The sequence below is a fragment of the Hippopotamus amphibius genome, chromosome 6 (genome assembly GCF_030028045.1).
Source record: "Hippopotamus amphibius kiboko isolate mHipAmp2 chromosome 6, mHipAmp2.hap2, whole genome shotgun sequence".
Lineage (NCBI taxonomy): Eukaryota > Metazoa > Chordata > Mammalia > Artiodactyla > Hippopotamidae > Hippopotamus > Hippopotamus amphibius.
Window position 1 is genome coordinate 159,657,887 of NC_080191.1, and position 70,233 is coordinate 159,728,119.

The following is a 70,233-nucleotide window of genomic DNA, read 5'->3' on the forward strand; positions in this document are numbered from 1 at the left end:
CTTGAAAAACACAACTTACCTAAACTGACTCAAGAAGAAAGAGGAAATTTAAATATCCTTATGACCATTAAATAAATTGAGTTTCTAATAACAACTAAAAAATAAACCAAACTTTTTTCACAGGAAACTGGAGGCCCAGATGGTCCCATCAGTGAATTCTATCAAGCATTTAAGGGAAATGGAAGGCGTGGCAAGATCATATTGTAGAAGAGCACATGGATGAGAAATATTGTTGCAGCTATATTTGGAAAATACAGCCTGCCACAGTGAGGTTGAGATGGGCAGAGGTTTCTTAGGATACAAATAGGACAGACCATAAAAGGAAAAAAAATAAATTGAACTTATCAAAAAAATTCTACTCTTTGTAAAATGCTCTGAAGAAATTGAAAAGTCACCACTCAGACTGGGAGAAAATATTTGCAATTGTTCGGCCTTAGAGCAGTCTGCCCAAGATATACCACAATGGCATATTAATTATTTTGAACTAAAGTTACTTGAGAAATAGCTGGTGGAAAAGAAATGTTAAAAAACCACTCTGACCCCCACCCCCCTACCCCTTTGTCCCTGAAAGCAGAAACTAAATCGTCCACATGAAGGTATCCTCCCTGTACCAGGAAGATAGAAAGCACCCTTATCACCGGAGTTAGGGAATTCAAGGTTAAGAAAGTTGGAAAAACAAACTGTGTTGTGTCTTTACTAGTCTGCTACTTCAAGCAAAAGTCCTTTTGCTAAGTCTTCACAAATTGTTTCTTTCTCTAAAAATCTCATACAAAACAGTCTGCTTTGGTCACTTTGGGAGTCCCATTTCTGTGACACCTCCCTGTATATGAATTAAATTGTTTTTTCCCCTCCTGTTAACCTGTGTTGTGTCAATTTTATTATTAGACCCAAGAGGAGTAGGGGGGATGTCTCCCTCCCCAACAGCGGGCACAGTGGGCAGGAGATCGGCTGGACTAGGCTCCACCATGAGGCTGCTGCAGCTGAGAAATCCTGAAACCTCTGACAAAGGCTGGCAGAATGTAAAAGTTCTTACTTGGGTCTCTGGTGGAAAGGAAAGTCATGAGAACCCCTTTTCTTTCTTGCTAAACTCAGATTAACAGGAGAAAATAGTTGTGGAACTGATTCCTTGGACCTACCAACTCAGGTGTTTGGGAAATGAGGCCTCTAGGTTTTTATGGACTCTCTCCTTTCAGAAATGGTCACTGTTTTTCTTTGTCTCTGTCTGCTGTATTGTGTGTTCTCAGGAGGAAGAATCATAGAGCAAAATGCAGACATTAGCCCTGTAGAATCTTGCTGTTTGTGCTGGCCTCACAGACTGGGGAGTTAACAGTTCTCACCAGAGTGGGGGCTGTTTAGACAAACTTTGCTGTGAGTCCCCTATGCCGACTGGATGAGGTTTTTCCTTCCGTCTCATTCTGTGTCCTGAGACCTTGGCTTTGTGACCAGTGAGAATAATCTCTCTGGTCTCCACCATCTGGAAGGTGCACTGGGGTGCATCTGGTGGCCAGTTGAGTAGACTGGGGTTCTGAGACATGAAGCCATACACAGCACTCTCTTTGTCCAGCCGGGCCAGGGCATGCGGGTGTTTGTCACAAGGGGTCCCAGTCCACAAGGGGCCTTTGTCACATCATCCTTCGTTGCTTGTGAGCGCTGGAAAGGTCCCATTCCAGTAGTGCCTGCTGCGTGTCATAGATTCGTTCGTTCGTAATTCGAGGCATCTCACATTTTTTGTGAGAGATTGGAAACGTTGTTTTTACTACGCCATCCTTACCATCCGTGGTGAAGGGCTCTGCTTTCTTAGACTAACTTTGGGAGTGAACGTTTGGATCATGGGGACTCATCTGTTCCCTCTCCAGGAACTCCTCTTGCATCCATGGTAAAGATTTATTCTAAGCCTGGAAACCTACCTCCAGTTCTTTCCATAACAAGGCTTATTGCATTGAGTCACTATTGGAATAAATATGCTAAAGGAGATCCTACTCATCAATGGTCAAACCTTTTGAATTGGAGAAACTTCTATATTTGAAAAAAAATTTGGAGAGCTCTCATCTTAAAGAGTTGTCATATTGGTACTTATGGGAGGACTAAGTTGAAAAGAGAACACCAAAAATAAGTATACCAGCTATCCTTAGGGAATTCCTTAATAAAAGGAAAGGTAGAAGTTGAGACAAAAATTAAAAACCAAATCGGATGTAAATACCCTTTCTCTTCCGCTTATACTCCGCTTTACGCCCAGCTCCCTGTCTCTGACCCTCCAGAAAACCTTTTGGATCTCTGGGTTCCCAATCTGACGCCCCCTTAAAACCCAGCTATTATTTTCACCTCAGTTCCTGCTGATGCAGCCTGGTTTATGATAACTGAACTCTGTTCAGCTTCTTTTTCAATCCCATTGCACCCGAACTCACAATTCTTTTTGCATTTCTATTAAAGGGAGACAATTAACATGGACTCAAATACCTCAGGAGATATTGTTAATCTCCCTCAATATTTTCCCAAGTCCTCAAAGCCAACTTAGACTCTATAGCCTTTACCCAAGGCTCCACAGACTTGTCCAGTATGTTGGTGACCTTTTACTTTGTACTCAAACTACGCAGGGAACACTTACAGATGCCCTCATTCTCCTAAAGGCACTAGCAGAACAAGGCCATAAAATCTCCAGGCCTAAACTTCAGTGGGTACAGACAACTGTTACTTACTCAGGATATCCCATATCTCAGGGCATTCAAAGGCTCACCCCCAAATGCCTTGAGTCACTTTAGTCCATCCCTCTCCCCAAAACGAAAAAAAGTTACATAAATTTTTAGGAGCCGCTGGCTGCTATCAACGGATTCCTAATTTTGCAGCTCTTGCTAAATCTCCGTCTGCACTCCTCCCAGATATCACCCCAGAGCCCACTCCCTGGCCTTCAGAGACATTACTCTCCTTTGAAGCCTTAGAATTAGCTCTGTCCACACCTCTGGTTCTTGGCGTACCTACTTCTGATAAACTTTTTCATCAGTACTGCCACGGAAATAGTGAGATTGCTGCAGACATTCTAGGATAGCCTTCGCGTCTCAGATACATTGTACAGTATATTTTTTGTGCCAGTTAGGCCTTGTGCCATAAAGTATGCCCCTGTGTGGTGGCCGCAGCTGCCACCTTGACTGACAAAGCCAGTACTCTAATATTAGCCTCCTCTACGTTCCCCATACTGTGTCTGCTATCTTACAAGTTCATAGAACGCAGCACCTCTCCACATGGTGGCAGACCACCTAGGAACAGTTAAAACTTACCCTTTCATCCCCTTACATTGTCGCAACACTTTAAATCCAGCTGCTCTTCTGCACCTCCCTGAGGATGGAGTGCCCCATTCCATTCCACACGATTGCCCTGTGACTATAGGTAAGGTCTCAAAGCCATGAGAGGATCCTTCAGACATCCCTTTAGACAACCCACACTTACTTTTATTTTGTGATGACTCTTGTAAACGAAATTTCTGAGGAAATGTAACTGGTTATGCTGTAGTTGCCCCACAGGAAACACTTGAGACATACTCTTTGCCCACTATAAAATCAGCCCAAGCTGCTGAACTCATACCCCTTGGAGTCTGCCACGCTGTTGGCACAATTTGGAAATCCCACGGGTTCTTAACTTCTGCAGGTACTCCTGTTGCTAATGGGCATATAATTGCTGCCCTATTACAAGCTATTTACCTCCCTTCTAAAATTGCTATTGTTCACTGCTCAGCCCATACTAAGGAGAGCGATGCTATATTTTTGGGAAACAATAGAGCTGAAAGAACTGCTAAACATGCAGCACAAATGGACCCGCTTATCCTTCCTCCACCCAATTTTTAAACCTGCCTTTATCTCTGACTGATATTCTTAACTATCAGGCAAATGCCCCACAATCCGAAAAAGACAAATGGATACAAAATGTGCCAATTAGATTGATTATACATTGGTCCAAACAGACTTCCTGTGCTCTTTTTGTTTTGACTTTTTGACTTGCACTTTTCTCTCATCAAATGGGACACATGTGCAGACAGGGGATAGTTAAGGAACCAAAAGACAATTGGTTTTGCCCTGGCATCCACAGAATTTTAGATCAAATTATTTCCCAGTGCACAACTTGTAAATCTCACCAATCTTCTGGAAGAAATCAGTACACCCCAGGAGGTTCTCCCAGGCCCACACTGCTCTTTTCGGCCCTCCAAATGGACTTTATAGATTTGACCCTAGCTTTAGGCTATTCTCACTGTTTGGTTATTGTCTGCTTGTTTAGTAAATGGACTGAATGCTAACTGGATAGATGTGCTGATATCATAACAGTGGCGAAGACACTGATAACCTAGATTATTCCTTGTGTCGGCATGCCTTTGTGGATCAAACCAGAGCAAGAACTCACTTTACAGCAGAGATGAACCACCTGCTTGCAAAAACTTTGGGGCACTCATTAAAATTCCATGCCCCATCCATCCTCAATCATCAGGGCACGTGGAATGTAAAAATCTAGCCATGAAAATTACTTTAGGAAAGATCTGTCAAGAAACTGGACTTAAGGACTTCCCTGGTGGCGCAGTGGTTGAGAATCCACCTGCCAAGGCAGGGATATGGTTTTGAGTGGGAAGAATGGACCAGGAAGATTCCACATGCTGTGGAGCAACTAATCCCGTGAGCCACAACTATTGAGCCCACGTGCCGCAACTACTGAAGGCACGCGCCTAGAGCCCATGCTCTACAAGACAAGCCACCGCAATGAGAAGCCCGCGCACCACAACAAAGAGTAGCCCCTGCTTGCTGCAACTAGAGAAAGTCCACACACAGCAACAAAGACAACTCAGCCAATAAATAAATAAATTCATTTAAAAAAAGAAAGAAAAAAAGAAACTGGACTTAAATGGCCAAAACCTTTGCCCATGGCCCTTAAAAGATCTAGAATACTCAAGTAGGAGGCATGGATTTATCCTTTTGAAATGGTATTTGGACACCCAGTGCCTACTGGCATCGCTAAACCTTCCATTCCTGGGTTAAGTAAGTGAACGTTATGGAAATATGAGTGAACTATTTGATGCTATGACTAGCTAGATACAAGAACTAATGACTGTACTTAAAGCATGTTGCCAACAGGGAGAAGGGGCATAGTCTCCACCTACAGACAAGCCTTGCCATCCCTTTCAACCAGGAGACTGGGTATACATCAAGGTCCTTAGAAGGAAACACATGCTATCACCTCACTGAGAAGGACCACATGAGGCATTGCTAATCACCTCACTGGCATCAAAATAAAAGAAAAATCCTCCTGGATTCATGCAAGTCACACCAAAATAGACCCAGATCATCACTCTCAAAACAGTTGGGAAACAGTCCCTATGCGTGACATCAACGTAAGGATTTCCAGGGCCAATTCCCAGGCCCAGAAGCAGCTAGCATCATGAAGTAGACAGCTTTTCCAAAGTTTGTAGATCAAGAAACTTCACTTTCACCTCTTCCCCCCATGCTTTTTAAGAATCCCTATATAAACATATTAAAAAAACAAAAGCAAACAAAAACGCACCTTCTCTTTAATGGCCACTTTCCCCACACGTCTTAGTCATTTATTAGAAGGCTGGCTGGAGAGTGCTTGTCTCCATCTGTCCTGCTCCCCCTCTAAGTCTCCACCATGGGCTCTTTTTCAACCTGCGTCTTGCTCTTATTATCCCTTACTTTTTCAGCAGATTGGGCACTAACCAAACAGCCTCTTATGCCAGTTTACCAAACCCTGGCCACATTAACCAGTCAGTCTGACCGTTGGATATGTCAATATCTAGGCGGTACCAGAGAACCTGAACTGGCCTTGGTAACTGCCTATGTGAATACCTGGGGGACTAGGAACGGAGGGTGGCTGGATGACAGGATATGGTGTCCACAGTGAGAAAAATATCACCCTGCCTGTCCTTCTGGTGAGTTTTTTGGGCCCTGGCAAAACTCTGTAGAAGCTCAAGGACTGTCTCTTGCCCAGATAAAGATCATAGGTGAAAAAGTTTCCCCTTGTATTGAAAACAAACGTGACATTGGACCTTTCCTGGGTGACATACCAAGACAATATTGCAGTCAGACCCTGTGGTTTGATTCCACAAATGGCATCTTCGAACCTCTCAAGGAGATTATAAGTGACCCTAGCATACCCTTTTTGTTACAAATGTCTGCCAAATTACCAAATGTTTCAGATGGCTCACAAGCCACCCTTGTACAACTTGGGGGTATTAAAGCTGCTCCCCTGATTAAGCTGCTAAATACCACTAACTCTATATGAGTGGACCAAAAATCTGGACTGACTTGGCCAGGTGACAGAACCAAGCTTTACAGTTGTCAAAACCAGACTACAGGGCTCCTATACCAGCTATTTGGGAATCTGTTCTGCTCTCACAGATTGACAAGAACACATGGAAAATGGAGGTGTATGGATGCTAACAGTCCCAGTGGCAAAGGTCATGGAATACTGCAGACCCTGGAGATTACAGGTTCCACTCTAACCTTGTCTATAAACCACACTGGTCTTTGTGTTTTATGTGGCAACAAGATATATAAAGGGTTCCCATCTAAATGGTCAGGATGATGTGGACTTGGGTACCTGGCTCCTTCTGTCACCCAATACTCTATCCTAAATGCTAGCCAAATTACAGTCTTGGGCTCCTTTGGTCCTAAAATTGTGCCATATAAAAGTGGCAGTCAGAAAATCATAGAAAATCTTGTGTATCACAACTCCAAGTTCTTTTCAGCACTGGGGGGTCTTATTCCCAAGCTTTGGAGATTATGAATTGGAAAAAAGCTATCTTAAATCTCTCTATGATAATGGAACAAGAGTTGAATATCACTATACAGACTTTGAAAATACGTCAGTCAGAAGTTGATGGTTTAAAATCTGTGATGCTCCAAAATCGACATGCTTTGGCCATGCTGGCAGCTCAGCAAGGAGGAGCTTGTGCAATCATTGGTGGGAAATGTTGCTTCTATGTAAATCAAACCAGACAAGTAGTGTCTAACTTACATCCATTAAAATAGACGATTAACACTTTCCGTCACAAAAATGAAGGCATTTTATTGGACTGATCTATTCTCAGGATTGGGGGACTAGATTAAAGGGGTCAGGGAAATGTGCTTCAATTTGTTCTTTTCTGTTAATTCATCCTCATTCTAATCTACAGACTTTCCCCCCTTTGCAGGTCTCGTACCTCTCAGCTATTCACCTGGTTTTGCTTTTCACAGCCACCAAATTAGCTTTCAATATGTGGAGGGAACCACTGGGGTTCAGAGCAGACTGCCCTAAGACATGCCACAATGGTGTATTGATTATTTTGAATTAATGTTATTTAAGAAACAGCTGGTGGGAAAAAAGATATTAAACAAACAAACTCTGACTCCCCTATTTCCCCACTGAAAGCAGGAACTAAATCTCCAACGTGAAGGTATCCTCCCTGTACCAGGAGAATAGAAAGCATCCTTATCACCAGAGTTAGGGAATTCAAGGCTAAGAAATCTGGATAAACAAACTTTGTTACTTCTTCATTTATCTGCTACCCCAAGCACATGCTCCTTTGTTAAATCTTCACAAATAGTTGTTTTTTTGTCTAAAAATGATATATAAACAACCTGCTTTGAGCACTTTGGGGGTTCCAGTTCTACAAGACTTCTGTGTGTGCAAATTAATTTTTTTTCTCCTGCTAATGTTTTGTGCCAATTTAATTATTACATCAGCCAAAAGAACTCAAGAGAGGTAGAGAGGAATTTCCCCCTCCTCAACACAGTACATATATCTGACAAAGAATTTTTATCCAGAATATAAAAAGAAGTCTTGTAAATCAATAATAAATGGACAAGTAACCCAAATGAAGATAGATAAAAAACTTGAAAAGAGAAACTTCACAAAACAAAACTCTCTGGTCAATTCAACTTTTTAGTTACCAGGGAAATGCAAATTAAAGCCACGTTAAAACATTGCTTTACTAAAATTACAAAGACTGAAAATTCTAAGGGTTGGCAGGAATGTGGAACAGCTGGACTTTCATATATAGCTGGTGACTATGTAAAACAGGACAACCATTTAGAAAAGTTGTGCTGCAGTTTCTTATATAAAGGTAAACATATACCATCTTATGACCCAGTGTCGTTGGCAGAACAATATCCCCACCCCACCCCCCACAAAGATGTCTACATCCCAATCCCCAGAACTTGTGACTATATTCCATTATGTGGTGAAACAGATGGACCTTGCAGATATGATTAAATTAAGGATTTTGCAACTGAGAAATTATCTCAGGTTATCCAGGTGGGCTCAATGTAATCACAAGGGAAGGGGCCCATGAACCAGGGAATGCAGGCAGGTTCTAGAAGCTGAAAATTGTCACCCTCCACAATGTATATGTTGAGGCCCTAAACCCAGTGTGATGGTATTTAGAGAATGGGCATTTGGGACATCATTAAGGTTAGATGAGGTCCTGAGAGTGGAGCCCTCATGATGGGATTAGTGCCCTTCAAACAAGAGACACCAAGCCAGGACATGGAACGAACCTAAATGTCCATCAACAGAGAAATGGATAAAGAAGATGTGGTACATATATACAATGGAATATTACTCAGCTCTAAGAAAGAATGAAATAATGCCATTTGCAGCAACATGGATGGAGCTGGAGATTATCATACTCAGTGAAGTAAGTCAGGCAGAGAAGGACAAATATTGTACAATGGTGAGTCACAAATTATCCACACTCCAGTTATATTAAAATTCTGGTGGCTGCACTGTCTTATCAGTGCTTTCTGTTCAAGGCTGCTGTCTCCCCAGTCACTGCTGTGCAGGTGTGAACGTGTTACATCAGTTCATTTGTAACTGTGGTGCGAGCAAAAATGGATGCCCTACTTGTGATTTGCAAGAAAGAAGAGCAGCGTGCAGTGATTCATTTTTTGTGGTCTGAGGATGTGCATGTCTGTGCACTTCTGCCCACACTGTCAACACTCTGCAAAAACTTTGTTTTGTGATGTTAAAGCATCCTCCCTATAGTCTTGATCTTGCTGCATCAGACTTTCACCTGTTTGGTCCCCTGAAAGCAACCCTACGAGGACGAAGATTCACTTCTGATGAAGAAGTGAAGACAGTGGTGCATTCGTGGCTCACAGCTCAGCCTAAAACATTAAAAAAATTTTTTTTAATTTTTTAATTAATTAATTAATTAATGTATTGTCTGTATTGGGTCTTCATTGCTGCACATGGGCTTTCTCTAGTTGCGGCGAGCGGGGGCCACTCTTCATTGTGGTGCGTGGGCTCCTCACTGTGGTGGCTTCTCTTGTTGTGGAGCATGGGCTTTAGGTGACTGAACCTGAGTCCCCTGCATTGGCAGGTGGATTCTTGACCACTGCGCCACCTAGGAAGTCCCCCTAAAACATTTTTTAATGAGGGAGTATGAAAGCCTGTTGACAGATGGACAAAGTGTATTGAAAAGCAAGGAGATTATGTCGAAAAATGATGTATTTGTCTTTTCTAAAAGTTAATTAAAATAAATTCTACAGCCAGAGTGCAGATACTTTTTGACTCACCCTTGTATGATATTGCTTATATGTGAAATCTAAAAAATGGTACAAGTGAACTTATTTACAAAGCAGAAGTAGAGTTAACAGATGTAGAAGACAATTTTCCAAGAGGGAAGGGGGGGGAGGGGATAAATTGGGAGATTGGGATTGACATATACACACTACTATATATAAAACAGATAACTAATAAGGACCTACTGTACAGCACAGGGAACTCTACTCAGTACTCTGTAATGACCTACATGGGAAAAGAATCTAAAAAAAGAGTAGTCATATGTGTATGTATAACTGCTTCACTTTGTTGTACAGCAGAAAGTAACACAACATTGTAAATCAACTATGCTTCAATAAAAATTTTAAAAGAAAGAGACACCAGAGCCCCCCCCGCCCCCCCCCACCACCACTGTGAGCACACAGCAAGAAGGTGGCTACCTGCAAGCCAGGAAGAAAACCTTCACTAGAGCCTGACTGTGCTTGCACTCTGATTTCAAGCCTTCCAGGTGCCAAAACGGAGAAAATTAATTTCTATCCTTTAAGCCACCCAGTCTATGGCACTTTGTTATGGCTATCTAGCTAAGGCACCCCTAGAGCCTCCGGGAAGGAAGGCAGCCCTGATGACCACAATTTTAGCCCAGTGAGATCTGTGTCCAACTTCTGACCACAGAACTATAAACTAATGAAACCATGTTGTTTTAAGCCACTAAGTCTGTGGTAATTTGTTATAAGAGCAAGAGAAAACTAATATACTTAGCAGTTCCTCTTCTAGATATGGATCCAAGAGAAATGAAAACAAAAACTCTACAAGAGCACTTGTACATGAATGTTCCTGCTAGCTTTATTTACAATAGTAAAAACCTAGAAATAATCCAAATGTCTATCAACAGGAGAACTAATAAGCAAATTGTGGCATAGTCAGACAATAGAACACTGTTTAACAACTTATTGTTAAAAGAATAAAAAGAATGAACTATAGTTGTATGGAGCAATATGCATGAATCTCAAAAACGTGGCTGAGTGAAAGAAACCAGACACAATGAGTACATACTGCGTGATTCCATTCATATGGTGCTCAAGAAGGGGCAAAACTGATTTATGATGATAGACATTGGAATGGTGGTTGCCTGTGGAGTTTGAGCACAGGGGAATTTTCTGGGGCGATGGACATAACCTATACTTTGACTAGTGTTGGTTACATAGGAATAAACTTTCATTAAAACCTTTTGTATTATATGCTTGAATCTTTGCATTTCACTGTGTTTTCCTCAATCAAAAAAAAAAAAAGATGAAAAGAAAAACAAATATTGGGAGGCACATCTCCCAGTCTCTCTCATATCATTTATATATCTTATATTTTTTTCGCTTAATATAAAAAAAAAAACCTTTGAGCAGTAGTTAATGTTTGCTGCTATAATTGATGAATCCCCAAATTCCACTGTCTTAACACTAAAATGTTTCTCACTCACAGGAATCCCAAGTTGGTGCTTCTGATCATTGCATTTGTTTGCATCAAGCCAGGAGCAGGGTTAAAGCTGAGAGACTGCAGGTGAAGTCTGTATGGACCATGCCTGGCAGGGACACGCGTTACTTTTGCTCTCCTTCTGTTGGCCTGAATGTAGCCACATAGGTATACCTAACTGAAGGAAGGCTGGTCACTGTAGTCTAGCCAGGAGCCCTGGAAGAGGTGAGAAGGATTTGATGATAAATTAGCAGTCCCTGACACACTGTGTTATTAAAATACCATATTAGCTAACGTGTTAAATACTTACGATTCACCAGCAACTGTTCTAAGAGCTTTACATTTAATCAGCAACTCTTTGAGGTACATACTAGTTTAATCTCCATCTTACAAGTGAGAAAAGAGAGGTGTAGAGAAATTGAGTTGTTCAAGTCATGCAGCTCATTAGAGGTGGAATTTGGATTTGAACTCAGGCAGCCTAAGACCAGAGCAGGTGGCGGTAACCACATTTTATGCTGTATCCATTTAAAGACTGCATAATATTCTAAATGTTTGGGTGAGCCAAATTGTACTTAGCCATTTTCATATTGTGAGAGATTTATTATGTATCATTGGTGACTGTGTAAATAATGCATTGCTGAACATCTTAAGAGGTTTTTTATCCCCTCCATCACAGATTAATTCCTTAGGATTCATTCCTTTTTATCTTTTAAAGTTTGCTAAATTAGGCAGATGAGGCTCTACTTCCTTTCTGAGTTATGCATTGCATACAAAGGACCTCATTATTGACAAGACATTCATCACTGGATGTTAAATGTTTTGGTTCAGCTCTCTCAGTGTGCAAATTACTTTCTACAAAATATTAATCTGCTTTTGTTGATATTTGGCCCTAAGATACTTGAGTAGACAGACAGTTCCTCACTTTATATAACAGAGTCATCAATTTTTCACCGGAAAAGATTCACAGCTTTATCTGGTCCAACTCCTTAGCTGATGGAAAAAGATAGTTCTAAAAATGGGGGGACAAAAATAGAAGTTTTATACATTGAATCACATTTTTTAATCACTAGGGGAGTTTGCCCTCAAAGAGAGTCTAGGGGAAATGCCGCAATAAGTGAAACTTTAGCTTGTGAACAATTAGCAGCTGTTAAAGTCAAGATAGAGAAAAGGACCAAACTGGGAGCTGGCAAATTGAACCTCAGCTTTAGAAGTGATTCAGCTGTTACAAAGTAATAGCTACATTTACCAAGTGCTTACTGTGCATCAAATACCCTCAAACACTGTGCTCAGCACTTTGCATATTTTGTCTCATTTGATCCTTGAGGCAAACCTATGGGGTGTATATTGTTAATATCCCTGTTGTACAAATGAGGGAACGGGGGCTTGGAGACATTTAATGTGGATGCACTGCTTTTAAAAGCAGAAAACTACTCCCTACAAAATAGCTATGGAATCTCATGTACGCAGTTTCTCTCTTTTTAGATTTTTTGTTTGACAGCATTGGGGGTAGAGTGAGAATTCCACTCAGGTAGCTAATTCCAAAATCCTAAGATACCCTTAGTTTCTCAGGTAAAAATATGGAGTAGGATAGAAAGTTAACTTGTTTGGTGAAAGTCTAACCTTTCTTGAAAGTGAGTGGGAAGGATGGACTATGTAATGTTGACTGATTGATTGGTGACCTTCCAAGAAGGGGTGACCTACCCACCCACGCACCCACCGGGAAGTCAACTGTAGTTTCCATTCCGTCAGTTGCTCTTTCTCTATTTCAAAGCTCTCCCCCCAGGTGTCGCGATCCCTCCCGCTTCCTTCTGTGCCTTTACCCTTTCTCACAGCCTCTCCCAGACCCTCCCAGGCCCAACCTTCCCTGCCTGTCTCAATCCTTCCCTGTCATTCCAGCCGCACCGTTGGGAACCTTCTTGAACTTCTCAGAAGGAAGAGGCTGGCTTTCAGCAGGCCCCGTCTGTTTAAATGAGAAATTCCTTCCCAGATCCCAGCCCTCATCCCAAGGCTGCCTTTCCTCATGTGGAACAGGGACGTGTCCTAGGGGCTGTCTGTTTCCCTGAGGACTGTTCTTCAGTCTGATGTACCATAGGAAGCAGAGCTCTTGCTCTCAAGGGGCTAATGGGGAGACAGGTCCCAGGGATTTCTCTCTGGGGCTTCTGTGGGCATAGCATGGAGCTGGGGATAGCCAGACACTGGATGGAGTTTAGATTACATCCTACATTCGGGACCCATGGCTCCTGGGATGGCTTCACCTGGATGTGGCAACCTTCTCTAGGGCAGGGGAGGAGATTCCAGAGGAAACAAGATCAGAATGATTGTGCAGTGGGTGTGTGGATGTGTGTGTAGAAAAAGGCCTTGGTCCCAGCCACCTGAGCTGAAGCCCTTCAGCCGAGCCAATGCCATTGAGACCCTCGGTCTTGCTGAGGCACTGGCTGGGGCACAAAGGCCCATGGCAGGTACCACACTGGCTGCCTTCCTCAAGGAGCACAGTCTCCTTGAAAAGGAAGTACGCTTGCTTACGGGCACTGTATTCACGAAAAGCGTAAATGACGTGAATGCACCCAAGCGCAGTGGAGACCTGGCTGACTCAGGAGCCATAGAGACTCAGTCAGCTGGGGTTGTGCTTGGGGGGGCGGTGGCAGGCACGTGGGCAGATTTCTGCTGAGCCCATGAGCCACAACTACTGAAGCTCATGCACCTAGAGCCCGTGCTCTGCCACAAGAGAAGCCACTGCAATGAGAAGTGCGCGCACCGTGACGAAGAGTAGCCCCTGCCCACTGCAACTAGAGAAAGCCTGTGCACAGCAACGAAGACCCAACGCAGCCAATAAATAAATAATTTATTAAAATTAAATTAAATTAACTTTAAAAATAAGAAATAGTTGACATGCATCACTGTATAAGTTTAAGGTGTTCAGGATGACCCAGGCCTTTTAAACTAAGTGGCTTCTACTGTGACAATTAAGGGCCTGAGGCCTACCACGGCTTGATCTGCCGAGACCAGCTCGGCGACTCGAGGCGAGTGACGGGTGCCGCAAGCTTGAAGAAGACACAGACACAGACTGAAGAGAAAAGTGGGACCGGGGGGCTCAAGACCTCTCGGATCAAGAGCCCTGCTGACTCATCCCAGGCTGCTTTTATTGAGTTTGTGGGCTAACATTCTCAGGTTACACTCATAAACAATCAAAGGCCTCACATGACTGAGGCAATTATCTTTGTTTACTTCCTGGGTCCGAGTTGAGCAGGTGTGGATTTGAGCAGGGGGTGGAGAGCAAAACAGCCCTGGGGGCAGGAGACCTCTCTCAGATATTAGGGGTCTGTGCCCCACCCGTGTTGGCCCCTCTGCGACTGTGCCTGTCTTAGGTTGTTCCTCCCTTGAGGAATCTTACCCGTCTCTGGCTAACCAGTCATCCATCCTCCAAGGCCAAACACGGTGATATAAGGAAGGCTCTATGCACCACCCCTGTTGGCCCCTCTGCGGCTGTGCCTGTCTTAGGTTGTTCCTCCTCTGAGGAATCTTACCCGTCTTTGGCTAACCAGCCATCCCTCAGGACCAAACAGGGTGATATTAGTCTCCACGCCCCACACGCTCAGCTCCTCCACTGCTCAAGCAGGACATTCTGAATCCCATCGCTCGGCCCACATACTTCAACATTTTCAATGTTTCAGAAAGGTTCCAGAATGTCTTCCCACGTTGATCTGTGAACCTCTGTGTGTCCCGGGCAGGAGAAGGTGGGGGCCTCTCTGGGCCTCCGTTGCCCGGTGTCAACTGCTCTGATGATTCGTGAAGAAAGACATGGGGTAAAGTTGCTTCCCCCACACTTCAGTCACGTAGGCCCCTCCTCTGTGCTGGCAAGGGGGTGTCAGAGGAGAAGGGATCATGGGCTCTTCCCCTCAGGGATGGGAAGAGGGGGTTCTTGATCCACTGCCTACATCAGTATCACCTGGGAGCCTCTGTGCTCCTGAGGGCCCCACGCTCAGCCCTCAGTGGGGGTGGGCTGGGCCTGGTATCGCTGAGAAGCTGCCCAGGAGATGCTGTTGTGCAGCCAGGTTGAAGACCACTGGGTTGGAGGATTGTAAGCAGGCAGCCGGGCAGGGCTGAGACCCACCTGAGGTGAGGGTCGAGAACTGCGCCTTTGCCTGTATGCAGTGTTCTGTGCTGTGAACATTTAGCAAGGGGCTCTGATGCACTCTGGTTCCAGCGCGGCACAAGTGCAGGTACTTGATCAAAGCTTGGAGTGATGACTAAGCTTGCCTCATTCTATCTCCCTTAGATGGAAACTGAGTCACAGAGAAAGCCTGAGGCTCTTGTTTAAGACCACAGATCCAACTGTGGGGAGATTGAGTCTGGGTAGAGGTTGATGGTCTGTCCATTTCTTCCCAATTCCTGGAGTTTCTTTGGCCCCATTCTCTGTACCTAGGAAAAGAGAAATACTCGGTTCTCCCCACATTGTGGTTTCTTCACATTTGGTCGGTCATTTGCCACCAAAGGATGTAACTGTTCAACTAGTGCCCCCTGGTGGTGACTCTTATGAGCCTCTCTGATTTCTGGGGCCTCCTGGAAGGTTGGCGTTCCTAGAAGTATTGGTACCTAGAGGTACCTAGATGGGGCTTGGTAAGGGGAATCCAGCTGTTGGGTCCATGTGTAACCTCTATGTCTGCACTGTGGCCGCTGTGCCCATCATGCTGGCACTGGGGTGTCCAATGCCAGAGGCTGGCGGACACCTGTTCACTGGGTCATTTCATGTACTTGGTTGTTCTGTGCCTCTTCAATAGAAGATGCTCAGTGGTGGCTGTTACCACGTAATACAGAGATCTGCACACTTGGACCCACTCCCATATGTCTACTCACATCCTCTGCCCAGTCCTCCTGGTCCTCATCTTCCAATCTTCTTCCTTCCAGGCCCCTGACCAGTCAGCCAAGGCATCAGCCACTGCTTATACATTGTACGTATTTTAACTTCAGGACACTTCTCTTTCCACACAAAGGGGATGATGAGATGCACCATCTGAAACTCTGCCTATTTACTGGAGGGCTTCCTCCCTGTTTTTCCAAGGCCAACCCTGGGGAGGCTGTAGTGCAGCTATCATCATTTTCAGCTCACACGTGCATAGGAAGCTGGCCTATCTGTAATCCAAGCTCAGGCTTTTTCTTCCTCCTCTGGCTGGTTGGACAGGAATCACGCTTGGGCATGAGCTGAGGGAGGTGCACGGGGACCACAGTGGTGGGGGCCATGCAGCCGGCCTGTGCCTTCTGGTCCTGCCCACGCTCAGTCCCGGCTGGGCCAAATCCCTCCTTACAGTGGACTGATGCTGGGCCTGCCGGATCTCACAGCTTGGAAGGTGTGACGAGACCCAGCTCACAATGGGCAGTTCCGGATGCACGATCATTGGTGCCGCATAGATGTTTGTTTTGTTTTGTTGGTGGAGGCGTAGTTCTGTGCTGCAGAGAGCGTGGCCTTGCTAAAGAACCCAGGGGTCTCATTGTGCGTCTCCCACCGGAGCTTGTCACCAACCCCACAAGGTGCCTTTTCTCACCACCGAAACCTTCGGCTCCATATTGTCAGCTGGGTCACGTGGCTCAGGTGACAGAGCTGCTTGCATGTCAGGTAACACAGGGCCACTTGCAGACACTAGAGTGGGGCCTCCTGAGAGGGGCTGTCCCTTCCTTCTCAGGTGAGGCTCTGCAAGCTAAACGTGTTAAGTTCTTAGAAAGAGAGAGAAACAGAGAAAGAAAATAGAGAGAGAAACAGAGAAAGAAAATAAAGTTACTCTTTGCTGGCCCCATCATGTGTTGTTTTGGATCTTTTTATCTATCTGTCTCCCAGCTAGCTGTGGCTTCCTTTAGGGCAGAATTAGGATCACAGCTCCTCTACCTACATAGCTCTGTGATCCTGGACAAGCCACCTCACTCCTCCGAGCCTCAGTGTCCCCCTCTGTAAAATGGGGATAAAGTCAGAGCCCTCCGTGGCACTGTGAGCATTAAGAGAGAGAAATGGCATCTGCACATAGTCAGAACTCAAGGGCTGGCAAGCGTTCTCCCCTGTGACCCTCTGACAAAAGATCCACCCCAACCCCAGTACTCAGTACATTCATGCTGATGTGTTAGTAGGTGTTGATGAGTTCATGTAACCCTGGGGTCACATGTGGTTAACATGTGTGCGTTTTAATAGGCTCGTTTACAGTGACTCTAGTGATGTGTGGATCGTCTGGGAGCTGTGGGGTTGTTTCCTCAAGCTGTAAACCCGCTGCTGCTCTGCTCTGCGTTCTTCTCAGAGTCTCCAGCCTACCTGCTCTGCAGCCCGGGGTCTCACAGGCGCCCCAAGCCCAGGACGGCAGGGTGTGTGTGTGTGTGTGGTTTGTGTGGTATGTGCATATGTGTGTTGTTTGTATGTTGTATGCATGTGTGTGTCCTGTAATTAAGTCCCCAGAAGCAAGAAAAAGCCACAGACTGATCCTCCCTGGCTGCCACCGCCTCACCCTTCCTGCTCCCTCAAGCTGACTACAGACACCACCTGTGCCCTAATATTTGTATCTCAGCATCTCACCTAAGGCTTTGGCTAAATGCGTGCTCAATTCTGTATTACAGGTACTTCTTTGCTGATTGAATAGGGAAAAAAAAAGCAATTCTGGGATGGTCTTTTCCGGGAAGTGCTGCGGTGCCCTCTAGTGGATTCTCTCTGAACTTCTTAAGTTCTAACTTGCGGTGACCCTAGTCCTTGAGCTGTAAGACGCAGAAGTCTATCCTGGGAATCCAGCTGGGCTTGGCCTCCACTGCGGTTGGTCATTCCTCTGCCTTGTAGACAGCGAGGCTCAGTAGGAGCTGAGGCTGTGTGTGGGTGAGGCTGGGGTCATGCTGGGGAAGGGGTTGGAGTCAGCCAACCGATCCGAGCCTACCGGCAGAGTAGTAAGAGAAAGTGAGACCACACAGTTTCTCCCCATCCCTCTCTTCTCTTCCTCTTAGCAGGCAGAAATGGCTCAACGGATGCCTCGACTCTGTTAATTAAAGAAGGGTACTTAAGACATGGTGGCACATAAAGAGAAAAATTCTCTTGTGTCAGGCTAATGCTTGCACACACCCACATCTAATCCATCAGCAGGTCTTGTTGGTTATGGATCCAGAACACATTCCAAATCCATCTCACTGCCAGACCATTGCCCAAGCCACCATCATCTCCAGTTTGGGTTAACCCAATAGTCTCCCAGCCCACCCTCCGGGTTCTACTCTGCCTCCCCTATAATCCAGACTCCATATAGTACCAGAATGTTCTTTTAAAATCATAAACTAGATCAAGTTGCCATGCCCCTGTTTAAGAATGCTTCATTTGTCCCTCATTTCACTTGAAATAAAATCCAAACTCCTTCCTGTGGATAACGAGACCCAGGGTATGGAAAGATGTCACTGCAGAGGGTGGGCCCGGGACCAAATGATAGGAGTTGCAAAGCTTGAACTTTGACCTAAGGAAAGGAGGAATTTTCTAATAATCAAAGCTGTTCAGGTTGTGTGCCCAACAAGGGGTAAGGTCCTGCTGCGGACTGTGCAGGGCTGCTCCTGAGAAGATTCCTGTATGAGGTTGACCAGGGCTAGAATGGGGGAGCTCCTGCTGCCGTCCTGCACCAGAATTCTCTATCTCTAGGAATAAGAAATGTAAGAAGGAAATTACCACTTTACTGGTGGTAGAAGGATAAATAGAATCTGAACATAGGCAGTAGCTGTTTAGGAAGTGTCAGCCTCTGCTTCTTCTGGAACACTTGCTCCAGGGAGGAATGCAGTAGTTGACGGGCAGCCCTTCCTGTTGGTCAGCATGTCACTGTCGGGCACGCGAAGTCTCTCTGCCTCCCTGAAACTGCCTCTCCTCGGCCCCAATTCCTCCCCTTTGCAGAGTTCTGAGCACTCTTCCAAAAGTATGCTGGAGATGAGGCTGCATTAGGAGCATAAAGATGCAAGGTGCAAACCCTGCTGTCAAGAAGCTCACAGACCGGGGGATCTGGGCTGGCTAGCAGTTACAGCTCCTCAAGGGTGATGCTTGGACTTGGGGTGTGAGGGGCAGAGCACACAGGAACTGGAGTGTGTCAGACCTCAACCCTGGCTGGGCAACAGCATCGCCCAGGGAGCCATGTGGTCGTGGTATCTGGAGATTCCAAGGGTGGGGCCCAGGCTTGGGTGTTTTTTAAAGATCCTTGGGTGGTTCTAAGGTGAGCAAGGTTGTGGACTCCTGGTTTAGTTGGGAAGAGTTTTGTCTTTGAGACACTTGGGTTAGAATCCCGGTGTTGCCTCTTGACAGCTGTGCCTGGGGCATCTACCTCTGTAGTCCTGGGAATGATTGGGAGGAGGAACAGGAAGGAGGGAGGGAGGGAGAGAAGGAGACAAGGAGAGATTTTTGAGCAGTATACCTGGCCAGAGAACACCAGGCTGGGGGCAGGTGTCTTTGCAAATGGCCACATCACACAGGCCCAGCTGCACCCCACCTCCTTTTATTGCGCTTCCCTTAATTGCACTTTGTAGATAGTGCATTAAAAAAAATTTATTGAGGTACATTTGATGTACAATATTATATGCATTTCAGGTGAACAACATAGTGAGTTGCAATTTTTAAAGGTTATACTCCATTTATTGTTATTATAAAATATTGGCTACATTCTCTGTGCTGTACAATATATCCTTGTATCTTATTTATTTTATACATAGTTTATACTTCTTAATCCTCTACTCTTAATGTGTCCCGTCCCCTTTCCGTCCTCCCACTCGTAGTCACTGGTTTGTTTTCTTTATCCGTAAGTCTGTTTCTTTTTTGTTATATTCACCAGTTTGTTTTGTTTTTTAGATTCCACATATAGGTGAGATCATACAGTATTTGTCTTTCTCGTTCTGACTTATTTCAATTAGCATATTACCCTCCAAGACCATCCGTGTTGTTGCAAATGGCTATGCACCTTTCCATGTGCCTACTGGCTATGTCTTCTTTGGAAAACTGTCTATTCAGATCCTCTGCCCATTTTTCACTTGTTTTTATCATCACCTTTTAAAAGCCATGATTCTGTTGATGGACGCTTAGGTTGCTCTCAGCTTTCTGCTGTTATAGACAATGTGGCCACTGACATTTTTGTGGGGCTGTCCTTGTGCACACACATGAGAGTTCCACAAGGGTGGGTGTACATCCAGGAGTGGAGTTACTGGGCTCAGGGCACTGTGCTCTTCAAATTCCTTGTGCCGTCTACGCGCCAGCTGTGTGCCCTCTGGCCTGAGCCCTCACCCACACTTGGCGGAGCCAGATTTCACATGTACAAGCCTACCTTCCTATGCTACGCTGAATAGCATTTTATGATAAAAACAACAGAAGAATAGTTACTCAGGGAATGCATCTAGACCATGTTCTTGGCTATTAAGTCCTCAGCAAAGTCTGGATGGAGGTCGTTAAGGCAAGCTGTGCCGTTATTAATTTAGAAAGAACATCCTGCTAAGAAACATGGAGTGAGAGACGTGGAGTGCGCTGGGAACTTGGACGGGCCTGTTGGCCATCTCCACCAGCAATCTGCTTCAAGGCACCATCCTTTTGTGTTAACCTTGCGTTTGAGGGAATAAATAGAGAGCCCAAACTTCTGGGTTTGCCTGGAGTGATCCCATTTCATGCCAGTTGTCCCAGCAAAATTACTCATAGCACCTCCTCTGACTCCTCAAAGTGCTTAGGTCGGAAAGGTAAATCCTAGGTCACCCAAGCTCTAAGAGCGATAATTCAGATCAGTTTCCTATCCAGAGGACTCAGATTTCTGGTACTTCGCTGGGGTCAATGTGGAGATGATTGAGCCCAGGTGTTGCGAATCCTGGGGGCAGAGCCGCCACTGCTGCTGCAAAAACAAGATTTAAGATGGAGGTAGGAGCCCTCGGAAACTTTCAGAGAGGGAGCTGACCACAGCCCAGGAGCCCTTCCCTGAGAAGGTCTGGAGCACTCACCAAGGAAGTCTGGCCGTGCCTCTTCATCACTGCCCATGGGACAGCCAGCTCCAGGGGCAGGTGGTGCTGGGCAGCCTGGTGGGTGCTCCCCCTCCCAGTCTCCTCGAGATCAGAATTCGTTCCAGGCCACTAGACAGTGCTCCCTGCCAGCCCTTTCACAAAAACAGTTCCTGGATGTGCTTCGTGAGTTGTGGCCAAGCTCTTGTGACAACACCTCCTGGAATTACAAAGAGATCTTTTGTGGGCAGCCGGCTCCGGCTAACAGCTTGTGGATGGCTGACTCCCTCTGGCGCTTTCTTTTCTAGACAGCCCCCTCACTCCCGTCCATTCAGTTCAAGACAATCTGGGATCCTAGATGGATAATTGGGCCATTTGATCAACCTGAAGAGGTAGGTCAGGGCAGCCTTCCAGTATTAAAACTTCCGGAGGAAATGACAGGGCACAATGGGAGATCTGTGGTGGGAGACAGCTCAGGGCACCAGCATTCAGGGGTTCCCTTCCAGCATTGGGCCACCTCCCAAGTAAAGGCCACCAGCTCAGCAGTGTGCTCACATGACAAAGGCTTATCCTTAGAAACGAGTCCACGTGGGATTTCCAACTAAGCGGACTCAGCAGCTGAGCCTCTTACTTTAAAAGGTAGAGCCACAGAGGATGACGCCTACCAGTGGCATTTCAAGACACCTCTGGGGTCACCACCTCCGCGAAGTCTTTGTTGAACTGCCCCACCCCCACCTAGGCCCAGATAACAGTGTATCCTCTTACTTTTGTTCCTCCCCAATGATCCATGACGAGTGGGTGTGTGTGTGTACACACACGCACGTGCCTGTCACAGCATAATTATTCCCCCAAGGACAGTGACAGTATCTCATTTATTTCTGTATTCCCCTTTCTACACTAGGCACTGAATACAAGTTTGTTAAATGAAGAAATGAGTCAACCCTTCACCTAAAGGGGGTTAATCCCAGAAGCTGGCTGCATAGAGGAACTCAGATGATATTATCAAGTCTCTTTTTGCCTTCTGAGTTTCTTGTCTGTCTCATTTTCTGTTATGCAGACACACTGTTTCCATGCTTGGGGAGGACGGTCACCAGCAAGTCCTACATCACAGCATTTCAGCTGTGGGAAAGGACAGCAGCCCACGGTCTTCCCCTAGGTCCTTGACTACCCCTGGGGCCATAGAGCAGGGTCCTCTGACTGGAGAGCCCACTGGAATCACATGATTGCCCCGGCGAAGAAACAGCTCCCCAAAGTGGGGGGACTGAGGTGATCCTGAAGAGATGGAGATAACGGACACCCAGAGCAATAGCATGGAAGCCCGAGGAATGCCTAGGAAGAGAGCTGCAGAGCTGGAGGACTGCTCCTGTAGGAGGAATGACTCTGGCCCCTCTAATAACCACAGCCGAGGAGCTTAGGCCTGGCCATGTTTTACAAGGACCCTCCGCTCTGCAAGAACAGCAAGTTGTTATATCTGCAGGGTCTGGACATCAGTCAACGTCAGAGGATGTTTACTGAGGACCTACCTGCAGACCCCACGCAGGCCTGGCGAGGGTGGTGGGGGTCCACAAGCTGGACACATGCCTGCCCTCCCATGCCTTGCCGCCTACTGGACGCTCGTGTCCACTGAATGGCCTCCACTGAGCCTCCCCGCCCGGCAGGCTTCGGTTCCAGGACAACTGGGGTGGGGCCATCCTCCCAACAGCTAACCTTCTCGGAACTGGGCTTGATAGGGACGGCTCCATTTTACCCTGGCAACAGTGCTATGATGCAGAGTGTAGGAGTTAGAGTCAGAAACAGGCCATAACTTAAGCAAAGAAAGAGAGAGGGAGGGAGGAGGTGGGGGTGTGGGGGGAGAGAGGAGGTGAGGGTGTGCGGGGAGAGAGAGAGAGGGAGAGAGTCCGTTCACAGAACTGAAGGAAACCTTGAAGACCCAGGCTTTGGGGTGGGCTGGGACGGGACCAGGCCTTGCCGTGGCTGCAGGTTGACTCTGTCTAGAGGGCGCTGCTCTACTGGCTCAGCATCAGCTACCTTCAGTCCCTATGACTTCTCTCTCAAGAGTCCATTTCCCAGGATAAGGCTCTGACTGGCCTGACCTGGGCCAATGCCCAACTCTGGGATCAGGTTCTATGATTGGTAACCCTGCCATGTGGAGTTGAGGAAGGGCGGGTCACCCAAAGGAAGGGTGAGAAGGAGGGAAGTGTACTGGGGGCGGACAAAAACAGCAGCCGTGTACCACCTAGATGCTGTTATTATCTCCATTTTCCAGGTGAGGAAACTGAGGCTTAGCGAGGTTAAATGGCTTGCTCAAAGTCACATTCACGGTGAGTGACAGGACTTAAACCTAACCTGCTTAACTGCAGAGCCCACATTCTTAATCTCTATACCAGGGAAGGGGGAATGTGGGAGGACCTCACTTGATCACACACAGTAATTTAACAGAATAACATAGTGGTTAAGAGTTTGCAGATCAGTTAGAAGGTAATTGCAATCAAACAGGCAGGAGAGGAAGGACTAACTTCTACCCAGACAGGAGCTAAGATGGATAGGAGGACATGAATGACTGGAGAGCAGGAAAAGGAAGATTAAAGAGCTAAAACCTGTCACGGCTGATAACAAATGGGCTGTAGGAGAGAAGGAAGAGGAGTCTGTGCAGACACTCAGGTTTCCTACGTGGGCACCTGGTGGATGGCACTGTCCTTCCCGGAGGGGCAGGACCCAGAGGAGGAGGTGGTACGGTTGGGGGTGGAAGGGAGATGAGTATACTTTTGGACATGTTGGATTGGTGTGCCTGAAGGACACCCAGATGGAGGTGTTCAGGAGCCAGTGGAGACCCGGGGTCTGGAGTACGGGAAAGAGCCGCAGGCCTAGCTGGCGACCCCGAGGGCACCGTGTCGCATGGGACTCACAAAGGCCCAAGGAGCAGAAAAGCAAGCCTGGGAATCACAGCATTTACGGGTCATTCAGAATACTCTCCAGGGCCTGGATTTCGTGAGAAAACATCAGGGAAGCGATCTCATCCATTACTGCACATCAGTGCTGTTCTTCTGCCTCTTCCTGCCCTGCCCCCTCTGCCCACTTCGCTGCACCCAGCAAGTCAGTCTTAACGTCTCAGTGTCCATGGCATTTCCTGGGCATAGCCTGGCCTGGCCTCCAGAGCGAGCTTTATGACACCGCAGCACTTACTACATTGTAATAACTTAATCAGGTGAGTAAATATTTTCCCTGCTAGACCTGAGGTTCCACGAAGGCAGGAACCGTGCCTGTCTGGCTCACTGTCGTGTCCCTGTAGGAGGCGGAGAAACTCCCCTCCCTTTTCCAGGGATGCTGATTTACTTGGTCAGTTTCCAAGACACAGATAGGGACAGGGTCACAGTGTATTAAAACTCACCCACACTCCTATGGCTCTTCTTCCCCTTCCTTCACCTGTGCTCCTGAATCCATAAGACAGCCTGGGCCCTCCTGGGACCTGGCCTCTTCTCCTCTCCTGTCTTTCCACACAAGTACAGGGCACTTGGGAGGGCTCCTCATTTGGGCCAGTGCCCCTGGTAAGGCTCTGGTCTGGGCTGTGAGGCTGAGGAGGTGCCCCCCTGGCTCAAAGAGACACCTGCTTTAGGGCAGTCATGCAGTCACCCAGCTAATAAGAAAGAGGCGTGTTAGTTTCTCACTTGTTTTTATCCTCACGGCCTTGGGAACTTTATGGAAAGGAGGGTGATGGGAGGGCAAGACGTGGCCATCTACTAGACCACTCACCTCATTTAATCAGTGAAAGAAGGAAAGAAGGAAGGCAGACATGCACAGACCAGAGGGGGCCTCTGCCCTCCAGTCATGGCTGTTTATGACGATCTGTCCCTGACAGGATCTGTCTTGGAGCTTTGAATACAATGCAAACCCTGGGCTGTGCTCTCGTGCACACCTCCCGCACCCTGTGCCAGATGACGGTGACATTACAACAGTGCCGGACTTCGTGCTGATGCACTGTGAAAGGCCCCTGTCAGTCTGCCAGCGAGTAGCGGTATACACCCCTGGGCTGGAGCAGAAGTCTGGAGGGGTGGAGGGCCTGTCAGGTAGTCAGCATTTTCCTGGCCTGTGAGTAGCTTCCAGACCCAATAAAATCTCCCAAGCTGCTTGTGTGCTGCATCCATACAACTCTACAAGCTGGGTGTCGTATCTTCCCCTTGTTTGACAACTTTTGTTCAAAGAAACTCCATCATTTAGCAGAGCGCCCAGCACTAGGAATAATAATAATTAATATTAACTAGTAATAGTAAACGGCGCTACCATTTATTGGTGACCTGCTGCATGCTAGGTACTCCATTCAGGCTTTTACATATTCCCCCCATTTAATGTTTCCAACTGTCCTATGAGGTTGGCATTGTTATTTTAGAAACATGAAAGTGGAGATTCAGAAAGATGAAATGACTTGCTCAGGTCACAAAGCTGATAAGAGGTGGGGTCGGGGTTGTCACCCAGGTCTGACAGACTCTAAAGCCTTGTTCTTTTGCAGTGCTATTCTCTCTCCAGCTGGGAGCAGGAGGTAGAGCGGGGATTCTGAGAGTAGCAGCAGGCATCCAGACAGGCCTGACAAAAACGCATTCCCAGAAGGAAAAAGCTGTCAGGTCTGACCCCAGAAGAGTAGCTTCGGCAAACAGGGAGAAGAAAATGCCTCCCCTGTCCTGTGCCTGTGGACCTCTGGGGCAGATCAGGTACCATGTCCCTGGTCTGGGAAAGAAGCCCAAGATGAAATTGGCTGGAGCCAGTATCCGGGCAGATGCTGGGGAGTAGGGACAAGCAGGGGAAAGAGCTGGACGTTCTAATACCCCTCCCCACCTCGGGCAGGGGCAAAGGACCTGCACTGCCCAGAGACCCGAGGCAGGGCCTGGGGAGCGCTTGAGCAGGAAGGAGAGCCCCCAGGGGGTCCCAATGACCCTGGTGGTCCTGAGTGGGCCTCTCTAGGGATCCTTCCACATCAGGTGGAGATCGGGGAAGAGGAGGGGAAATGCAAGACTGAAAGGCATTATTTTAAAAAGCAAATATGACTGACTTCTCTGTGTGAAACCTTAAAAACCTATCAGGGGCTTCCTATCTCCCTTGGGCAGGACTCCAGACTCCTTCACACGGCTGGTGACGTCCTCTGCAATGTGGCCACTGCTGACCTCACCGGGGACTCCTGGACTGTCCCTGCCTCCAACACATACTTTATGATCTGCTGTTTCTCCTTACCTTCCTCCAACATTAGACCCACTTGGGGAGCTTCTGAAACACATCTGTGCCAGGCCCTGCCCCCAGCCAGGGGTCCCTGGGAGTGGGCAGCCTTCATTTTTAAAAACTGCCCAGGTGACTCCAACGTGTCTAAGTTGAGAACCCCTGCTGCTCAACCTTTTTCCTCTGTCACCCTCTCCTGGGTAACTCCTCTTACTCTCCTGGCCTCGGCCCTGTCTCAGCTCCATGTCTGCCTCCTTGGGAAGTCTTTCCTGACCCCGTCACTGGGTTCTCCTTGACAAGGTGGACTGGGTGCGCGTCTGTGCCTGGGCCCCACGCTGTCCTGGGCTTGTCCTGTGAATCCCTGAACACTCGGCCTCCTCCTCTGACCTTGACCTCCCTGATCACAGTTGTTTCCCCGCACCTGGCACACAGTAACTGTTCGATAAATGGCTGAAATTATAAATATCAGGTTAAAATCTGTCTCCCTAAAAATGTCCCTTTGTCCCTGATATTTCTTCCTTCCTAATAAAACATGAAAGGCCCAGTCTTTTCCATTTTTTAACTTCCCCCAAATGTCTATGGGTATTGGTCTTTAATTAGCACTTTTGGATCCCTCTGGGTCCTTGCTGTCCTCCTGAGTGGGGAGCTGGCTCTCTATTCCTGCAAACATTAGTGTTTCCCCAAATAGCTCCTAGAAAAGGAAGTGCAGCTTCTCCACAAGAAAAGACAGTTTGCAAACAAGAGCTCTGCACAGGCAGGCTCAAAGGCAACTGAGGCATCCCCCTCTCTGGGAGATGTTTAAAGCACCTCCACTTAAGATCACAGAGAGGTTTAGTCAATACTCATCCATTTCCTCCTCCAGCCTTCCTCAAGGGAAGCCAGAACTGAGCTCTTGTCAGAGAGGATACCGACTGCAGAATAGCTCCAAGAGAGTGGAGGGGATGATCCAGGTTGGATCGGAAGAAGATGAAGGCCAGAGGCTGCCAACATGGCATTAATTGGCTTTGGAACAGCTGAGAACCTTGCCCTGGTCCAAACACCCTGAAGCAATTTCCAATTTCCGAAAGCAACTGTGGAGGAAGAGGCCTGCACCTTTCTCACCTCCTTGAGTGGGCAGCTCGGAAGTGGAGGAAGGAGCCAGGAATCCACGGGGCATCCTTCTGCCGCCAACTGCCCAGGGCCTGGAGGGAAGCCAGGCCGCCCACCTCCTGGGGCTTGGGAATGTTCCTGAGAATAAGGAAGCGGCGGCCCCCAGCTCCCATCCCGCAGGGGAGGCGCTGATGGTGGCAGTGAGCGCCCGGCCCGGCGGGGATCAGGGGAAAGGGATGGCCGCTGCCAAAGCACTGGGTGTGGACAACTAGGCTTTGTTAGATTTCTGGCTCCACTGACTTTTCTTCTCTGAGCTCCGTTCGCTCATCTGAAAATGAGGGTTTTGTTGGGCCAGGTGTCAAGGGTCCTTTCTAGGCTTGCCTTCTCTGACTGGTGAGAAAACCGAGGAAGCAGAGCGAGAGAGAAAAGCGCAGGAGTGATTGTGACTCAGCTGAGCATGCTGTCTGGTGGAGTGGGGAGGATCTGGCTTGTCTGCACGTGATGCCAGGTCGCGACAGAAGGCCCTGCCTACGGGGTGGAAAGTCTCCCCTACCTCATGGATGAGACATCACACGGGGAAACTGAAGCCCAAGGAACTTTAAAAGACTCATGCAAGGTCACACGGTAGTCAGCAGAGGACCTTTGTCCACTACAGGTATGGCCGGCGGGTGGAACGCTCATGCCAGCGCTGAGATTGACAAGGGCCGTCTGCAGCATCATGCTGAGGAAAGAGCCCGTAATTGACGAGCGATGTCTGCCATAGGCTTGGGAAGAGGAAGTGGCAGCAGGAATCCCACTTATTTGCTGTATTTACTGATTCATTTAGTAAACCGCCACTTCATGCAGCACAGCGGTCCTCACACTGCGGATTCAGAGGGAAATAAGACAAGCCCCTGCTCTCAAGAAGCGAACGTTTTAGAAGGGGAGACAGACAATGCACATGTAAACAAATGGTTAAGTAATATAGACTCAACTAGTGTTAAGTAGTATAAGGAAAATAAAATAGTGCAATGGGATAAACAGGGATGGTGTGGTAGGGGGCGGATCAGAGTGGTCAGGGAGGTGACATTTAAGTGGAGACCTAAATTCCAAGAGGCAGCTCTGTAAGAACTGGAAGAAGAGATCCAGACAGAGGGAACAGCCAGTGCAAAGGTCCTGAGGTGGTGCCTGCAAAGGACAGAGAGAGACCAGAATGGAGGCTGCTTAGATGGCAATGGAGAGGGTCAGTGGAGGAGGTAGGAGTGGTGAAGCCAGCCACTTGCTCCATGACCCATCAGGCCTCCCAAACCTAGCCAGACCGAAGTGACACCCTCAGTCCCTATTTCTCCTCCCCCCCAACCAAATTGCCCCTCCCCAAGTTTTAACATGTCTTCCCATGAATGACCACCCATTCCATTGCTCAGACTACTGTGCTACAACCCTGGCCCTGTCACCATCACTTCTTGCCTGTACCCTCCTCGCTGGCCTCCCTGCCTCCACCCTAGTTCTTAACTGAAGCCCCAAAAGCACTCATCCCTCCATCACTTACTGCCCCAAAGCCCTCTTCTCCCACTTTTGTCTTTCTCGCCCATATCCCCCGACCACAAACCGAGGGACACATATTTATTATTTTTTTAAAAGAGAATCTGGAGTTGGTCTCAGCCACAAGAGTATTAAGGCGCAATTCAATTCACACACATTCTTCTAATTATCCCCAAACTGATCATGTTTCAAGATTGGTCTGGGGCCTGAGTGTTAATTGTTACAAGGCACCTGCATTGATTAGGCACCTGCAGGCCAGAGCATCATAATAGCCCTGCAAGGGAGGTATGATTATTGTCCCACCTTCATTCCTGTGGATACTTGACTCAGAAAGGTTCAGCTTCTTATCGTACATCCCCCAGCTGGTAAATGACTGAGCTAGGATTTGGACTTAGGTCCCTCTGATGCCAAAGCCAAAGGTCTCGCTTCTACATTCAGCTTCCTCCTGGAAACAAATGGGCAAAGAGTGATGGGTACAGAGAGAGGCATCTTGACCTCAGTCTTGATGTTTTTCCTTCATTACAAATCAAAGGTTGGAGCCTGCTTCCTGGGTTCCTTGGTACCTCATCAGCCTGGAAAGATAAGAGGGTTAGGACCTTCTGCCCACCTGGCCCTTGAGAGACGGAGGTGTCCCAGCTCTCCTTATCTGGCCTGGCTTTCAGTTCCTGTTCCTCCACCTGCCCTCCTCTCATGTCTGTTCTGTTGCCAGGTGGTCACCTTCCTGCCCCAGGCTGCTGTAGCCACTACTCAGGTGCCCTCCAGCCGGTTGGCCTCTTGATCAGAAACCATTCCCGTGGGAACCACGCTGCCAACATCCGGTGAGGACGGGCCCTCCATTACCTGCTGGCCCTAGTGCCTCTGCTATCAGGCCCAAGAACAAAGGAGCCTAGTGCCCGCCGCCAGGCAGGCTGTGTTTGTCCAGGGCGAGGCCTACCCTGGCACAGATGCTGAGCAAACAAGAGTGCCGGCCTCACACGTCCGCTTTACAATGCGCAGGGCTTCAGCTGGGAGGTGTTGCTGCCAGGCCACCTGCCGAAATATTACCCTGTGCTACTGCAACCAGCACCCCAGGGCAGAAGGGACTCTAGGGCAAGCTGTCCGATCTCTGGGCCTCAGGTGTTCCAGCTCTACAATGGGAGAATTGCACAAGATGATCTCCAAGATCCCTTCTGTCGTCTAGAACCTTGAATGATGTTGCTGGGAGTCTCTAGGGCTTGACAGCTGATCAAAGCCAGAAGTGCCTGGGGGGTGGGGTGGAATCTGGGCATCTCATGGTACCCTCCTCCCCCTACCCCCCACCCCAGCCGCATGTACCCACACATACCTCTGGCCAGGAGGATTGACCTCTCTAGAGCAATGTCCTTGAGCATTGGATCCATGACCTCATTTACACTAATGGAGATTTTAGGACTGGATCTAGGGTACTTTATGGTCAGAGTATTAAGTGTAACCATCTCGCTTCTGAGGCCACCTAGAATCTGATCTCTCATTCTCTGTCCCCCAACATCTTAGGGGACCATGGAGGGCTGTTTCTCCAATTAGGACAGTGAGAAGCTGCATGGCGAGAGTGACTCTCAGACTTTAGTGTGCATCAGAATCACCTGGAATGCTTGATTGAAATGCAGAATCCTGGGCCCCCTACCCCAACATCTAAGGTGGATGGATGGCTCAGAATTCTGAGTTTATAACAAGCACCTAGGTGATCCTTAGGTCTCTGATGAAGTAGAATGAGTAAGCCTAAAGGCTATACAATCCTTTTTTTTTTCTTTCAAAGACTATTTTATTAGGACTTGTGAAAACACATGGGATGACTTTACAATAACAAAGTACAAAACTGTAGACCATAAACGTGCTAATTGTAAATAGGAATTAACGTAATTTCCAGTCTTTCCTTCTGCAATCGATTTTACCGTCATCACACTAATCTTTCCTTTTTTACTGAAAAATACCTGACGTACAATATTATAAAAAAGCTATACAATCCTTGATTCAAATCCCACCTTGCCACTTTCGAGCACTGTGACTTGCGGCAAGTCACTAAGCCTTTCTGAGATGTCAGTTTTGTTTGCAAAATGAGGCTATAATAGCACCTACTTCTCAATAAACAAGACTGTTTTTTTTCAGAGTGTTTTTTGCAGTTTGCAAATGTTTGTTGAGCAAGTGGAGTAGAAGTCCATTTGCCCAATCCAGAAACCTGGGGGTTCTTCTTGATGTCTGCATCTACCCCATACCTCTCACCTACCCAATCACAAATCCAGTGAACTCTACCTCCTAAAATATCTCAGACCTGCCCACTTCTCTCCATCCCCACAGCCACTACCCTAGTCCAAGTCACCAACTTCCTCTGCCTGATCACTGCACAGCTTCCTCTCTGATCCCCCTCTTTCCACCCTTGCCTCCTCCCATTCTTCCCAGAGAAGGCACATTAATCTGATAAAGTAATGCCTCTGCTTCAAACCCTAGCTCTTAGGGATGCCTTATTTTTTTTTTTTGGTTTTCATTGGAGTATAGTTGATCTACAATGTTGTGTTAGTTTCTGCTGTACAGCACAATGAATCTGTTATACATATACATATAGCCACTCTTTTTAAGATTCTTTCCCCATATGGGTCATTACAGAGTACTGAGTTCCCTGTGCAATACAGTAGGTCCTTATTATCTATTTTCCATATGGCAGTGTGTATATGTCGATCCCAATCTTCCAATTTATCTCTCTCCCCCCACCCCCAGGAAGACCTTATAAATCTAAAAAAATTCTTGTCGCCACACCTATTTCCAAGCTTCCTTTTTGCCCCCCTCAGCCTCCAACTCTACATTTAAGATACTCTGAACTTCTTTCAGCTTCCTCCAATATATATCAGTTTCTCTTGCCCCTGGGAGTTCACACAAAGTGTATTTGCTCTGCCTGAAACTGCACCTCCCCCCCACCCCAAACACACATCCTTCACCTACTACTCATCTTTCATATTTCAGCTTGAATGTCATTTCCTCAGGGCCAGACATAGCCGCCCCTCTCACATGTGCTCCAGCGACTGTGTCCTTCTCCATAATCATAACTGTTACACTCTGCTGTGATGACTTCATGCCTGCCTCCACAGCTAAACCTGCTCCAAGAGAACACAAACCTCTGTTTTATCCATTGCTGTATCGCCAGAAGTCACTAGAGTCTTTGGCTCAAAGAATGATGAAATACACAGCTGAATGAATGAATGGATACATAAACAAGCGAGAAGGCCCTCGTCGCAGGATGTGTCGCGGAGGACGCCCACCTGGCAGTGCCTAAGCCAGTTTAGTTAGGGTCTGGACGTGCCTGGGAAGACAGCCACGTGGGGGCGGCCCCGGGCACGTACAGACCACACGGGGGCGCCCCGGGCTCGTCGTATGTGGACGGCAGCTCGTCGGACTCAGGTTCTGTTACTAATCGCCAGTGGGCGACAGGAGGCGGGTTTCTCCCTCTGATGGACAGAATCGCTCCGCCCAATCTAATTCATCTTTTCCTTGGCCCCGCCCACCCCAGGCCCGAGAGAACCTGAGGGTGGGCGTGCGTGAGCGCCGGCAGAGTGCTCTCGAGGCCCAAGGAACGCGCCTGGAGGTCTGTGAGTGGGCGGCGGGCGGCCAGGGGCGGAGCCTCAGCGATGACAGGCAGGCGGCCTGCCCCGCCCCCCTCGTCCAGAGCGGCCGCGCCAGCGCTGGGGACGGCACAAGTGAGTACGTGAGCTGCGCCGCAAGAACCCGCTTCGGACCCCGGACGGCGCGCGCACCCGGAGTCCCGCATCCGAGTCCGACCCGCAGCAGACCGCTGGATTACTGTGCACACCGAACTGCCACCACCTGCGCCCTCCGGCCCCGGCTCGCCTCCCCGAGTCCCCTGGCTCCGAGCTCTCCAAGTGCCCGGGACCCACCAGGACCGGCCCGTCCAGATTCCCCCGGGACCGACCTGCCCGCATCCCTCAGCATCGCCCAGCTCAGGGCGCCGCCTCGGTCCCGGAGTCGCCTGCCTGGATTGCACCCTCTCCTTGCCTGGAGCTCCTGGGACCGTGCGTGAGCCTTCTTCCGAGCCCGCCGAGTGGACCCTCCCGCGGGTGCCCGCAGCCCCGCCGGCGCGGCCCGGCGCGGCTCGGCTCGGCTCCCGGAGCCCGCCCCGGCCATGGCCCGAGCCCGCCCGCCGCCGCCGCCGCCGCCGCTGCCGGGGCTCCTGCCGCTGCTCCGTCCGCTGCTGCTGCTGCCCCTGCTGCTGCCCTCCGGCTGCCGGGCGCTGGAAGGTGAGCGGCGTCGGGGGGGCGCGTCCAAGGGTTAAGGCGTCCGGGGTCGCCAGAGCGTGGGCCCGGGAGGGTGCTGGTCCGACGCGGGCCGGGCGCACTTCGGAGGAGGCTCGGTCATCCGCGCCCTTTCCAGGGGCCGGAGGATGGGGTGGGGAGGCCGTCCTCGGCGCCGCCGCGGAGGCTCCAGCCACTCTGCGGCCGGCTGTCCGCGGGTTGCGGGATCGCGGGCAGCTCGTCCCCGAAAGTGCTGGCCCGGCCGCGAGCTTCTGTGGGGGCACCCCGCCCTCAGGGTAGAGCAGCGGGGCCCTCGGCACCTCCTGGAGGCAAGCAAGTGTGGGAGACCCACCAGGCAAGGCGGGGGCTCTGAGGCTGATGCGCGGCTGTGGCGGGTGGGGGCGAAGCGGGGCTCCCCAGGTGGAGGGGCGGCGTTGGTTATGCACCCCTTGGAGTCGACTGTGAGGGTACGAGCGCGTGCACCCCGCTTTGTCAGGGGATGGCTGCGGGGACGGAGAGGCGGGGGCCTGTTATTGTTTACGGTTTACCGAGCGCCAACTACCCACCAGGTGTTGCGTGCACCGGCGTCTCACACTGCTCTGCGGCTACCCCTCTGCCTTCTAGCAGGACAGCCCGAGTGCTGGGGTCTCCACCGAACCCCTGAGGTTGTGGGGTTTGTCCCAGGTAGTGCCGAAGCCGGTGCCTTACCCATGGGAAGAGGCTGGGCTTCGTGGGCTCAGTGAGACCTGCCCAGACCGCGGCCGTGGGGCTGCTCCAACTTCCAAACGACTGTGCTTGGATGAACAGCCCAAGTGTTCTTGGCCCCGGTGGGAGAGCTCACACACATCTACTTGACACAAGCCTGAGGGGACAGAGGCACTGACACCGATTAAACAATAGACAGTCAGACACAGACACACACACAGACACACACACAGACAGACAGACACATGCACACACGCACACACACAGTTTCCCAAATTTTTGGAGCCATTAAATGAGGGAAGAAAAACCTTCCTTATGTGGAGGGAAGAACACTACAGAAATCTGGGGGAAATTGGGATTATAGGCAGTACTTATATTTAGTATCTTTAAACCAATCTAGTCACTTGCTTAGTTTAAGAGCAAAAACATGAATTCTGTGTGATTTGGCCTGTTCACGTGTTCACAATCAGTAAACTTAAAGGTTGGAAGGAAAAAGAACAGAGTTCCGAGAGAAGAGCACCTTCTGGTATTTTCTCATTTTCTTCAGGGGAGAAAAAACATTCTTCTGAACCCCCATGGGCTTTTATCTCTGAGCCCACTGGTGCTGACAGACTGATTCACACGGGTGGACACATGCAAATCCAGACAGACACACCGAGGTCGCGCCCACACTTGCGCACACTCACCCACATGTGTATGATAGGATCACAGGCGTGAGAAACTGGTGTGGGGCTTTGTTGTTGACTGCCTCAAGGGTGTGAGCCAGGGAGCCGGTTGGAGTTCCCAGGTCTGCTTCTTAGCCCAGGAGAGGTGACACAGGCACCCGCACTTACAGGACTGTGTGTGCCAGGCCCCAGAGCCCTTGTGGGGTGTTGATGCTGAGAGTGGAGGCGGGGGCGGGGGGGGGGGGGGGCAGGTGAGCAAGGGTTACCTGAAAAGGCTCACCCCTTCCTTCCTCCCTCTCTCCCTTCTTCCTCTTTCCCTTCCTTTCTTCCTCCCTTTCACCCCTCACAATCTGCTGTTCCCTCGAGACGCTAGCTGGCAGTCCCTAGCAGGGAGCTGGCATCCAGGCCTCCAGGCCCCGGACCTGAGGTGCTGACCAGGAGGCAAAGGCCTGTTGAGCTGTAGCAACCCAGGAAGGAGAGGACAGTGGAGCCATTGCCCCTGCTCTGTCCCCTCCTCCCTCAGGCTGTGAAGTGGGATCTGGGGCTATTCCCTGGCTGGGTGGGTGGCAGCTGGGAGGCCAGGCCAGTGTGGAGTGCCTCTAGGAAGGTAGCAGTACCTCCCAAATGGGGTTTTCACGCGTTCCTTCACTGTTTCCATATATCAGAACTTAGGTCTTCAGTTAGTGTGAGAATGAAAGGAAGAAAACAGATGAAGAAGCACCTCAAGGTGCTGACCCCAGCCCAGTGGTCCACCTAACCACCCTCCTGCTCTTCCTCACTGTGGGATGAGATAGTAGTGGAACCCACCTCCTCGGAGTGTTATGGAGATTGAATCCTTCATGTGTGTCAAGTGCTTAGCACATAGCCATTGTTATTCAAGGATTAACTGTTGTTATTATTACCCTAGGGTCTGCTCCTTGGGGAGCACCAGAAAGTGAAACTGGTGTGTACCCTCGCCCTGCTGGAGGGAGCTTAGAGGAAGCAATGATGGGGGAGGAAAAGTTGGTCTGTGGAGGAAGCTGTTGTCTGCCCCCCCCCCCCCCCCCCCCCGCTCCCATCTTTCTCCAGCTTTGGGAGGGAAAGGATGGGATAGGACGAGAGCTGGGTCAGGAGACAGCTGTCCTTGACTCCTGCCTGTACCCCATCCCTATTCTGGAGCTCGAATGATGGGATGGGTGGACTTGGGGGTCCTGGGCTGTGGCCAGAGGGCAGGGCTAGGTGGGACACCCAGCACTGAAGATCTCTTCAGCCCCTCAAGCTTTATGGGTGGAGGATCTCACCCCCTTGCTCCACGCTTCCCTTTGGTTTTCCCAGGATTTGGTTTGCCCTTGGCCTTGGGGAGCCTTTAGGCTCTCAGCCTCTGGGGTCATTATATTTAGGCCCAGGGTCCTCAAGCTGTGGGTGCTGTCCTTCGTGGTCTCATTGATTAGATGCTGTCTAGCACCTGGTTACTCTTCCTCCCTACATACTTGGGGTTCACCAAGTCCTCCTTGGTTGAAGAAACACCTCTCTCCTTGCCCTATGATTGATTCCCCTCCCAACACACACACAAATTGCCCTCAAATTTACCCTCAGTCACAGCGAAACAAGGCCACCTTGTTGCTCACTCTCCTTTTGAGTCATGTTCCCCAGTCCCCAAGCCAAGATCATTCTCCCCGTCAGGACCATGAACCAGGGAGTGGGGTCCAGTAGGTGAGCAGACCAGGAATGGGGTGTGGGATGAGGAAGAATGTCTGGACCATGGGGTCCTTATACCTCAGATAGGATGGGGATGTCCCTGCTGAGAAGAGACCCTTTTGAGAAAAGATGTAAGAGATGGGGGCTGGACAGCCTTCTCCCAGCCGAGCCCTGTAGCTGACTTACTGCTGCAGTGGAAGCAGGCCCAGGGGGAGAGAGGCAGTGCGTACCCATCTCTTTCTCAGAGGCAGCAGCAGTGACCACTGAGTAGGTGGCAGCTGAGAGGGGACAACGGGCTGGGGTTTCTGGGGTTTCCTTACTTGTTCGAGTGGCCTCTGGCGTCCCCCACCCCCACCCCGCCCCGCCTGTCTGTCTTGAGCTGGCACCTGAGAGCTGCGATGGGGGACAGCGGCAGGTATTTGGGGGAACCAGTTTGCCCGTCACTGTCTTCCCTTTAACCAGAGCTGCTGCCACCACCACCACTGTGGCCTCAGCGGCAGGGAGCAAACCCCAAGCTGCCGTGGGCAAGGCCTCCGCCACCGGCCTTCCACTAATTAAACAGCATGAAGAGGCTGAATCACCAGGCCTGCATAGTTTGAAAATTGTAGCCCTGCCTGTTGTGCTGAGTCAAACTGGTTTGTCGGGATTGGGCAGCTGGGGGTGGGGGAGGGAGACTGGGTACAGCTGGGCACCTGATGGGGCGGGAGAGGCCCCCTGCCCCCAGGGCTGGCCCTGGCACCGGGCCTCCTGTTGCCTCTCTGCCCCCAGACTCCCGGTCAGACCCGCTGTGGCCAGGATCCCAGAGGAGGGCTCAAAGGCTAGCTGTCCATCCGTCCTTCTGTCTGGCTGGCAGGGCCACGACTGGGGTGGAGGTGTGGATGAGCACTGAGGCATTTGGGCTCCTGCCCTGTGCTTCTTCCTCCTTTCTCCTCCCTCTCAGGTTTATTTAATTATAAATCCCCATGATCTGAGGGGAAGAATGAAAAACAAAATGTGTTCTCTGTTCTGAGATGCTCTCCTCCCCTGCATCCCAGACTCCCTCGGGGCCTTGGCAGGGGGACGGAGAGGTGGCCCTCCAGGTCCCATGGCAGGCTCTGCCTGAGACCCCTTTCTCCTCAGGCTGACCACCTTGAGTGTGCAGGTCGGTACAGGCCTGTACACACACTGACATGCAGGGGAGGGGCGGGATGGGAGAGGATGGGACAGTTCCCTCGGGTTGGTTGGCTGAGGTAGGGACCCCGGACGGCAGAGGGGGACCAGTTCCGAGGTGACTAGAGTTTTCTCCCTCTCTTTGCAGGCATTCTTGCCCAGACCCTACTCCCTGTCCTCCTGCCCCCACACGCTCTGCGGGCCCCGCCAGGGGCATGACCTTTCCCGCCACCTCAGTGTCCTTGGTCTGGAGTTTGGGCTGGTGGTTTTCTTGCTCCTGTCTCTAGAATCTTTTGATTCTCTGGGTCTCACTGGCATGCCTGTTCCCAGGGTGGGGTGCTCTGTGTGACTTGGGGCTTGGAGATGCTGTGGGGTCTGGCAGCTGCATACAGTTGTGTGACCCTGGCCCTTCACGAGGGTGGGTGGCAGGCTCCCAGCTGGTGCCTCTGCAGCAGGGTGGCCCAGTGAGGCCCTCAGATACAGGCTGGGTGCCCACGATGTTCTCCTCCTCCTGGGCCCCGAGCTTATGTGTGGAAGCGTTGTCTGAAGCTCCTGAGGCTAACCGCCCTCATCATGCCAGCCCCTCAGTGAGGGCCCAGTGCTGGGGATGGTGCCGTGGTGCTGGCAGGGAAGTGGCCTGCTGCTGGGGCAAGGGCGGTACCTGGGGAGCCTGCACCCAGCCACACCCAGAATCATCTTTGTGCCCCCGCCCCACCCCCAGCCTCATGAGCTGTGACAGCATCTCCTGGGTAAGGACCACAGGAAGCTGGTCTGGGGCTTGTTTCTTCCCTGAGCCTCTGGCCAAGCCTGCCCCAGCACCTCTGCTTTCTTAGCAGACACTGCCCTCTCCCAGCTCTTCCTCCACCCCCCTTGAAAACTCGCCTCCTTGAAAGAATGTGCTTGCAGTGTGTGTGTGCGTGTTGTGTGGGGGTGTGGGGGTGTGTGTCATGTGTCACGTGCCTGGAGGATGCACCTGAGGCTTTACACGACCTCTATATATTGATACTTACGCTGTGTCTGCCTGCTCCTGTGGAACATTTTGGTGCAAATGGGCATCTGTGCCTGTGCGGCTGATGCTAGTTGTGTGTGACTGTGTAAGAGCATGTCGCCGCGTCTGTACAGGGAAACTGGTGTTTGTGTTTGCACTTGACTACACTCAAGACTGTGACTCGTGGTTGGCAATAGTGTGTGGTTGGGTGTATAGGGAGAATGCACTGTTGAAAGCACATGCCCGTGTCTGCATATGTCTGAGGAAATCTGCACACATGAAGGCTGTGCGAGTGAGTCTTTGCCTAAGGCAAGCCAAATCTGCGTGCAGGAAAGATTCACTGTATATGAATGTCTCAACAGGACTGATCCGTGTGTACCATATGCATCCGTGTGTCTGTGAAAGACACACTGGCCGTGTGTGATGCCGTGTGTGTGGGTGGCTGTGGCTTTGTGTATTTTTGTCCATCACGTGGGTGACCTGCCGCTCTTTGGCCCCGGTGGCGGGAACGAGCCCAGCCACTGAGAGGCTGGGTGATGTGTGAGTCTGTGCGCACAGGTGAGGGCCACACAGCTGCTGCCACGTGGCTGTTCCCCGTGGCCCTGTGAAACCTGAAAGGGGTGCTGCTTTCCTTCTGAGCATTGAAGTCCTAGTCCCAGAAAGTTCCAGAAAGGCCTGGTAGCCACTTCCCTGCTTGTTTTGGGGGTTGGTGGGGTTCCCTGCCAGACAGGGCCCGTAGCTGGGAGTGGCCACGGCTCTTTGGTTTCCCTCCAGCAGCCACGTGGTGGGACAGAGGAGGGAGGGGTGCAGTTGGCAGCTGGGGAGTTTGGAGATTGCTCCCTCATTCCTCTTTTGTCCTTGTCCCCTGTACATGCATCCTTTACCCCAGCATGTGTGTACGTACACACACACACACAGACACACACACACACGCCACACACATAGAAAAGGTGGGCTCTGTTGGGGTGGGTCTTTCCCCTCCAACACCACAGACAGATGGATTCTGGGACCCCCTCCTCACGTTCTTCCTGAGGCTGGGACACAGGCACCTCAGGGTCTCCCTCTTGCCGAAGGGAGCAGGCCCCTCCCCTCCCCCAGAGAGCAGGCCCCCTCCCCCCCAGGGTGACCGAGCCCTTCCTCAGGCACACATGACTCGAAATCTAAGTCCTCTCCTCATTAATGGGAAAAATGTGCCGAGATTGAGCGATGGCCAAGGCTGAGCGATGGCCAAGGGCCGATCCCCGCCCCCTCCCTCTCTCGCTCCCCAGAAATTAAACAGAAATGAAGAGCCTACCCCCTCCCACCCTCCCCCCTCCCTCCACTGCCTCCTCTCAGAGCCAGCGCAGAGCTTGTTTTAAACTGTGGAGGAATCTGGCTGGAGGGGGAGGGGGCTGAATATTTGGGTTTAAACAGTTCCAGATGGGTTTGGCACAGGCTGAGCAGAAGGAAGTGAGGGAGAGGGAGGAGGGAGGCAGCGCGAGGGAGCAGCGGTGGGAGCCCTGGCCGGCGCGGCGGCGGGCGGCGGGCGGAGGGCAGACCAGCAGGCGGACTGGCTCGGGGGAGGGGCTGAGCTTGGCTCGCCGGCTCCCAGCCCGGCAACGCTCGGGCTGCTGGCTGGGGAAGAGGCTACTTGGCAACCTGCGTCTCTGTCTCTGTGTCTGTCTCCTTGGGCCTCCTTGTCTTTCCATCTCGCTGTCTTTTGTAGTCCGCCGCCGGCCATCCCGGCTGTCTGGTCCTAGCCAACCGGCTCAGCACATCCCTCCAGTTCGGTGCCGCCCACCATCCGCCGGCTCCGCCCGCAGGTCTCCCTCCCCGGCTGTCTCGGGCCCCTGCTTCTGCCCATCCCCTCTTCCCCTATCCCCCTGCCGAACGTCTGTGTCTATCTGTCTGTCTGCCAGAGGGGCCTGTCAGGCCACCGACGATGAAGCTGGGATGGCTCACCCTGCAGCCAGGCCCTCCAGGGACCAGCTGCTGCTGCAGGACGAGGAGGCAGCCTCACCCCACCCCACCCCCAAGTGAATGGCTGCCCCCGGCCCGCTTTACCTCACTCGAGGGCCTGGGGCCACAGCTGCCTCACCCACCATCCTCCACTCAGACCCGGACTGCAGGAGACTGGCAGCGGCCACAACCTGGAGCCTGTGGGGTTTGCATCTTTCCCTTCCTGGACACCTCCAGCCTGCCCCACTGTTGATGCAGAGGACTCCAGATGCTCTGGGGCATCCCTGCCCCATTCCAGCTTGGGGTTGAGGGGAGAACCGCTGGCTGTCTTCCAGGCTATGAGAAAGGACTGGGGCTTCTTTCCTGCTCCTAGGTCTAATGTTGGGGTCACATTGTCAGAGAGGAGAGTTTTCAAGCCAGAACCCAGATCCGGGTTCCTAGGGGAGTAAGTTTATGTCAGAAACATTAATAGGCCCCTCCTGTGGCCGAGCAAAAGGAAGCATATAGAAAACAAAACAAAACAAAATCCGAAGCTCAGAACCGGATTGATTGGTGCTGTGACAAAGTACCTAGCCCTGGGTGCACAGAGGAAGGTATCCAACCCTGATTTGGTGGTTCAGGGAAGGCTTCCTGGAGGAGGTGACAGCTTGGTTGGGACTTAATGTACACACAAGAGCTTTTCAGACTTTCTCTGCTCCCCCCTTTACAGAGGGGCATATTGTAGTCAGAGTGCTAGGGTTAAGGGGTTAGTTGTGGAGTCAGACAGACCTGAATTTGAGCCACCTTTCAACTTCTCACCTCAAGTCCTAACAGTTTTACCTTAGGCCCTATGTCTGAGCATCAGTTTTCTCATCTGTAAACGGAGTACACCAACAGTACTTTTATCCAAGTATTGCAGGAAGAACTGAACTAGCTCTAGAGGAGCTGGTCTGGGCCTTGGTAGGCCTTACCCCATCCTCAAAGAGCATTCCTGCCCTATCCACCAGAGGTGGTCGTGGGGGAGGCTGGGTGGGAGTGGGCTCTGGCCTGTGGCTGTTCTCTCCTTCCCCTGGGCATGTGCGGAGCTGGGCCTCTGTGTTGGGAATGGAGTCAGGGGAGGCCTGGGCAGCAGGGTCTGAAGCAAACGGCCCTTTGTTCCAGCATAAAGGCCCTGCCAGCCCCTTTGTGTGGAGATTAGCAGAGCCTGTAGGTGTGTGAACTGGCCCTGGCTCCTGCCTCATTAACCCAGCCCTAGGGTCAGCAGCTGACACCCACTCCCAGCTGGCCTGACAAGACAGCTTTGGGGCTGTAACAGCTCTGGGGGTGGCTGCAGGATCCTCTCTGAGCCCGGGGAGCTGAGGGTTTTGGGAACTTGGGGGTGGGGTGGGGGTACCTGGTGGGAATCAGTATCTGGCGTCCTGACCTTTCCTGGGAAACCTCCTCTTTCTCTTCATCCTAAGCTTGGCCCCGACCTTTTTTCTCTTGTTGCTCCCGCAGAGACCCTCATGGATACAAAATGGGTGACGTCTGAGTTGGCATGGACATCTCATCCAGAAAGTGGGGTAAGACTTCCCCACCATTTCTCCCGAGTGTTGGTTGCCAGTTAGCTCCCTCGCTTCAGCAGGGCTGGAGAAGGGCTGCCTCTGCACCCTGCTCGTCAGCTCCTCCTCCTGCAGCATCCCCATCCTCTTCACCTGTTACCTTCCTCCTTTGCCTGATGGTCCGTCTCTGTGACTGTTTTCATCTCTGACTCTTCAGCCTGCCTCTGTCCCCCCTCGTACATACACCCCATCTTTGTCCCATTCTCCCTCTGCCCACCCCTCAGCCTGTCTTCAGCCTGCTTCCACCCCTCTCCTGCTTGACAGCCTTTTGCATGTCTGTCCTGACCATCACCCTCCTTCCTTGGTGCTTGGGAACAAGGAAAGCTTGGTTCCAGATCTCGGACTTGCTGTGTAACCTTGAACAAGACAGTTTACCTTTCTGGGTCTCCATTTCTTGACTGTTACGTTCCTGTAGTCCTGACATCCCTACAGTGTTCTAATTAACCTCCCTAGATGGCCTTCACAACTACACTAAGTTCTGGAACACTGGCTCTGGGTGACATTACAGGCCCTTAGTTACCAGACCTGACTCTGTGACCTTGGACAAGTCCCTGCCTTTGTGAGTCTTGGCTTCTGCTTCTCTGGAGTGGGGACAACAGATATATTGGGTTGGCCAAAAGATTCGTTCGGCTTTTTCATAAGCTGTTCTGGAAAAAGCCAAACGAAACTTTTGGCCAACCCAGTACCTTCTTAAGGAGTTGTGAAGGTTAAATGTGATGGTAATAGTGATAACTGATGTTTATTGAATGCTCGCTGTATCTATATCAGGCATTGGTGCAAGCCCATTACATGTAGTAAACTGATTTAATTCCTCACAGACTCATTTACTTGCAATTAGTCCCATTTTATAGATAATAAAACTGAAGCATAAAAATAATAAATGGGATAGCTAATTCTCACATAGTACTTATCAAGTACCCCATTCTAAGTGCTTTATTTATTTAAAGTCATTTATTCCTTATACATCTTCATTCTTACCATGTTACAAATGGGGAAGTGGAGGCCCAGGGAAGTTACGTGACTTACCTGTAGTCACACCGCAAGCAGAGAACTGGGATTTGAACCCACATAGTCTGTGTGCTCACCCACTACACCATAGAAGCACCTCTGTGAAGTAAATATAGCAGATCTGGGCGTGTGATACGTACCCGGCAAATGCTGGTGCTCACGCTCTGTTTCACTCGCACAGTGGGAAGAGGTGAGCGGCTATGACGAGGCTATGAACCCCATCCGCACGTACCAGGTGTGCAACGTGCGCGAGTCAAGCCAGAACAACTGGCTTCGCACGGGGTTCATCTGGCGGCGGGACGTGCAGCGGGTCTACGTGGAGCTCAAGTTCACTGTGCGTGACTGTAACAGCATCCCCAACATCCCTGGCTCCTGCAAGGAGACCTTCAACCTCTTCTACTATGAGGCTGACAGTGACGTGGCCTCAGCCTCCTCCCCCTTCTGGATGGAGAACCCCTACGTGAAGGTGGACACCATCGCGCCCGATGAGAGCTTCTCGCGGCTCGATGCCGGCCGTGTCAACACCAAGGTGCGCAGCTTCGGGCCGCTCTCCAAGGCCGGCTTCTACTTGGCCTTCCAGGACCAGGGCGCCTGCATGTCGCTCATCTCCGTGCGTGCCTTCTACAAGAAGTGCGCGTCCACCACCGCAGGCTTCGCGCTCTTCCCCGAGACCCTCACTGGGGCCGAGCCCACCTCACTGGTCATTGCCCCCGGCACCTGCATTGCCAACGCCGTGGAGGTGTCGGTGCCCCTCAAGCTCTACTGCAACGGTGACGGGGAGTGGATGGTGCCTGTGGGTGCCTGCACCTGTGCCACCGGCCACGAGCCAGCTGCCAAGGAGTCCCAGTGCCGCCGTGAGTGGGGGCTGGGGAGGGAGGGAGGGTCTGGTCACAGCTGCCCACTGCCCCCTATGTGCTGTTTCCTACCTGCCAGGCAGGGGGATCTGGCCTCAGGTCTGGGGCAGAGGGAGGAAAGGGAAGAGGGGTATCAGGTGCAGAAAACATGGTGCAAGGAGGGAGATGAGAGAAAATGTGGAGAGACACCTGGATGATAAGAGAGAAAATGAAACTAAAGAGAGAGGAAGGAAGACATGGAGACTCCTTGATGAGGAGGCACCTGGAGAACATGCTGAGAGTCTCAGAGATGCCCGCGTGTCCAGCCCCAAGTTCACGTTTCACTCTGGAAGTCTTAGGTGGGCCCCAGAGCTGCACGCCTGTCGTGCTTGGCCCTTTTACCTGGCGGGGTGGGGTGGGGGGGTCCTCGTCTGCATCTTGAGAGGCAATGCTTACAGCGCAGAGGTTAGGGGCCCAGTCTCTGAAGTCTTGAGTCCTAACTCTGCCACTTAGCACCTGTGAGACCTCGGGCCCGTTATTTAACTCTTGGAACCCTGGCTTCCTCATGTTCAAAATGGGGACCTTAATGGTGGTTCCTTCATGGAGTTATAGAGGGGCTTAACGGAGTCAGTGCATGGGAGCCCTTGGAGCAGTGCCTGGCACGTGGGGAAGCACAGCACCATATAAGTGTTCGCTGTGACCCTCAGGAGCCCTGGGGTGCATGGGGGACAGGGGTTGTTTTGTCCTTGTTTCATGTGCGAGGAGGTTAGGAGGCCTGTTTCTGGTGGCTTGCCAAGACTCGTAAGACCTCACAGTGTACTAGATTTTCCAGCTATAACACCCGTTCATGAGACGTTCTCTCATCTGAGCCTCACCACAACCTTGTAAGATAGATTCCAGTCACCTCTCCTGTTTAGCCAATAAGGAGGCTCAGAGAGGTTCTGCACTCTAGGCCTCATAGCTGGGAATGTGGGAGCTGGGTCTAGAGCCTCATCCAGTGCTGTACTGTGCAGGCCAAGGGGCTGAGAGCCTTGTCTTCTGTCCTCTCTGCCCTGTTCTCCCTCCTGGCGCTTGCAACCTGAAGCTCCGAGGGGTGGGAGCTGGCTCTTAGCACAGCCCTCGGTGTAAGGCGGCTGGCGGCCCAACCTGGCTGTGGGGCCCAGTGTCGGGTGCTGTTGTGGGAAGGTGAACAGTGCCTTGCCCGGCCCCTCTCCACTTCTCTATGGGAACCTGCCCCCAGACTTCCTCCTCCTAAGTGGAGAAAGGGGTGGGGGTGATGAGCCTGACAGCCTGAAGAAGGGCTAACACTCTGCAGGTCCCTGGCCGGAAATGCATGCTGGTTCCCATAGCAACCAGGCTGGCCTGGCCCCTGCCCCCTCTCCCACTGGCTCAAAAGAGCTTGGATGGAATATCACCTTAGTCAGGGGAGGTTAAACCCCAGAGAAGGGCATAGCCCCGACTCTGGGCATCCCACTCTCCAGGTGACCTCCCCGCAGGCGGTCACGTATGGACAGGGTGACCATATGCTTTCGTGTGGCCAGGGCAGTCCTGGTTTACACTCATCATGCCTGATTCTTACCAGTGTCCTCTTTCACTCTCAGAATAGTCCAGTCTGAATAGTAAATGATATGGCCATCACAGATATGGGGAATCTCCAGAGCCTGGGCCCAGATAGAGGATCTGAAGGGCTGTTCAGGCACGGAGCTCTGGGCTCCCTTTGGGGACTGGGGTTCCCCTTGTGGATGCTTTGAGGCCTCTGAACTCCAGGTGACCCCAGCCTTCCTGCCTGCTTTCTTTCTCTCCTTTTCTCACCCCTTCTTAACCCCTACCCCTGCCCCAGGGCAGAAAGGAGCTGCTGTGAAAGGGTGGGGAGAGAGGTTGGCTGTGAAACTCAGAGACCCTACCTCCTGGCTGTTCAGGGGTGTTCTTGCGGATCTTCAGGAATAATTATCCTTGAGCTTCAGGGAGGGGTGGGGGCTGCCGGGAGAGTACAGGGTGCTGCCAGCCCGCTAGCGGTCTTTTCCCATCCCCCTCCTCTTCTTCCTCCTCCTCCCTCTCTTCCCTGCCTCGACAAGTCCAGGCTGTCCAGGTGATGGAGCTGACGTCTTGGTCCGTGAGGCCCCAGGGTTGGGGGTGGGGGGACAGGGGCAGGGAGGAATCCGCTGACGTGGGGTTTCCAGGGGCAAAAGGGCCTTTTGTAGCTGCAGCTGGAGTTGCGCCACACCCGCACGGCCCCCACAGCCTGGGAGGTGGAAGGGCCAAGACCTGTGCTTGAGGAGGGCCAGATTCCCACAGAGGTGCGGAGGGTTGGTGTCTGCAGACGAGGGAGGTGAGACGTCCGTCCTCTTCTCCCCCACAGCCTGTCCGCCTGGGAGCTACAAGGCGAAGCAGGGAGAGGGGCCCTGCCTCCCCTGCCCACCCAACAGCCGCACCACCTCGCCAGCCTCCAGCATCTGCACCTGCCACAATAACTTCTACCGCGCAGACTCCGACTCTGCAGACAGTGCCTGTACCAGTGAGTGAATGCATGTCCTCAGGTCCTCCCACTCTAGGCCTTCCCTCTGCGGGCCAGCCTGGGGGCACCTAAATGGTCTCTGTGAATATCTCCACTTTCCAGATGGGGAAACTGAGGCTCAGGGGGGTTAGATGTTGTGTTCAGCGTGGCACAAGTAGGTGGGCTGAGCCAGAATCCAGGTGAGCTGAAAGGCTTAGCCCTTTCACCAACAGTTAATAAGCGTCTGCTAGCTCCTAGCTGGGTACTAGAAACTGGCTAGGACCCTCTAGTCCGTGGCTCCTTCCTCTGTCTAAAGCAGCTCTTCTCTTGGCCCAGTTCTCACCAGAGAGGGGGCCTCACATCCCTGGGACAGCCTGATGTCCTGCTTTCTCCCTGCTCTGGCCTGTGGTGCCAGGCATTGCCAGGCACCAGGGATGTGGAGGAGAAGATACGGTCACTGTCCTAGGAGCTTGCAACCTGGTGGGAGAAACAGATGTGAAAACAGATGATGACCACATAATGTGCTAAGTGCTGGGCTGGAGGGATGCCCAAGAATTGTTACGAGAGTGCAGAGGACAGGGAAAGAGTGAATCAAGGAAGGTTTCCAAGAGGAGGTGACCTCTCAAGTTGAGCCTTAAAGACCAAATAGGAGTGTGCCCAGTGAAGAAGTGTAGGAAAGGTACTCTGCTTATTAAAGCAGAGGTAAAGGCAAGGAGATAGGAGGCAGCTTGGAGTGTGCAGGAACTCTGGGCAGAAGGTGGTCCTGGGGCCCTAGCTCACCGCCCTCTCCTTCCACCTTCCCCACAGCGGTGCCATCTCCCCCCCGGGGTGTGATCTCCAACGTGAATGAGACCTCGCTGATCCTTGAGTGGAGTGAGCCCCGGGACCTGGGTGGTCGGGACGACCTCCTATACAATGTCATCTGCAAGAAGTGCCATGGGGGCCCTGGGGCCGGGGGCACCACCTGCTCACGCTGCGATGACAACGTGGAGTTTGTGCCTCGGCAGCTGGGCCTGACAGAGCGCCGGGTCCACATCAGCCATCTGCTGGCCCACACGCGCTACACCTTTGAGGTGCAGGCAGTCAACGGTGTCTCGGGCAAGAGCCCTCTGCCCCCTCGCTATGCGGCTGTGAACATCACCACCAACCAGGCTGGTGAGGAGGGCACACAGGAGGGTAGGGCCTGGGTTGTCTTCGCCCACACAGAGCAGAGGTTACCCTGGGGCCTGCCAACAGACCCCTGGGGGTTCCATGGGAACGGGGTCCTTGGGAAGGTGCCAGGGCCTGAGGAGCCCGTGGTGAGCCCCCTGCTCTTCCCCTAGCCCCGTCCGAAGTGCCCACGCTGCACCTGCACAGCAGCTCCGGGAGCAGCCTGACCCTGTCCTGGGCGCCTCCAGAGCGGCCCAACGGAGTCATCCTGGACTACGAGATGAAGTACTTTGAGAAGGTCAGAGCCTCAGGGGGCAGGAGGAAGCCTTGGGACAAGAAGATTACCCCAGATAGTGTCAGGGGCCCTTGGGAGCAAAGCCTTGGGTACGGAGAGGCGTGGGCAGGGGCTGATGGGCGTCAGGACCCACTGAGACACAGCCTTCCTCCTGGTGTTGCAGAGCGAGGGCATCGCCTCCACAGTGACCAGCCAGAAGAACTCCGTGCAACTTGATGGGCTGCGGCCCGATGCCCGCTACGTGGTCCAGGTCCGCGCCCGCACCGTAGCTGGTTATGGGCAGTACAGCCACCCGGCTGAGTTTGAGACCACCAGTGAAAGAGGTACACACCCCCCCCCCATGCAGCTGTCCCTGCCTGCACCCACACTTTCCACCTCGCCACTCACACTTTCCACCCCACCACTCACCTGTCCCTCCCCGTCTCTAGGCTCCGGTGCCCAGCAGCTCCAGGAGCAGCTCCCCCTCATCGTGGGCTCGGCCACGGCTGGGCTCGTCTTCGTGGTGGCTATTGTGGTCATTGCTGTCGTCTGCCTCAGGTACTCCCAGGCCCCGGGGCTGACTAGAGCTTCCCTTTAGTGTCCCGGAGCCCTCTCGCCACATGGGTGAACCATCACCCACATCAAACCTAGAAGCACAGCCTTCCTTGGTCCAGGCGCTCCTTGCTGGAAAGGCCCTCTCCAGTCCATGCCCATGTCCTCGTCCTGTCCCCTGAATCTACTGGCAGATTCCCTCAGGGACCAAGTCCACTGAGCCTCTTGCCCAGAGACCAGTGGCAGCTGTAACCACTGACCATGGGGCCAGGCACCGGGCCGTCCCCTGGGCACTCTGCCCCTCCTGTGAGCCCAGGGGTCCCCTGAACGGAGGGAGCTGTCGGACTTGTCTCACGCCTCCACTCCACCCTGCCTCCCTCTAGGAAGCAGCGGCACAGCTCTGATTCGGAGTACACAGAGAAGCTGCAGCAATACAGTGAGTTTGCCTCCTTGTCCCGACCTCCCAAAGCTCCCTTGGTCCCTGCAGGGCTTGGAGACACCCTTTTCCCTGCCTGGGATTTCATTCCTTTACCTCCTCCCCTGGCTGCCCCCTCCTGCTTCCAATTAAGTGCCATTTCCTGAGCCCCTACCTCACTCTGCTAGCCCCAGAGGTAAGTGAGATGTGACCCCTGTCCTCAGGGGTAGTTAGTCTTGTGAGAAAGACAACATACGCACACACAGGAAACAATGAGAGAACAATTAAGTTCTAAGCCGGGTGTTCCTGTTACAAAGGGCAGTGAGAGTTCAGAAAAGAGGAAGGCTTCCTGGAAGAGGTAGCCTTGGGCTGAGCTGAGCCAGGTGGGATAAGCAGGGTTTAGAGAGGTGAGGGAGAGCATTCATTCCTGGCGAGAGGAGCCTCTGGAAGGTAGTGGGTGGGCTGGGGAGAGTGCCCAACTGTGGGGGCAGAGAGAAGTCTGGTTTGACAGCTGCTGGGAAGCCAGGCTGGGTGGTTGCGGCCAGTCCTTCGGAGGGTCGTGAAAGGCAGGCAGAGGAGTTTGGACTTGACTGCACTATAGGTAATCTGAAAGGCTCTCAAGCTGGGGAGCAATACAATGAAAGTGTTGTTGTAGGAGGACAGGTATGCGGGCTAGATTGGTGAGAAACGTCCAGAGGCAGAGAGCCTAGCTAGGAGGCTATTGCAGGAGTCTGGGTGTTGACGGCCTGGACAAGGTCAGGGGCGGTGGGAATGAGGGGAGGGACGGATCTGAAAGAGGTTTTGACATGATGAGAAATGAGGGAGAAAGAAAAGGAAGAATCCTAGATGTCTAGCCTGTATGGTTACGAGCTCTCACCAAGGGGACAGTGGTGGGGTGGGGAGAGGGAGTTCTGGCTTCATCCACGAGGAATAGGGAGCAGAGTTATCGGGAGGTTGCGAATGTGCTCCTGTCAGGGGGGAGAGCCTGGCACAGTGTTCCAGGGCCACAGAGTCCCCTCACTGTCCCCAGCCCAAGGATCTGGCCCCCCTCATGCCCACCTTTTCTTCCTTAGTTGCTCCTGGAATGAAGGTTTATATCGACCCTTTTACCTATGAAGACCCTAACGAGGCTGTGCGGGAGTTTGCCAAGGAGATCGACGTGTCCTGCGTCAAGATCGAGGAGGTGATTGGAGCTGGTGAGTCCCCTGGGGCACAGTGGGGAGGAGAGGCTGGAGGTTCCCCCAGGCGAGGGCCCAGGCGGTTGGGTACAGACGTAGCTTACTACCTGTGCCCTGTGCCCTGCAGGGGAGTTTGGGGAAGTGTGCCGGGGTCGGCTGAAACAGCCTGGCCGCCGGGAGGTGTTTGTGGCCATCAAGACGCTGAAGGTGGGTTACACAGAGAGGCAGCGGCGGGACTTCCTCAGTGAGGCCTCCATCATGGGTCAGTTCGACCACCCCAACATAATCCGGCTGGAGGGCGTGGTCACCAAAAGTCGACCAGTCATGATCCTCACGGAGTTCATGGAGAACTGCGCCCTGGACTCCTTCCTCCGGGTAAGAGCCAGCCCCCGTTCCCTCCCCGTCCTCCGCCCCCCTCCCCCAGAGAGCTAGATTGGGCAAACCACCCCCTCCCACAAGTCAGACAGACCCTATTCAAGTCCAAATATTTACATGGTGCGGGGAAAGAGCTGGGCCTTCAGAGCCAGAAAGACCAGAGTTCTCATCCTGACGCTCCCCCCGTACTGCCTGTGTGACCTTAGGCTTTACGTAACCTCTCTGAGTCTCAGCTGCCTTGGTTGTAAAATGAGAGTGGTAAGAGCTATTTGGGTCCTCACAGGGGTTAACTGGGTTGATGTATACAGTTGCCGGCCACACGGGAGGGGAGCTTCCTTCCTCCCAGGGCACAGTGGATGTGGTCGGGGGGTAGGTGAGGCATGGTCTTGAAGGACTTGGAGAGGGCGGGCAGGTGGGCAGGCAGGAAGGTCTTGGGCAGGCCCAGGGCCAGGCAGGAGGCGATGGGCGCCCCCCTGAGCCTGCTCATTCCCTCCAGCTCAACGACGGACAGTTCACGGTCATCCAGCTGGTGGGCATGTTGCGGGGCATTGCTGCCGGCATGAAGTACCTGTCTGAGATGAACTACGTGCACCGCGACCTGGCTGCCCGCAACATCCTTGTCAACAGCAACCTGGTCTGCAAAGTCTCAGACTTCGGCCTCTCCCGCTTCCTGGAGGATGACCCCTCTGACCCTACCTACACCAGCTCCCTGGTACAGGCAGCAGCTGGGAGGGAGGCTGGGAGCGGGGCCCACCAGGCAGGGGCTCAGGGCCGGGGACCCGCCCCGAGACATAGGGTGAAGGGCGTGTGCCCCCCCCACCAGGGCGGGAAGATCCCCATCCGCTGGACCGCCCCAGAGGCCATAGCGTATCGGAAGTTCACCTCTGCTAGCGACGTCTGGAGCTATGGAATCGTCATGTGGGAGGTCATGAGCTACGGCGAGCGACCCTACTGGGACATGAGCAACCAGGATGTGAGTAGGGCCAGCCAGAGCGCCCGGGACAGTGGGAGCTGGCTGGGGAGCGGAGCGGTGGTGGCTCACTGCAGGGTTCTCTGCTCTTCAGGTCATCAATGCCGTGGAGCAGGATTACCGGCTGCCCCCACCTATGGACTGCCCCACGGCACTGCACCAGCTCATGCTGGACTGCTGGGTGCGGGACCGGAACCTCAGGCCCAAATTCTCCCAGATCGTCAACACCCTGGACAAGCTCATCCGCAACGCCGCCAGCCTTAAGGTCATTGCCAGCGCCCAGTCTGGGTCAGTACCTCCGCCTCTGCCCTCGCCCTGCTCCTGAGCCAGCAGCACTACCCCTGTTTCCCCTGACATCAGGACTCATCAGATCCCTCTCTTCTTCCCACAGCATGTCACAGCCCCTCCTGGACCGCACAGTCCCTGACTACACGACCTTCACGACAGTTGGTGACTGGCTGGATGCCATCAAGATGGGGCGGTACAAGGAGAGCTTTGTCAGCGCAGGGTTTGCATCCTTTGACCTGGTGGCCCAGATGACGGCAGAGTGAGTGTGCCTCACATTCGGAGGGGCAGGGCTGGGGGCTCTGAGCTGGGTCCAGAGTGGTGGGCAGGAGGGAAGGGACTGACCCTGCCCTTGGCCTGTCTGCAGAGACCTGCTCCGGATCGGGGTCACCTTGGCAGGCCACCAGAAGAAGATCCTCAGCAGTATCCAGGACATGCGGCTGCAGATGAACCAGACGCTGCCTGTGCAGGTCTGACATCCGACTCCCACCGGGTGGGTGCCCTCCAAGGACTGTGCAGGGACTCTGACCAGCCGGCTGGACTTTTGGACTTTTGGATGCCTGGCCTTAGGCTGTGGCCCAGAAGATGGAAGTTTGGGGAAGGCCCAAGTTGGGACTTCTCCTCCAGGTCTGTGCTCCCTCCCCAGGAAGTCTGCCCCAAACCTCTTCATATTGAAGATGGATTAGGAGAGGGAGTGATGACCCGTCCCAAGCCCCTCGGGGCCCAGGCCTTCCTGCTCTCCAGTGGGGGATCCCCACCGCCTCAGACGCGGCTGTTCTTCAGTGCCAGAGGTCCTGGCATGGTCAGCTGGGGAATAAACCTGGGTTCCATAGGGCCCAGCCCTGGCAGGGGTCTGGCCCGCCGGGTAGGCAGAGAGCAGTCCCTCCCTCAGGAACTGGAGGAGGGAACTCCGGGAATGGGGAAATGTGACACCCCCATCCCGAAGCCAGCTGGCACCTCCAGTTTGCACAGGGACTTGTTCTGGGGGCTGAGGGCCCTGCCCCACCCCCGCCCTTGGTGCTGTCATAAAAGGGCAGGCAGGGCAGGCTGAGGAGCAGCCCCTTGCCGCCCAGAGACTGACTCTCAGAGCCAGAGGTTGGATGTGAGCGCGTGAGTGTGTGTGTGTGTGTGTGTGTGTGTGTATGTATGCACTGGCCTGCACAGAGAGCATGAGTGAGTGTGTCAAGCTTGGCCCTGTGTCCTGCCGTGAGGCCAGCTGGGCCGCCAGCGGAATAAAGGCAATAAGATGATTGTCTTGCCGCTTCTCATTCCACCTCCCAAGGCAGGACTCCCTGATGCCCTCGAGTTCACATCCCCTCAGCACCAGCCCTTCAGAATTCCCAGGAGTCATTGGGACTCTCCAAGCACAACTTCCCTTTTGTGCTTCAGCTTTGTTGCATGTAACTTCTTGGAAACGGGGCAATAGTAGTAGAGAGCAAACTACTGCAGAGCTACCCTCTAAGGCCCAGGCCTTCCCCGGGGGGACTGTCGGGGCAGACACTTGAGTCTGGATGGTGTTTTACAGACAGAGTCCTTTCACACCCATTGTCTCTGAAGGGACTGGAGGTAGAGGGAGTTTGTCAGCTCCCAGGGTCACGTGGCCCCGGACAAAGGGGATGAGAGCCCACTGGTGTTCAGCTGCAGAGGCCAGCTCCTTTCAGCAAGTGTCAGCAGAGAAGTGTGGTTACTCTTTACTGAACAATTACTATGCTCCTGGCACTGGGCTCAGATGCTCCATTTATACACAGATCTTATTTAATCTCACAACAACCCAGCCAGGGAAGGAAGTATTTTTATCTCTTTTTTACAGAGGAGGAAAGGGAGAGGTTAAGTAACTTGCCCAAAGTCGCTGAGCCAGTAAGTGAGGCCCGAGGCTGGGATTCCCACCCAGAGACTGCCTGCACACTTGAAAGGTTCAGAGGATAAATAACCAGAACCAGGGAGAGGGTTAGGAAAACAGCTTCTGGAAATACATGTCAAAGGAGAAAGGGGGGTGGAGTGGGGGTGGGGCTCAGAGGCCCCTTAGATGCAGAAACACGCGGGGAGGGGGTGGGGGGCATGCGCAGTCACTTCCGCAGTGTCAGAAGGAGGGACCCTTGGGCAGTAAACTTTTGTGGGGCACGGAACAGGTTTCCAAGGAACCTACCCATCCTAAATTAGAGTCTGGCTGGCTCCGGTAGGGAGTGTGGACAACGCCTCACCGGGTTCACGCGTCGCAGGCCGGCGCATCTTTGCAGGCAGGGCAGAGCTCCGTAGGGGAATTGTAAGTGCGGGCGGTAGCTGGGGGGTGGCGATGCCGCTGGTGGGGAGGCACCGGGCAGCTATTTCAGGTGCAGGGGACCACACCTCGGGAGGCAGGCCAGGCCGGCGAGACTGGAGTGGGTCCAAAGCGGAGGTTGCGGGTTTCGGCTCTCCGGCTTGAAGCCCGGCAGGGAGAGAGGCAGGGCGGCGGCGGCGGCGCGGGGCCGGCTCCCGGGGCCTCTCCGCCCGTCGCCGCGCGCCCGCGCTGGGGCTGCTCCCGCCGCGCCGCTCCTTAGTATTCCCCCCACGGAGCCCCGCCGCGCGCCAGAGGCTGCCCGCGGGAGGGGAGAAGGGAGGCGCGGGAGGACCCGGGGATCGGGGACCGGGTGGGACGGAGCTCCGCCGCTGAGGCCTCCTTCTTCCCCCCCCCCCCCCCGCCCCGGCTGAGGACCCTGCCCAGGGCGGGGGCTAGAGGGGACGCTGCGGGGGCCCGAGGCCGCCTTGGGCCCAGGCGCCGCTGCTGTCAACGGCGCGAGGTGTGGCGGGCGGCCAGGGGAGGGGACGCGGTGCTGAGTGGCGTCCTGCTCACCCTGCGCCGCATTCCCGGCCGAGGGCTCAGATAAAGGGGAGGGGGCGTTCCAAGCTCCTGCTCAAGTATCCTCTTCCTACTCCCGAGGCCCCGGCATGGGGGAGGGTCCGCGGCCAGCGTCTCCTGGAGTGACCCGCTATTCCTTCACTCTAATCATGTTTAGTGGGAGTCTGGGATGGGGGCGCCGCACGAAGAGGTAAGGCCTCGCCGCCTACTGGGTAGGCAAAGAGGGCGGTCGGTGGGCGCTGGGAGCCGCACAACGAAGGGACACTTGGTGTGTGCGCTCCAGACAGAAGATTTCAAGGGACCTCTGAAATCTAGAAATCCGGGGTGCATAAAATACTCTGTTGGATGTGCCCTGTGCAGCACAGGACACATACCTCCCCTCATGTGTGTCCAGATTTGCACTCCCCCCGCGTGCACACCATCTCCCCAAGTCACCTCCCTTACCCAGGTTCTCACGTCCTGTTACAAGACCCTCCCTGGCCCCACCTCCCAACCCACACACCCTAAGAGCTTCCCAAGATTGAGAAGAGGTGGGGGAAGGGCTGCAAAGAAGGGAGGACAAAAAGCCATACCCTTCTTTGAAGGCTCCTCCCCCCAGTGCATTCCTACCTGGGCCACCTCACCCTGCTGACCTGTGTCTCACTGGGGGCTGGGCTGAGGCCTCAGACCCTTGAGCAGCGATATGAAGAGGGGTGGGGTGTGGTTAGGACATAGAAAGAATGAGGGTACACAGGAGGGGTCTGGCTTTCCTGGGGGCAGGTGAAGAATGAGAAGTAGTGAGGTCTTAATCTGGTTAGTCTTCGTTAATTAATGACACACTCCTGGGGGCAGACAATTAGATCTCCTGCATTAGTGCTTAAAAAGGGAAGCCAGTGGGATGGGGGTGGTTAAGTGTTAAGCCTGGGGTAGGGGCAGCTTCCCCTCACCTCCCTCATCCCATCTGCCCCAGAGAGGCAGGTCCAGCCCCAAATGACACATTTCATGCCCCTCTCTGTGCCTAAACACAGAGACTAGGGACAGGTAGAGAGAGTAAGCTGTTCTGGGCTGTACTCAGCCCCCAACAGTATCCCCTCCTCCAGGATGGCCCCAGGAAGCGGGCCCTGGACAGCAGCTGTTATATCTAAGTCTGGGTGGCCAGACCCTGGATTAGAACCTGGAAATCTGGGGCGAGGGGGGTAGTGCAGTTGGAATGGCTGCAGATTTAAAGTATAGGCAGACCTGGGGTCAAAGCCCAGCTTCCTAGTCTTTGACCTTGGGCAGTTCGACCTCTCTGTGCCTGGATGTCCTCATCTATAAGAAGGTATAGTAATCATTTCTACCTCATGAGATTGTTGCAAACATTAAATCAGTTCATACATGTAAAGTGTGTGCTGGGATCATAGTAAGTACTCAAAAATGTCAGCTACTATTTTTATGAGTAGGACGTTTGAATAAAATATAAGAACAGATAGGAAAATGCTGAGTAGTGCTTGGTGCATAGCAGGGGTTGAATAAACCAAGGCACGGGGTGGGGGAAAATCCACCCGCCCCATTTCAGCCACGGAAATGCTGGACATTTTGCTGCAGGCTTAGCACAGGCGCTGGCCCATTTCCTAGGGCCTGGGTGGTTTGACGGCAACGGGAGTGAGGGTGCCGAAGCTCATTAAGGGGTAGAGAATGCAGCAAGTGGCCAAGGGACAGAGGGACCTTGGTTTCTGCATTTCTCCCCTTAGTGCACTGATTCTGGGTCTGTTTCGGGGTGGGGGAGGGGATTCCTTCCCTTCAATAGTCATTCATTCTTCAAATATTTACTGGATATTTGCTATGTGTCAGGCATTGTGCTGGGCACTAGGATATTGTGATGAACAAAGACAGATGCTGCTTCAAAGAGCTTAGTCTAATCAGGATATAGATGCTCTTCAAATAATCATGCAAAGAAATGTATATAATTACAAGTCAAGGTAAATATTACAAGTGCAGGATCAAATCGCAGCTCTAGGGACCTGAGCTAGTCTAGGATAAGGGCAGGGGTCCTCTAACCAGTTACCTGATGCCTAGCAGAGGAAGCTGGGCCCCCATTACTATCCAGGTCCCTTTATTTACCCTTTGGTATCTGACCCTGAGTGTATCTTCACTCCTTCCCTCACTCCATGTATTCAACATACTTTCACTGGGCTCTTCCATATGCCAGTCTGAGGGTATGGAGCTGAGGGTGTGGGAATGAACCGGTTACAGCTCCCACTTCCTCAAGGTACACACCGCTCAGAGGGGACACTGATATATAAATCAACTAATACAATGTGATGAGGTAAGTGCTACAGCTAGGTAAGCACCAGGGGCTGGAAGGAAGGGAATTCCATCAAAGAAGTCTGCCACAGAAGGTGACTTGAATTGAGCCTTGGAGGCAGTTAGCAAGAGGGGAGAAGGGAGCAGTATATGCAAAGGTCCTGCGCCAGGTAAGAGCAGGGCAGTCTAGGGGCACACAGGCCATTCCAACTCAGGATGGGGAAGGAACAGGGTCATGGACAAATGACATTGGCCAAGACTTCCCCTTTCCCATAATTCCTCCCCAGCTGGGCCTTCCACTTCTCACAGCTAGTCTTGGGCACCTGGTCCCAGCAGTTCTACAACTCTACTTGGGCACCCTCTCCATTGCTACTTCTGTAGCCCTCTGCTCCTGTTCCCTGCTGCAAGGCATATTTGTCTACAAGTGTTCTGAGCACCTGATGCCTTCTCTCTCCATTCTACAGAAGGGCTCAGAGAGATGACATGGCTTGGCTGAGCTCACAGAGCTAGTCAGTGGCAAAGCCAAGATCCAAGTCAGACGTAAACTAGCCACGATTCTGTGTTCTTCCCATTACATCAGGATACCTTGGAAGGGAACCTAGAAGCGCTGCACCTGGGCCACTTCAGAGTGACACTCTCCCCCCTAGGAGGGGCTCTGCACACATGCTGGGGCTGCCTCAGCTTTCCTTCTTCAGAGAAGGGAGGGGAAGGGAGAGGAGGAGAGCTGGGCCCCCAGGTGCTGAAGGCCCTTGTCAGGAGTACAGTCCAGGAATGGTATAGGGTTCCACCTTGGGGGAGGTGGGAGGGGTCTGACAGGCAAGCAGCTCTGTCCCCCTACTTTGCCTCCCTGCCCCTCTCTGTTTCTCATGAATTATTCCTGTCTCACGGAGCAGGAATGAAAACAGATTCGGGATCTGGCTGGAGGCCTGCTGTGACATCAGCCTGGAGGTGGCTGCCCTGACCCTGACTACTGGGGGCTGGGGAAGACCCCCTTCCCCACTTGGCGTTGGTCTGACAGGGAGAAGGAGAAAGGCAGGAGGCAATTCTCCCTGAACCGCTCTTCTTTCCCTGGGCATTGAACTTGGGGCATGTGAGAGAGGTGGCACTTGCCTGAGGGGACCAAGAAGGGTGTGTCTGCAGGAAGGTGGGGGGTACTGGAGCCTGCTTTCCCCAGACACCACTGCCTCCCACATGCCCTGCCACTTCTTCCCCTCAGCCACCCCCAGCACCGCTACCAGGCATTGTTCTCCCACCATCCTCTCCACTTACATTTGAAGCCACCGTTGAACTCTTTCCTTATACTACCTTCCTCCCATCCTCACCTCCCTTGACCTTTCTGAGGCTCGGGTTCACCGTTAGTCATCTTCTGGCTCTTGGTACCTGACCAGACTCTTCCTGGCTCCAGCCTCTTGACTTTCACAGCCAGATGCTGACCTCTCACCTCCAGTGACCTCCTCCTTGATTCCTAATTGGCCTCCATTTAGTGCAGCATATTGGGCTACCCTGTTACCCTGGTTATCATTTAGCCATCTCCTCCACATTGCAAGTCTGATACCCCAGGCTCCCACCACGTCCTGTCTGCCTAGTTTGAAAATCTCTGGTCCCCAAACCCCTTTATCTCCCCACCTGGGGGCCTTCTGGGGTACACTACTCCCCCTGCCCGACCTGGACTATTCCCACTCCCAAACATTCCCAGCATGACCTCTCTGAGCAATCCTTTTCTCATTTTGCTAATGTCCCATAAAATTCCCTCTGCAGCAGCTGTGCAGACTTTTCTGTACTACTTGCACCTTCTTCCATTCTCACCTCCTACTTTACTAAAAGAATGCATCCTTTAAACACTTGCTGAGACTTCCTCTTTGCCCAGCAGTGAGCCTCAGGCAATAGAGATAAGTGAACTGCCCTCAGGAAGCCTCCAGTGAAGTGGAGGAGAAAGACAAGTGACGGGGTGATATAGGAATATTTCAGGTGTCACTGATGGATTTTGAAGAGGAGAGTGACACCCTGAGCACCGTGTTTTGGGAAGTGGAGTGAGGCAGGGGTGGGATGGATTGGAGGATATAGGGATGGTGGCAGTAGGCAGGGGAGGAGGCCACAGTCTATGTGGAGGGTGATAAGGTCCTGGATAGAGATGGGGTGAGGAGGAGGTGCTGTAGAGGTGACGAAGAAAAGACAGGCGTGAGGGATCTTTCGAAGGTAAGTAGCAGCATGCTTAGTGACTGATTGGATGAGGAAAGGGAGATATAGTAGGTGTCTGAGCTGGGTGATTCTGAAGAGGACTGAGCAGTTGGGTGTACTTTGGTACCATTGATGGATTCAGGAGTACAGGAGGAAGAACAGGATGTGTGAGAGAGAGCACTGGGCTCAGTCTGAAGCTTTCAAGGAGAGATGCCCATTAAGCGCCATATGCATCTGGAGCTCAGGAGTGAGGTCTGAGCTGGAGTAGCAGGCACAGCAGGGAGTCCAGGGATGAAGTTCAGATGGTAGGATTGGCCAAGAGAGTTTACAGAGTAGAGAAGAGGCTGAGGTGGGTGTGTGGGGAATGCCCCCTCATTCCTCCTAGGCATCCCTCCTGCCTCTCTGAGAGCGCTTATTACATGCATTATAAGTGTTCCTATTTGTCTTCTCTGCTGGGATGAGTGCTCCTTGAAGAAGGCGCCGCCGCCTTATGATGCCTATTTCCTAGGAAGATGTATGTGGGTCTGGCACAAGATAGAAGCTCATTAATGCCTGAGGGATGGATGGATGATAATAGTAATGTGTTGGGGGCTTACTATGTGCCAGGCACCATTCTAAGTGCTTTACATTTAGCAATTCATTTAATCTCCAGGACAACCCTACATTTCCAAACCTCAATGGAAATGTTCTCTTGCCATTTCCATTTTACACATGGGAAAACTTGGCTAAGAAAAGTTAAAATAACTTGCTCAAGGTCACAGAACTAGTAAGTGGAAGAGCCAAGACTTCAATCCAGGTAGTCTAGCTCCAGAGTTGATGCTTTTTACTCCCACACTCTTCTGCTTCTCAAATAAAATCTTAAAATAAGAACAACTACTCTGATTACCATTATTGAATGCTTACTGTGCCAGGCACTGTGCTAAGAACTTTATTAGGTTATTTAATTTATTTCTATATAAATGAATTAATGGATAAATGTATTGATGGATGGAGTAAAATATGTATGTATGTATATGTGAATGAGTGGATGAATGATGGATTAATGAACGAATGGGTAGATGAGAAAGTAAATGGCAGGACGGATAGATGGATAGATAAGTGAATGTCTGTATGAATGAACAGTTGAATAAATGGATGATGTGTGAGTGAATGGGTATATGGATGGATGAATAGCAGGATGAATGAAAGAATAGGCAAGCAGGTGTATGGATGAGAGAATGCATGCATGGATGGATGGATGGATGGATGGATGGATAAATATGTGAAGAGATGGAAGAATAGGTGAATGGACGAGTGGGTAGAAGGATAGGTGGAGGGATGGAAAGATAAATGGATACACAAGCATAGATGAGAAGATTGTTAGGCAGATGAACAGGTGAATGGATGGATGAGTAGATAAATGAATGGGTGACTGGAAAGATGGATGAATGGTAGGATGGTAGGATGAATGGATAAGACAATGGGTATATGGATGAAGGGATACATGAATGGACAGATAATTAGATGATTAGATGACTGGATGATTGGATGAATAGATGGTTGGATGGATGAGTGGATGTTTAGATCGTTGGCTGGATAAAGGAATAAATTCCTGTATGTAGGGCTATAAAAGAGAATAAGAAAACCTATAAATTATAGCTTCTATCCTTTTCCCTAGATATACCTATGACTTCTTAGGGCCATTTCTTCCACATTGGTGTATGGAATCTGTCCTGTCCTACCCACCCCCCACAAACCCATAACCAGGCACCAAACTTGGTCCTAAACACCTCCTCACCCTCCAGTACAGGGACATCCTGGAATAGATTCCTAATCCCTTTCCTGGTCTTCTACCTTGATATCCAGGGAAAGCTCCTTCCAAATAACCAGCCTAGGAAGAAGGGGAGTGTTGCTTGGGGGCGGGGGTTCCTCCCTCTGTTCCCTGTGTGGTCTCTTTTATAGGCCTAACCCCAGAGCCCCAGGACACAAACAGAGGTTGTGATTTAAGTAGGAAACTAGCAGTCATCACGGAAGGTGTTAGGGGCACAGTGTTGGGGGAGAGGGGGTGTTCTCTGGGGCTGGCAGGACAGCCATATCTATGCACAGGTAGAGAAGGGGTTTTAGGAAATAGCAGTCAGGTAGACTGGAAGGAAAGAGGCCTTGCTGAGTTAGAAGGCAGGATCCATCTCTGAACACATCCAGTTATAGGTCAGCTCTACCACATGGGAACTAATGGTATCCGCCTCACATGGTCACTGAGAAAATGAAACAAGATAATGCAGAGAAAGTGCGTGGCACATAGTAGGCCATTAGCAAATGCTTTCAAGAAGTAATAAAGTGTGAAGGTTTCATTTTTCGGGGGGAGGGGCAGAGATAAGCTAAGGACTCTGCTCTGTGTCTGTTCAGGAAGAAGTGTAGCTTTGGGGGGACAATGGTGTCATGGGTCTAGGGTCCCCATAGCCTCTGGGAACCAGCACAGCTTCATGGGAACCTCCTGGGAAAGCCCTTCCTCTGTTTTCTACCCCTTGGGAATCTTCAAGGCCTGGGCAGAAAGAAGTGGCATCGGGGTACAGGGGGGGAGTAGAATCTAGCTGTGGAACCCCTGTGGAGGCCACACCCACCCCTCAGCCCCTGACCCTCCCTCTCTGGGCCAGGCGCCAGCAGGCAGGGCACCCCCCTCAGTGGTGAACAAAAAAGAGCTGCTTGTTGTAGAGGCTGAGTCGTGGAGACCCTAGAATGGCCCTGGGAGGAAAGGGGGGAGAGCTTCCTCCTCTGATCCAGGACTGCGCCTTCTCCCACAGTGTGCGAGCATGCGGGGAGCACGTGGATTCAAGGCAGCCAGAAGCTGGGATTTGTACCTTTTCCCTTTCCCACTGCTCTTACTTTCACCTCTCTTGTCTCATTTTACCTCTACCATGTTGATATGTTTTCAGGTGGAAGAACAGAGGCTGGGCATCTTGCCTTGAGTTTCACAGAGATTTCTAATATTGAATAGCTGAAATTTTGACTCTTCTGGGGGCACTTTCTCCTAAACTGGGCTTTTGCTGGGTTTCACCACAGGATATATGAAGGGAGGAGAAGGGAATAACTATGTCCTGTACCAGACTTTTTATGTATTTTCATCCCCACAGCAATTCTATGAGGTTATAAGGAACACGTTATTACCCCATTTTACAGATAAGGAAACTGAGACTCAGAGAAGTAACTTACCTAAGGTCATATGCCTACTAAAGTTTAGAGCCTGTATTTGGACCCAGGATATCTGACATTTGATGTGTGGTACCTTACAGAGAGGAACTTGAAGACAAGAACCCCACAGGGGTTGGGAGAGGAGGCAACAGGCTCCAGCAGCACAGGGAGGACTGGGGTACTTTTCTGTTTGACTCAGCGCCAGGGGCTCTGGCTTCACATGCTGCTCTGCGCTGGGAGCCTAGCTCTGCATGTGCAAAACGAAGATGCTGAATCTGTGCCAACAGGGCCATACCCAACCCAGCCCCCACTCGAGGGCTCAGGAAATGACACACCTGAACTGCAGAACAGATTGTTGGACCTGTCTCCAGGATCACCTCCCAGGAGAGGGGTTTGCAGATGGTTGCTCAGCAGCCCCTAAGAGGGAGGAGGGCCAGTCATCCTGGGCTGAAGAGTGCCCTCTGGGCTGACCCAGACCCAGCAGTATGGGGTGGTGGACTCCTAAGCCTGAGGCCAAGTGGCCAGGGCTCAAGTCCTGCTGTGTGATCTTAGACAAGTTACTAAATATCTCTGGGCTTCATACGCCTTTCTTTGGAAGCAGAGGTAGAAATTTTTTTCTGTCTACCTTCTGGGTATCGGGCCTGGAGGAAGAGACTTTCTACCTCCTACCCCGTGGGGGTCTGACTCTGGGTTAGAACACGGTCTTGGGAAAGAGGTGGGGGAACAGGATCTCTGCCTGATCTTTCTGTTGGTAAGGAGTATTGGAAAGCATGAAACAGCACCCCAGGGACTGCCTGTCATTTTTTTTCACTAGTCTGGTTGTGTGCAGAGGCAGCTTCCTCTTGATACCCTTGCTGTGGTATCTGAAACACAGAGCTGCTCCAGGGGACTAGAGACTGTGTTTGCGGCAGGCGGGGGTGGCTCGTGGGATGGGGATTTGCTCTGGTTTGGCAGCTAAACTCTACTGAGGCTCTGGGCTCAGCTCTAGAACATCATCTGCTCCTGGCACAGGTAGGGTCACTGAGGCCCCAGAAAGGAGCCCAAGCCAGCAGAGCCCAAGCTCCCACATTCTCAGGCCTGAGACAGAGCTCTGAGTGGCCAGCCTGCAGGGCCTTCCTTTGGGGGTTGCAAGCCGCGTGGAGGCCGCGGGAGTGCCCAGAGAGGGGAGATGGCTGGTGTCACGTCCAGTGTTGGGGGTAGGTGGTCACCCCTTCTCCTTCCACGCCAGCCTTGGCTGGGGCAGCAGCTCGGGCAGAAGGGAGGCTGGGGGAGGGGCGGGCAGAGCTTTGCAAAGGAGGAGGCAGGAATTCTGGTTGGAAATCATTCAAATGAGGCTATGAAACCAGAACCCTGTCTCAGAACAAATTGGCCAGATTTGGCCTGAGGGGAAGGGGGGTTACAAGGGGAGAGAGGAGGTTGGGCCCTAGCTGAGGGGGGAGGGGCTGGACAGGACTCCAATGTGTGTTTCCAGGAGGGGCCCAGGCCTGAGCTGTCCTGGGTAGAAGGGGGCAGCCGTTCCCTGGGCTGCCGGCGGTGATACAGGAGGGAGAGGCCAGGAGCCCCAGCCACCCCTGTGCCCTTCCTGAAGGGGATGGGGCTAGGCCATCACTGACTGCCTGGGACTGCCCAGCAGTGACCCTCCCACATCCCTCCCCCGTGCCTGTTCCCGTTCTACTTCGGAAGCAGAGGCGCCCCTGTGACTCCCCATCTTACCAAGTATTCATTCAAAATTTCTGTTTCCCTTCTAAGTCTCCTGCTCTCTGCTCAGCCTGAGGGTACAAGGATGAATTCGGATGAGGGGGCCCTAAACTGGGTGGGGAGGAGTCAATTGCTAAGCCTTCCAGGTGTGACTTCAAAACTGGATTCGCTTGGGGGGGGGGGGGCGTCAAGGAAGGGAGGGAAGATGGGGATATGTGTATAAAAACGGATGATTGAACCTGGTGTACCCCCCCCCAAAAATAAATAAATTAATTAATTAATTAAAAAAAAAAAAAAAAAAACCTGGATTCGCGGGCTTCCTAGGTGGCGCAGTGGTTAAGAGTCCGCCTGACAATGCAGAGGTCACGGGTTCGATCCCAGCTCCAGGAAGATCCCACATGCCGCGGAGCAACTAAGCCCGTGTGCCAAAAAAAAAAAAACTGGATTTGCATTCCCTGTCCTGCCTGGAGAGGTGTCTTGGGGTTGCCCCTCACAGAGCAGAGCTGCCCTGGGCGGCCTGGGGAAGCCACTTAGAGCCAGGGCTGGGCCAGGGTCCGACATAGGGGAGGGGCGGGCGATGGGGGCTGGACTGCGGGGCCAGGCGGGGGCGCAGAGCCAAGGAAAACCAAGGCCTTCAGAGACTCATCGAACGAGCTGCTGTGTGGAAGAGGCAACCTCGGAGGCGTCACCGGGTTCGCACTGCCTGGAGAGGCACGAGGGCCTGGTCGGAAGGGGGGTGGGGTGGGGGCGCGGCGCGGGCCGGGGTCGCTCGTCCAGCGCCAGCTTCCTGTCCCGCTGGCCGGGCCGCCGCGGGCGGGGCTCCGGGCAGCGCTTCTCCAGGGAGAAGCCTTGTCCGTCTGCCGGTCGTGGTCTGGGTGTCGGGACCCCTTCTCTGGGAGGAGCCCAGCGTCCTCGGCCGCCCCACTCCCATACCTCCTGGTCTAGATGCAAGGGCCCAAATCACGTCTGCGGACGGGATGGAAGGCGGAGGCGGCCCCCAGCCGCGACTGCGGCCCCCTTCTGCCCTGACCCTACCCTACCCCGATGCGCGCCCTGGGGTCTGTGTGCTGGCTGCTGCTCCCACGCCACCCGCATCGCCCCCGCTTCTGCCTGTGTTGTACTTTCTGTCCCTGTCTCCTTCCTCCCCGTGACTCAAGTCCCACCCTGCGGAGAGGGACCCGCAGACGGATCGGGGCCCCCTTTCCCACTCCTGCCTGAGTCCACCAACCTTCTGGAGACCTTGCTCCCCACCCACCTCCAGTGTGGGGGTCTTTCTGCCCCGCCTGCCCCCTCCCAGAGCCAGTGGAGGCTCCCGGCCTCCTTTCTGCTTTGCCCTGGGCGTAGCTGCCCAGGGTCTTCACTGACCCGCCCCCTCAGAGTGGGGTGTGGGTCTTGTTCCCCACGCTTGACACCCCCACCCCACCTCGGCGAGCTCTCGAAGTGCTCTCTCTTCTCCCCCCAGCGCCATGGGGACGCCCAGAGCCCTCCTCTGTGTCCTCCCCAGTGGGAGCCCTGGAAGACAGGCACTTCTGGGGGAAGGAAGGCGGGCCGGTACGGCTCAGGATGGGAGGGGCCTCGGCTTCTGGCCCCTCTTTGGGGATCCGGCTGGGCCCGAACCTCTCTTCCCAACCCCTCCTCTCAGCGGCGAGCCGAAGGGGGATGGGAGGGGCAGGGGAGGTGGGGGAGCCGGTCTGCTGTTGTTCTTGGCGTGGAGCGCCCAGCCCCAGGGACATCCTGACTCTGTGGAAAACTGCGCAGGCCGTCAAGCAGGGGAGGAGGAGTTGGAAGAGGAAGAGGAGGAGAAGGGGGAGGAGGACCAAGGGCTCAGGGTGAGCTGGGGGTAGGGGCGCCTCTCATAAATCAATCGCACCAGCTCTCAGGCCTGACAAAAACCAGAGACCCAGGGTCCCTTGGGGGCTGGGGCCAGGCAGGGGGGTGGCGAGCCATCCGATGGGCTGTGGAGGAGGAAAAGCTGAACCCAGGGGCAGCATCCTGCCCAGAGGGTCCTGCCTCAAGACCCCCAAAACAACAGGTGTGTTGCGGGGGATGGAGGGTCTGAGAAAACAGCGCACAGCTACAGGAGCCGCACCAAGGTGGCTGCGACGGATTGACGGGGGTGGGGGTTTCCCTCTGGTCAGCAATTCAGAACATTTTTATCGCCCTGAATTCTGGCCTGGTTCAGCTCCTGGGGAACGGTGTGGTTTCAGACAAGTATTTCACGTCTTCAGGCCCCTCAGTCTCCTCAGATGTGAGAGGGTGTGTGATGGGCATGGGAAGTGGTCCGGCCCCACTCTGGCAACCCCTGATGCTACACTCTGGCCCGTCTCGGTGCTGCAGCGCGGAGGTAAAAATATTGCTCTGGAGCTGGCAGGACAACAGTTAAGGGCCAAGGTTCTGCTGTTTAATAACTGTGGCCTTGGGCTGGACCCAGCCTCTCAGACCCTCAGTTTCTGTATCTGTCAAATGGGCACAATAACTCCTCCCTGGCAGGGCTGTTATGCCAGTGAGTGAGATGACGTGTGCTAAGTGCTTGGCATGGCAGATTCTTAGTTAAAGGCTGTTGTTCATTTTGTGTCCACCTCTTGGGTGTCTGCAAGTCTTAGCCTTCCAAGGATTTCCTCTTTCCTTTAATACTCAAGTATTAATAATAATCAAGTGGCCCCAGCTCCCAAACCAGTGACACAGAAACCCTCACAACCTACCCCTTCAGGATTTCCAAAGAGTCCTGAGATGTCTGTGCTTCTCCTCCCCTCTCCTACCATGGAACCGTTGCCCGACTCAGGACACAGGAACTCTGGGCTGTGCCTTGTGGGCCATCACCGAAGGTCTTGACTGTGGCAGGAGGATGCTGCCAGCACAGTGCAGCCAAACACATGCACTTGAACATCAGCTGCTGCTGTCCTAACCCCTAGTCTTGCTGGCCCCTGACCTCTTCCTGCAAAGGTCCAACAGTGCCGTTTTCTCAGCTCTTCCCCTCTAGGTACTCCTCCCAATGTCCCGTTCCTGCCCCTTACTTCATCCCCCTTCAGATTCCTGTCGCTATTGACAGAGCCCCTCTGGGCCTCTGTGGGCTGCCCTCCAGTCCCTGCAGGACCTGGGTCACTATGATGCGTGGAGACATTTTGATCAGCAAAAGGGGCTGACTTTTTTTTTTTTTTTAATTATGTATTTATTTACAGCTGCACTGGGGCTTCATTGCTACGCCTGGGCTTTCTCCAGTTGCGGTGAGTAGGGGCTACTCTTCGCTGTGATGTGCCAGCGTCTCACTGCAGTGGATTCTCTTGTTGAGGAGCATGGGCTCTAGGTGCGTGGGCTTCAGTCGTTGTGGCTTGCAGGCTCAGTAGTTGTGGCGCACAGGCTTAGTTGTTCCGCGGCATGTGGGATCTTCTCAGACCAGGGCTCGAACCCACGTCCCCTGTCCTGGCAGGCGATTCTTAACCACTGAGCCCCTGGGGAAGTCCCGGGGCTGACTTTTGAGGTATGATATGCACCTCCATGAGAATGCTGAGGGGCAGCACTGTGTTTATTTCCTAGAAAATAATGTTTTCTTTGCAACTGTATTATGTGATTATTTCCCAGGAGGATAACTTTGACCAACCCATCTTCTGCCCTCAGCTCCCCTCCCCACTCCCAGGCTCACCTTCTTCTCCAGGTGGCAGGGCCCTTTCTTCAAGGGAAATCTGTAGAATGTGGGTGTGGGTGGTTAGGGAGTGGGGAGGCAATGGCCCAGGCCATTCTGGGTCCCTACTCTTGAGTCTGAACAGACCCCCTGGGCTGGGCCAAACCAAGGGATCAGCTTGGGGAGACCTGGGAGGGGGCGGGGATTCCCCTTTCCCAGGATGCCCTGCTTTCCTCTGGGATTTCATACCCTGATTCAGCCCCAAGGGTCTGTGTCCCAAGATGCAGAGGACAACGGAATCCGAGGCCTAAGAAGGCCTGAACTTTGCTGGGTAGCTTTTGTGGGGACCAGACCTCTGTTGTCTGAAGGTGTGGGCTCCCCATGGTGACAGAAGCATGGGAAGCCTGGAGGTGAGGGGGTGGTTTACAGGTTCTCAGAGAGAACCTTTACAAATCTGTCTTCTCCACTGGAGGATGGGGTCAGTACATGCAGCGGTACTGACAAAGTGGGGTCACTTTGCCCTCTGGGCCCGCTGTTCTAGCAAGGCCTCATCTTCACTTGTGTCGCCCCAGGGCTGTGAAGAGTCCAGCCAGGACAGCTGGGAATGTCTAGAGAGACCATTTCTCAGACAGCAGGGTCCCCACTCTGCAACCTCCAAGACAAGTGGGCAACCAGCCTCTGCTTGACCGCTCCCGAGGACTGGGCGGTCACTGCCTCACAAGACAGCCCCTTCTAAGTTGCGCAGTTGAGATGATTGAAAAGTTAGAAATGGAGAATCCAACAAGCCTTTATTGCTGGTCCCTCTGTGGGGGTGAAGAGGGAGGGAGGTAAGGCAGGCTGCCTGTTCAGGGCGAGGCCTAGATCCTGGGGAAAAGCCTTAGGCTTAGAAGTAAGGACAGAGTTTGAGTCTTTGCTCTGCCATTAACTAACTGTGTGGCCTTGAGGGAGTCCCTTCTTTCCCTGGGCTTCAGTTTCCATAACTGTAAACTTTATAGGCTGGGCCTGGGGACTTCTAAGGGCCCTGCCCCTGGCGACGGATGCTCTTCCGTGAGTCTATGAATAGCTGGCGAAGAGGCATCAGGTCTTGGTCTGTGGGGGCTGGGCTGGTGCGAGATGATCAGAGAATGGGCCCTCTGTGGGACGGGACAAGGTTCCCTTTCATTTCATGAGGCTTTGGCAGCAGCCCAGGGCCCACGGCCTCTCCCTCCTGCCAAGGTCAACCTGACCCTGACCTGGGGGCACAACTGCCTGGGGCAGTTGAGGTCAGGAGCTGGTGACTTGAGAGAAGGAGCCCGGTGCAGAGGTTCAGACTCCTGTCCTCTGGCTGGGGTGAGGGTCTCAGCAATGGTAGTCTTGTGTGTCTGGAGTTCCTGACAGTGACCCAGTGCTCCACCCCACCCCCCACTGCAGTCTTGGTGGTCCCTGGAAAGACCTCCACTGGCCTTGGCGTCAGTCAAGCTTGGTATGGAATCCAGATCTGCCCTTACTAGCCCAGTGACCTTGGGCAAGTCACTGCCCCTCCTCATCTAGAGGTTGGGGCCTCCAATTCTACCTTGCACGGTTGCTGGGGAGATAAGGCCCATGAGTAAGCATTATGCCCAGCCACAGAGTGTGGCTCTGATTTTCTTTCCCAGAGGCCCAGCTAAGCAGAGACGGTGACAAGGAACCAGAACCAGGCTGGACTCTCATCCTGCTGCCCCAGCCCTCTATCTCATGGTCTGTTTGTCCATCAGGGCACTGGGGGCTTCCGATTCTCAGGCCCTAAAATCTGCACAATTTAAAGTAGTCAAAACAAACCTATTCACTCTATTTATGCCAAGAGGGAGCAAGCTCCTGGCCAGGCCTAATGGGTTCCAGGTGTGCACTGTGCCCTGCAGCCGCTGAAGCAGCCGCGGTGGCTTTGGCTGTGACTCTGCCCGGCTGACTGGGAGGGCTTAACTAGGCCAGGCCTTTCCAGCCTGGCCCTCCAGCCTATAAAAAGTGTAGAGCTGGGCCACTCCCTACCCAGTATGGTGGGACAGCCTGCCTTGTGCTCAGAGAGCCTGGGGTTCAGGGACAGGAGGCGCTGTCCCCCGCAGCGTACACGGGCATCTTTCAGACTCTGCCTCCCCATCTCTCTCCGGCTATCCCAGTCAATGCTGAGCACCTACTGCGTGTCCTGCCTTGACCTCAAGTGGTTCTAGGGTTGCTGAGATGATTTTCACGGACCTGTAAAACTCCTCACAGGAGGTCGACGGTGGGAGTGACCTCCCGGAGAGGCTCAGGGAACCAGGTGGGAGTCCAGGGGGCATAAGTGAGGTTTCTTTTATTACCGTTATATGTTAATTATCGTGTTATATAATCAGAGTGACAGCTGCCATTTATTAATGGCAAACCATGGGGCCAGGCACTATATTTGGTGCTTTCCATGCATGAGCTCATCAAATCCTCACAGCCATACATGGCTAGGCTCCTGTCCTCTCCAAGAACAGAAAGGGGACAGGAAGCTCAAGGATACCAAGAGCCTTGCCTGAGGTCACAAGGTCAGGAACTGGCTGAAGTGGGGTTTGAGCCCACGGCTGTCTGACCTCGAGGCAGGGCCTGCCCAGCTCTACTACACTTTCCATGGGCTGGTTCAGCCCTTGCCTAAAGAGTCAGGGAAAGTGCAAGAGTGCACCTGTGTAAGTGAATGTGTATGGGAGGACCTGGTTAGAAGGCAGAGCAGGGAGGGATTTCTCCCTGGAGTGATGCCAGAGGCTCACACCCCATCAGCTGGACACACCATCCCCTCCTCCAGACCCAGCCCACCCCTGCCCCCAGCTTCCTCAGCACCTCTGGACTGGGCCCCCCCTCCATCCTGAGCTGGGTGGCAGAGGGGACTGTCGGCATTGGAGCCACCATCTAACCATTCCACTCCCACCCATATCATCTGTGCCCTCAAGGACAGACCGGGTGGTCACTGCAGCGGGAGGACTGGAGACCCACCCTAGAACTGCAGGTGGTGTGTGGGCATGACTGCCTCAACCCTCCTGTTTGGGTAGTTATTAGTAATGATCATTTTCAGTCCCTATTGTCTCAATAATCATCCCATACGTATAGCCCTCATTGTTATAACTTCTCAAAGCACCCCGTACTTTCCTTCCTAACAACAATTTGTAATTACAAATTTATTTACATATGTTTGGTTAATTCTGCCTTCCCGCTGGACTGCAAGCTCCAAAAGGGCAGTCTGCTTTCT

At 52.5% G+C, this 70,233-nt stretch overlaps 1 protein-coding gene across 3 annotated transcripts; it reads left to right on the plus strand.

Annotated features, from left to right (window-relative positions):
• Positions 1–32,397: 32,397 nt before the first annotated feature.
• On the plus strand, positions 32,398–52,502 carry EPHB3 (EPH receptor B3). 3 transcript variants are annotated; one of them, XM_057739153.1, is made up of 16 exons: positions 32,401–33,023; positions 41,616–41,680; positions 42,909–43,581; positions 45,920–46,075; positions 46,862–47,209; positions 47,377–47,501; positions 47,662–47,821; positions 47,927–48,035; positions 48,413–48,465; positions 49,518–49,640; positions 49,750–49,997; positions 50,494–50,709; positions 50,821–50,970; positions 51,062–51,255; positions 51,359–51,514; positions 51,620–52,502. In XM_057739153.1, exons 1-16 carry the CDS (start codon positions 32,909–32,911, stop codon positions 51,726–51,728), a joined length of 3,000 nt encoding a protein of 999 aa, XP_057595136.1. In that variant the 5' UTR covers positions 32,401–32,908; the 3' UTR covers positions 51,729–52,502. The 3 variants fall into 3 exon arrangements, with proteins under 3 accessions (XP_057595135.1, XP_057595136.1, XP_057595137.1); XM_057739152.1 differs by having other exon boundaries at positions 32,398–33,023; positions 50,494–50,970; positions 51,620–52,163; XM_057739154.1 differs by lacking the exons at positions 32,401–33,023; positions 41,616–41,680; positions 42,909–43,581 and adding an exon at positions 43,626–43,919 and having other exon boundaries at positions 50,494–50,970; positions 51,620–52,163.
• The last annotated feature ends 17,731 nt before the right edge of the window (positions 52,503–70,233 follow it).

Bases quoted from the DNA above. Each gene is read 5' to 3' on its own strand.
- EPHB3 (XM_057739152.1), top strand. From the start codon at position 32,909: ATGGCCCGAGCCCGCCCGCCGCCGCCGCCGCCGCCGCTGCCGGGGCTC. The intron at 41,681-42,908 runs GTAAGACTTCCC...TCACTCGCACAG, and splicing joins CATCTCATCCAGAAAGTGGG to TGGGAAGAGGTGAGCGGCTA. The intron at 48,466-49,517 runs GTGAGTTTGCCT...TTTCTTCCTTAG, and splicing joins AGAGAAGCTGCAGCAATACA to TTGCTCCTGGAATGAAGGTT.